Source organism: Suncus etruscus, chromosome 3, assembly GCF_024139225.1.
Source record: "Suncus etruscus isolate mSunEtr1 chromosome 3, mSunEtr1.pri.cur, whole genome shotgun sequence".
Lineage (NCBI taxonomy): Eukaryota > Metazoa > Chordata > Mammalia > Eulipotyphla > Soricidae > Suncus > Suncus etruscus.
Window position 1 is genome coordinate 8,987,175 of NC_064850.1, and position 55,380 is coordinate 9,042,554.

At 43.7% G+C, this 55,380-nt stretch overlaps 2 protein-coding genes across 3 annotated transcripts in view; one reads left to right on the top strand and one right to left on the bottom strand.

Annotated features, from left to right (window-relative positions):
* Positions 1-6,288: 6,288 nt before the first annotated feature.
* ZBTB25 (zinc finger and BTB domain containing 25) lies at positions 6,289-24,858 on the bottom strand. The gene is made up of 3 exons (XM_049770436.1): positions 24,818-24,858; positions 13,918-14,097; positions 6,289-7,478 (listed from the first exon to the last, which is right to left on the bottom strand). The coding sequence occupies exons 2-3, from the start codon at positions 14,088-14,090 to the stop codon at positions 6,344-6,346; spliced, it is 1,308 nt and encodes a 435-aa protein (XP_049626393.1). The 5' UTR covers positions 14,091-14,097; positions 24,818-24,858; the 3' UTR covers positions 6,289-6,343.
* A 23,251-nt stretch (positions 24,859-48,109) lies between these two features.
* The window catches only part of ZBTB1 (zinc finger and BTB domain containing 1), an 11,322-nt gene continuing 4,051 nt past the window's right edge, over positions 48,110-55,380 (top strand). Inside the window, exon 1 of one of the 2 annotated variants that reach the window (XM_049770364.1) lies at positions 48,110-50,111. In XM_049770364.1, coding sequence (XP_049626321.1) covers positions 48,123-50,111 — 1,989 coding nt within the window. In that variant the 5' untranslated portion in view covers positions 48,110-48,122. The remainder of the gene's footprint in view (positions 50,112-55,380) is intronic. The other variant, XM_049770366.1, reaches the window with a different exon arrangement.

The window sequence follows — 55,380 nt, forward strand, 5'->3', positions numbered from 1 at the left end:
CACACACCCTGTTCTTTTTCTCTGAAAAACATTTTAGTTGTGTTTAGTTGTGAAAAAGCAAAGAAAGACATTTCTGGGGAATACACACACACATCTGTTCTTTTTCTCTGAAAAACACAACATTTGAGTTATGTTTAGTTGTGAAGAAGCAAAGAAAGACATTTCTGGGGAATAATAGCTCCTTGCTTTCCAAAGATGGCAGCTAGTTGATAATCATGCTGGGGGGTGATAAGCACTTGATTAGGACATTAATGTTCTATTTATAATGCTGACTTGTGAACATTGACTTCACTATGCCTTCTCCACTGCCCCAGCTTTTGGGCCATACCCCGCTGTGTTCAGAGTTTGTTCCTGGCTCTGTTCTCAGGGATGACTCCTAGTGGAAGTCCATATGAGACCATATGAGACCATATAGGCTATAGGGATTGAACACAGGGCAGCTGGTTGTAATTGCCCTACCTTCTGCACTCTCTCTTTAACCCTTCCCAAAGGGTTAAACAAGTTACTTGGCACTGAGACTACGTAACTCAATTTAGAAAGAGCATTCGGCAGCTATTGCTGCCAAATAAGAATGTCATCTATAAATTTTGTTGTAGTTTGTAAGATCAAATCACATTCATTTATTTGTCAGGATAAAATACATGAAATCCATGGTTTTTATTCCAAGTAGAGAATACAAAGCTTTCCAAAAGAATAAATCTGAAGCAAACACGTAGTATACTCGGTAGACAAGTTCAACCATATAATAATGTATTATAATCTTCTGTATTTTGCTATAGTAATTCACTACACACAAAACAGAAGTTATTGATAGCTAATGGTAATTGTTTTGGAGCAGTATCTTCTAAGATATCTAGTGTTGCACAGATACATAGTGTAAAAGCACAATGGATTCTTCTAGGTTGTGAAGACAAGTATCATTGTTTGTGATTTCCTTTATTAAGACACCAGGGTCGGGACTGTATGAGTATGTCACTCTTCATAAAGTCCAAACACATAAACACAGAAGCACAAGAGACGAATCATTTACAAAGTTCACACTCAGGGATTGAAAAAGCATTTATAATAAAAATACCACAGAACTACATTTAATCTGAAACAAACACACCTACAAGGTACTCTATAAAATTATTTATTTATACTTCAATTATTTATACTATTTATTTATACTTCAATTACTACAAAAATTTGATACCAAGGATCCAAATTACAAATCAAGAATTTGTGCAAATGAATGCTAATGGAGCATTTTCCAGATATCTTTTTCCATGATTAATAACACACTTTCTTCAGTTTTAAGTAAAACCTTTTTTCCATTATTGTTTTGACAGAACATAATTAATTATATTTTATACCCAGTCCATGTATTACTCCATCTACTTTGATATGATCTACATCAAGTAAATGAAAATAATATTTTTTGTATTTGTGCCTTTTCTTATGTGTAAATAATATATTCTGGGGAACTTTTAATAATGCTGACATTGGAAAGGTTTCATTTCCAATAGTGCCAAAGAACTAACATCCTTCTTGCTGAAGACAAGAAAAACATTATGATTAAAATATAGTCAAGGAGTAATTCTAGCAATACTACTATTTCCACATAATTTCTTTTAAAAAAAGATTTGTTGATTGATTACTAAGTATTAAATAATATGTTTTAAGCCATATTAACATTTAAGAATTGGATATACATAGGTTTAACTAAGAAATAAATGCAGTTTTATATAGCTGTTTTTTTTTTTAACAGTAATACTGAGAGAACTTAACACAACTTTAATACAAATCCTCACAACATCCCTGTGAGGTAGGGACTACTACTATCTACTTTACATATTTAAAAAATCAGAAATTCAGAACAAGAAATAATAATTTAAAATAAATCAAGACATTTTGGTTTTCTTCTAAGGCAGACTGCATTTCAGATGCTGAGTTCTGACAACATAAGGACAAATATTGAAACAATCTTTATTTTTCTCCAGAAAACAAGCAGCTAAGATAGTCAAAACTAAAGCACTGAAACAAAAGATTTTTTTTCTTTTCTATACAAAGTAGATATTCTTAGAATCATGTTTTTTTTAAAAAAAAAAAAAAAACAAGACATAATTTTAGTCATTTAACAGCTATTTTTAAAATATGCCCATCACATGAATCAAAAAAGGAAAACTAGGGCCAGTCTCTGCATCACTTTTAACTTGCTTTTAAGTCATAGATTTAGAAATTGAAAAAAAAAAAAAAAAGAACAACTTTTTTTTTTTTACTTTCTAAAACAGAATATTCTATATTAAGGAAAAAGAATATTTGCTTTAGGGGCCAGCGAGGTGGTGCTAGACGTAAGGTGTCTGCCTTGCAAGCGCTAGCCAAGGAAGGACTGTGGTTCGATCCCATGGCGTTCCACATGGTTCCCCCCAAGCCAGGGGCAATTTCTGAGCGCTTAGCCAGGAGTAACCCCTGAGCATCAAACGGGTGTGGCCCGACAAAAAAAAAAGAATATTTGCTTTAAGGTTCTCACATTAAAACTATGAAAGAACAAACATAACAATTAACCACTATTTTCTGAACAACCAACAGGCATAGACATATTTCTACTTTACATTTAGCATTGTTGGGGCCAGAGAGATAGCACAGTGGGTAGGGTGTTTGCCTTGAATGTGGCTGACCAGGTTCAAAACTTGGCACCTCACAATGGTTTCCCCTGAGCCCAGCAAGAGTGATCCCTGAACTCAAAGCCCTGAGCACAGCCAGGTTTAGATCAAAAAGTCCAAAAATATCATATAATGTAATGTACATATACAGCAGAGTCAGTCAATCACAGCAAACATTTTTCCATATTCTGCCCTAATCCGATGCTCTATCCTTCAATTTATTTATTTATTTATTTACTTTTGGTTTTTGGGTCACACCTGGCAGCACTCAGGGTTACTCCTGGCAGGCTCAGGGGACCATATGGGATGCTGGGATTCGAACCACAGACCCTCTACATCGAGGCAAACGCTTTACCTCTATGCTATCTCTCTGTCCCCTATCCCTTCAATTTATATGCACCCCTTTTTCCCTACCCTTCAGCTATATTTCCTGTATCAAGAACTAAATGCTGCATAAGTAACCAGAAAATAATACAGAAGAGATAATATAATTCCTCCCCGTGCAGTACTAGGGAATCGGCCTCACACATGCAAGGCATGTACTCTCTCTGAACCATGTCCCTGTCCCCCAAAAAAGCACCCATCTTTTTTTTTTTTTTTTTTGGTTTTTGGGCCACACCCGGCGATGCTCAGGGGTTTCTCCTGGCTGTCTGCTCAGAAATAGCTCCTGGCAGGCATGGGGGACCCTATGGGACACCGGGATTTGAACCAACCACCTTTGGTCCTGGATCGGCTGCTTGCAAGGCAAACGCCGCTGTGCTATCTCTCTGAAAAGTACCCATCTTAATGAGAATAAAGTTCTGCTTAAAGGTTAGAGAATATATTTCAAATATCCCTATACATAAAATTATGCTTATTGTTTGTATTTATCCTGTTGAAAGGAATCTTGAAGAAGAATGTGGAGTTGAAAATTTTGATTTTGGTAGGTTAATTGAATTTTTTTGGTTTTTGGACCACACCCAATAGTGCTCAGGGTTTATTCCTGGCTCTGCACTCAGGGATCATTCCTGGCAGAACTATATAGAGTGCTTGAAACTGGGCTGGCCGCATTCAAGGCAAGTACTTTTTCTGACATACTACAGCTCTGGCCCCCTCAAGTTGAATAACTTCTTAAACGATTCTTAAAATAAACCATACAACTTGGGGTCATACTACTTGGCAATGCTCAGGTGCTCTTCTTGCAGCGCTAGGGCAAGGGCATGTGATATTGGGGTCATCCAGATCTAGCTCTTGAGGCCATCTTCTGGACACACATGATTTACAAATTATGTCTTCAAAGAGCAGCACATTTATTTTAATCCCTCCCAATACAACAGTGATTTTTTTTGGGGGGGGGCACACCCAGTGGCGCTCAGAGGTTACTCCTGGCTCTGTGCTCAGAAATCTCGCCTGGCAGGCTTAGGGGACCATATGGAATGCAGGGAATCTGGGTCAGCTGTGTGCAAGGCAAACGCCTTACTGCTGTGCTACCGCTTTGGCCCAACAGTGATATTTTTTTTCTCTCAGCACAGATAAAGTTTGATTGGCCTCAGCAGGCCAAGAAACACAATTATCTTAGACAATGCTCATTGGTTTTCTTCATTCAGTTCTCAAAAAAATGAAAGCAAAACAACTATCACTGTAATTCACCTAAACTCTATATCCAGAGAAAATTGTTGTGTCCCTAAATGACAGGATCACTTTGAGTTCTTCCTACTTAAACTCCAATATTTAGGAGGAACATCATGATTTCACGAAATGTCCTCAGAAGAGAACTCAGGTATTTTTGTATACAGATGGATTCTAAGCTTCAAATATCAAATTTTATTTGTGATGCTATCACTTCAAAGGGTGGAATCAAAATAAAAGATGAAGCTATCTGGAGTTTCTCCCTTCCTTCACAAGTTGACAGCCAAGTATTTGAAATTTAAACAGCCAGAAGTAATTTGTATCTATCTTTTGTGCTGAAGTTTGATTAGCTATCTCCCTGTTACATAGAGTAGAAGAATCAATCTATCATTTAGTGCGTGGGTTTTGTTTTCTTCTGAGGTTTTAGTTTCGTAAATTATGCCATTATAAGTGAGCTAAGTTTATTCACAAAGGAAAAGTTACCAAGGATTTCAAAGGTAGTTCTACAACAATAGTTGGATAGTTTTATGAGCTGGGCAAAAGTAAAAATTGGTTCTAGAAAATTACTTTTTCAAATGCACATGACTGACCCAGGTTTGACTGGCAGCATCCTCTGACACCACTTGGTGTGGACCTCCATAAATAATAGAAAATGAACACCAACTGAAGTAGTCTAGAAAATTCTGACGTCATAGGTAGAAAGGAATCGGTATTTAACATTTCTTCCTTTAAACTCATAGAAGACTATGAAATCTCAAACTGCTTGTAAGGTTTTTAAGAACTGTCCTGATATGCTTATTTAGTTTTGCGTATGCATTGTACTCGTTCTCCAAGATTTTTCTGGGACCGGGGGAGATGACTCAAAGGCTGGAATGCATGCCTGGCCTGGAGGGGGCCCAGGTCTGATCCTGGGTACAGCATGATTTCCTGAGAAGTGCCACGTGTGGCGATGGATGCTCCCAGCACCACTGAGAAGACCCAGAAATAAAACAAAATTAGTCATTTTTTTAAATCCACCTCTCTTGTCTCTTTTACTTACTGATTTTTTTTTTTTTCATCCCAAGGCAGAAGCTCCCAAACAGTCCAGGGGCACCTCTGGTGATTCTTTTTTTTTTTCTTTTCTTTTTTTTTGTTTTTTTGGGCCACACCCAGCGGTGCTCAGGGGTTCCTCCTGGCTGTCTGCTCAGAAATAGCTCCTGGCAGGCACGGGGGACCATGTGGGACACCGGGATTCGAACCAACCACCTTTGGTCCTGGATCGGCTGCTTGCAAGGCAAACGCCGCTGTGCTGTCTCTCCAGGCCCACCTCTGGTGATTCTTGGCCAACCAGACAGGTAGTTCAGTACCAGGGTTGAATGATGTGGTCTCAGAGTGCTGAGGTTTACCTGGGTCACCCTAGTATGACAACGCCCAACAGTGCTTGGGAATCTCAAGGGCTGTACAAATGACTGCGAATGTGGTCTGGGGATTAAATCTGGGTCAACACCCACAAGGCATGCTCCTTTACTCCTGAACTGTCTCTTCAGCTCATCCTGTTCTCTTATAACCAAAATATATTTTACTAAAAATGAGGCATATCCAATACTTTAAAAAAAAAAAAAAAGGCCAAGAAAGATACTATAGAATTAGTAAGTAAAATTTCAGAACAACTCATGACTTGGTGTGACTGACTGGGTTTAAAAACAAAATGTTTGTTTTGTTTTGGGCCACACCTAGCTGTGCTTAGGGGTTACTCCTGGCTCTGCACTCAGAAATTACTCCTGGCAGGCTTAGGGGCCATACGGGATGCAGGGATCGAACCTGGGTCTGCCCCTTACAAGGCAAACACCCTACTTGTTCTGGCCTCCTGAAAATAAAATTTTTATGATTATACACTAATTAAGATGGCAGAAGGGTATTTTGTTTTGTGTTTTTTTTGGCTTTGGTTTGGCCTAGACACCATCAGGTGGGCCCAAAAAAATGAGAAGAAAAACTCTACAGAGAGAAACCGTGAAGGAATTATCAAAGAAATTGAGGAGAAAAAACAATACAGAAATTTAGAAAAGGCATGTGTTTTTTCAGAGTTGATATAAAAACTGCTACATAAACTGTTACTCAACTAAGATTGTGTCCACGTTTTCTTGCGTGGGCTCTGTCTCTAAGGCACAAGAGGAGTCTAGCTGTTCTTGCGATAAGTGAGAACTTTTCAAGGAGACATCGGACCAACTGTCACAGTAGGGCTGACACCGGGGGGCTAATGCATTACCGAACCTTTGGTATCGATTGTATCTGTAGGATTTACCTTTGTGTGTATACATGTGTTCCAACAATTGGCTCTTTCGGAGAAATTTATGACCACAGATGGTACAGCTGATTTTTCGTTTTCTTGAGAAAGAAAAATTGCAGTTTAGTTCCACGGGCTCAGTGTCTTTGGAGATCAAAGACACCTGACTGATCTGCAAAGGCTCTGGGTTACCCCGGTGCGAGTGGTCAGGCTGCTGTTCGTTCTCCTTGACCATGAAGGAGCTGAGCCTGCGGCACTCAAGGGCCTCACTAATTTCACTGAGCGGGTGCACTTCGCCCAGGTCATTGCTTTCCAGAATGGAAGCGGGGACTCCAAACGGGAGGGATCCGGACACGTGGGTATGGAGGTGCTGTCTTAGGTCACCACGGGAATCAAACCGTTCTCCACAGTAATGGCAGAGGTGTACTTTGATGCTGCTGTCAGTGAAGGTGGGGCCTGTCACCTCTGACGAGGGAGAAACATGGCTTTGGGAGATCCCCGAGTCTGGGTCACATCTCTCCTGTTTGATGGACACTGGGGACTTCTGATGCTCCTCCAAGGCCTGGGTGGCTGCGTGGGCCCGCTGCTGCCCCGAAGCGCCGTCATCCAACCCGATCGCCAGAGACAGCTGCAGCTGGGGGTGATCGCCCTGGACAGCGGCTCTGTTTCCGCTGTTAGCGGGAGGAGGATCTTTGACTTCCAGCCCTTGTTTGATGGGTGTCTTTTGGGTTGTGGAGATCTGAATGCCGTACAAATTAGAGGACTGCACGGTCTCCGGGGAGAACACTTGATTCATTTCAGTTGCAATATGAGAAAGGTAGTCTGCGTGAAGAAATCGAATCCCTTCTTCCAAACGACTATGATCCACGATCTGTTTTGGTCCTTTCCCCGTGTACATAATGTGCAACAAGTAGCTGAATATGTCAGGTTGGATGTCAGTTGGTTGTATTTTTATGCATTCACTGTTAAAAAAGAAAGGTTCCACACAAGATGAAAGAACCTAATTGATATTTTAGTTAACGCATATCTTAAGCTAAAATATTTTTTCCTATGAAATTTAAATGTAAGCAATTTGAATTGATGAAACTGAAGAGTAAAAGCTCTAAATTTCATTGTATGGCAGTTTTATAGTCCATCAAGACGTCTTCATGTATTCAATATACTACCTAAAAAACTATGGGCAAGGGTGATGGCCCAAGACTAGTGCCTTTATATGCTGAAGGCCCAAGTTTTAATCCTCAGCACTGCAGTTCCATTGCCTGGGGCAAGGGAAAAACCAATTTAGTGGTGGTCCTGTACACTATCTGTGACCCAAAATACAAAGAAAAAAAGTTTGGGGGCTAGAGAGCTAGCATGGAGGTAAGGGCGTTTGCCTTGCATGCAGAAGGTCGGTGGTTCAAATCCTGGCATCCATATGGTCTCCTGAGCCTGCCAGGAGTGATTTCTGAGCTTAGAGCCAGAAATAACCCCTGAACACTGCCAGATGTGACCCCCCAAAAAAATTTTACAATATAGAAACTATGTTTAGTTCAATATGTATTATTTTTGTTTTGGGGTCATACTTGACAGTGTTCAGAGGTTACTCCTGGCTCTGTATTCAAGGATCATACCTAGAGATGCTTTGGGGAACCATATGGAGTGCTGGGGAGCAAACCTTGGTTGGCCACGTGCAAAGCAAGCACCCTACTTGCTTTGCTATCCCTCTGGATCCTTCTTATTAAATGACTCCTAGGTAATGTGTACTAATGTGAGGGGGTATAAAAATAATGAAAGTATCCTGCTTTTCTGGCAGGGAGGGGGATGTACTCTGTTACTCTTGTCTTGCTTAGAGGTCACTCCCGACCATGCTCAAGCCAGGGCTGATGGCAGATAAGACAAGTACCTTAACTCTGTACTCATTCTCCAGCATTTGTGTTTGCTATTACAGAACTTCATCGTCTGCTACTAAGTATAAAATCAAAAGAACTGAAAACAGGTAAATAGATCTATATTACAGTGCTCATTGCAGCATTATTTACATTAGTTAGTAAGAACAGTATACATCAACAGATGCACTGATTTTGTAAAGTGGCAGATGTGTGTGTGTGTGTGTGTGTGTGTGTGTGTGTAATGGAATATTATTCAACCACCATAACATGAAGTTAGTTTGAAAACATTATGCTGGATCTTCTGTCTTTTTTTTTTTTTTTTTTTGGTTTTTTTGGGCCACACCCGTTTGACGCTCAGGGGTTACTCCTGGCTATGTGCTCAGAAATCGCCCTTGGCTTGGGAGGACCATATGGGACGCCGGGGGATCGAACCGCTGTCCTTCCTTGGCTAGCGCTTGCAAGGCAGACACCTTACCTCCAGCGCCACAAGGCAGACACCTTACCTCCAGCGCCACCTACCCGGCCCCTGTCTTTTTTTTTTTAAATTAATATCTTATTTAAGCACCATGATTGGAATTCTGTCTTGGTCTTGCTCTCCCCTCTACTCAAAAGCCTAAAGATAAGAACAATGTTTCTCATTTTGCTTTTACTTGGTTTAGGTTTGTAGATGAGAGGCACCTCAGAAAATCAGCCCTTGAGGAGGCCATTTTCACTGTTTGGGAACCTAACTGATCTGCAACTCACCCTTTCTTCCTCTTTTTTCCTATAAAAAGCCTTCTTTGGGCTAGAGGGATAGTACAGAGACTAAGGCACATGCGCTGCATTTGACAAACTTAGGTTAAATCCCTGACATCCCATATAGTCCTCTAAGCCCTGCCAGGAGTGATCCCTGAGTGCAGATCCAGGAGTAAGTCCTGACTACTGCCGGTTGTGCCCCCCCCCCCAAAAAAAAAAACAACAAAAACTCTACCCTACCAAAAGAAATACCTAAAATTCACAGACCTTGCAGTGGGATGGAAATAAGAGTTAACTAGTATAGTAAATAAAGATAGTGTTTCAGTTTGCAGTGATGAAAAGTTTTATAAACATTATGGTGGGGCCGGAGCAATAGCACCAGTAGCAGGGCATTTGCTTTGTTCACAGCCGAACCAGGAGAGACCCAGGTTCAATTCCCGGCATCCCATAAGGTCACCCTGGCCTGCCAGAAGTGATTTCTGAGTGAAGAGCCAGGAAGAACCCGAGGGCTGCCGGGTGTGGGCCAAAAGCTGAAAACAAACAAAAAACCAAAACACCCAACAACCTAGAAACGTAATGGTGATGGTAGCCTAACACTCTAAATATAATTAACATGGCTAATAATTAAAATTTATAATAAAAATTGGTCAAAATGGCTAGTCTTGCTATACTGTTGTAGTGTACCTGAGACCCTGAATTTGGTGTAGATACCTAAGACCCACCCATTTCTGGGAGGGGTCTTGGGAACCGGATATTAGGTGTGACCTTACCTGCAAGACCCGGCCCATTCCTGGGAGGGGTCTTGGAAAAGTTAGATAAGCCTTGGACCGAGGGGATTCGGCCCTTTTCGGCCCTTTTCGGCCCTGCTGAGCTCGCTGGCTTCGGGGTCTCTGTTTCTGGTCTTGGACCAGGATGGAGGCCAAAGGGAAGATAGCTGAAAGGGTTTAGACGCAGGGTAGCCTAGAATGGCTGAATGCTTAAAAGGTTATGAGATAGGCCACACACATGTGGTGAATAGGGCATGAATAAAGTTAATGCTTCCTGAGGCCTGCCTGTGAGTGAATAAAGTTAATGCTTCCTAAGGCCTGCCTGTGAGTTGTGATTTCGCCTTTTACCTGGGCCTGGGACCCGCCGGCTGGATGGGGGATGAAGCCATGTGGCTGGGGCCTAAGCACAAAGGCCTCCATCCATCGCCATCCAGCCCCATCGCTAATTATTTGATACAACATACTGTAACAATAAATTATTTTAAAATGTATGAATTGGAGAGATAGTACAGTGGGTAGGACACTTCCTTGCAAGTATGTGGCTGACTTGTGTTCAATCCTGGCACTAAACGTGGTCTCTTGAGCTCCATCAGGAATAGGATCCCGAAGCACAGAGTGAGAAGTTAAGTTCTGAGCACAAACAAAACAAAAACTAAAAACCTTCAAGGGTATATTGAAGTGGGTAATACTTAAAATTTAAATTATACTGAGCTGGGCCAGAAAGAGAGGACAAAGGCTGGAGCATAGGCTTCATATTCAGGAGACCTTAGTTTGAATCATAGCACCAAGTGATTCTTAGCACCATGCCTGGGGCAGTCTCTAAGAGATTGTCAGATTGTCATACCAAAACAAAATACAGAAATATTAACCTTATTACATCTCCTCTTAAATCACAAATGAAGGGCCAGGAAGATAGCTCAATGAGCTGGATGGAGTATACTCTACACACAGGAGGCCTGGGTTTAACCCCTGGCACCACATGGTCACCTAAGCATCAATGGAAGTGACACCTGAGCACAGAGCCAGTAGCACCCCCCAAGTACTGCTAAGTATAGACCCTAAACCAAAACATGTGTACACACACACATACACACACACACACACACACACACACACACACACACACACACACACACCTACCTCAAAAAACCCTGCACAAATGAATGTAGGAATAATTTTATTTTATTTTTGTTTGGGGGTCATACTGGTGGCGCACACGGTCTACTCCTAGTTAGTACTCAGGAGACTGTGGGGCGCAAGATATTGTTTCCTTGGCTCCTGCAAGCAAAGCATGAGCTCTAGCTCTCTGAGTTAGCGTCCCAGCCCTTAGACATCAGTTTAAAATGCTTTCTGATAACCTAAATCTAATTTTCACGTAAATCTAGAATCCAGGCAACAGCAATAGTTATGTGTAAAAATTAAGATTAGGATTAAGATAACTGGAGGGAAGTATCTGGGTATCAAGGACTGTGGAAAGGGTAAATGACTTCACTAGCCTTTCTTGAAGCAGTTTGTGTCACTACCGCAGACCGCACAAGGTGTCAGTGTGCTGATGATCTCTTCCTTTAGTCTGGTTATCTGGGAAATCCCCCTTGGTTTCACTTTCAGCTCTGACCCTCCCACTTCCACTTCTATCACGTTTTTTTTTTTTTTTTTAATTATCAGTACAGGACTGTTAACTGAGAAATTTCAGTTGTACAAGTCTGTATGTCCTGTATTGCGTTTAGAATGGTGCCTTTGAAGATAGAATCAATTCACAGCTCTAAAATGAGACTGATATGAAGAAACATTCAATCTACTTCCTACTACGACACTTACCTCAGACGGGAAATTGGCATGCAGAGAAGATTACCCACAACCTCCTTTCTCCTTCTGACATACTTATAATCAGTTTGATCTGCTCCAAAATGCTTTCTAAATATGCCAGCCTAGTTCACACATGCATGCTTTCATGAATCCCACCCCCTTGTCTGCAATATACCTTTCTGCATTTCTCTACAACTGGAAAACTCTGCCTGATCCATAAAGATTCAGAATCTCTGTAAAATTTGTAGGGGGGTATAACTTACCTGTTACTACAGTGTACCAAAGTACCTGACATGTAAGTACTAGATATTTGTTTTTGTTTGTTTGTTTGTTTTTGGGTCACACCCAGCAGGGCTCAGGGGTTACTCCTGGCTCTATGCTCAGAAATCGCTCCTGGCAGGCTCGGGGGACCATATGGGATTCCAGGATTCAAATTGCCAGGATTCGAACCACCGTCCTTCTATATGCAAGGCAAATGCCCTACCTCCATGCTATCTCTCTGGTTCCTTAAGTACTTACTATTTGAATGAAGGGTTAAATTAATTGGAGCTAGACTGATGACACATAGCATTTAGGATGCTTGCTTTGCATGTGGCTGCCCAGGTACGAACTCCAGCACACTATACAGTCTCCTGAGTCCTGCCAGGAGTGATTCCTGAGTACAGAGACAGGAGTAAGCCCTGAGCACCAACAGGTGCAGTCCCCCTCCACAAAAAAATAAGTTAGTTAGGGCCAGAGAGATAGCATGGAGGTAGTACATTTGCCTTGCATGCAGAAGGACAGTGGTTCGAATCCCGGCATCCTATCAGGTTACTCCCATCAGGGAGTAACCCAAGTGCTGCCGAGTGTGACCCAAAAACAAAAAAAAAAGTTAGCTAAAAATGCATAAATAAAGCTGGGTTTCAAAGTATTTTCATGTAATGTCCTTTGAAAATACCAAAATGCTTTATCACTTTCAGGCCCGCGGGCCACATAGTGTATTTGTATCTGTTTTGTTTCTTCATTGCAAAATAAGATCTATGCAGTGTGCATAAGAATTCGTTCATAAGTTTTGTTTTTACTATAGTCAGACCCTCCAATGGTCTGAGGGACAGTGAACTGGCCCCCTGTTTAAAAAGTTTGAGGACCCTGGATTAAAGCCAGTGAGTGAGTGTGAGAGTATGTGTGTGTGTTGCTTATTCCTGGCTCTGAGCTCACATATCATATCATTCTTGGGGGTTCAGGAGATCATGGTGCCAGCAATTGAACTTGGTCAGTCACATGCAAGGCAAGTAACCTATCTTCTGTACTATCTATCGCTCCTAAAGCCATTCTTTTTTTTTGTTTGTTTGTTTTTGTTTTCGGGCCACCTCTGGTGATGCTCAGTGGCCACTTCAGGCTCTGCACTCAGAAATCGCTCGTGGCTTGGGGGACCATATGGAATGCCGGGGGATTGAACTAAGGTCTGTCCTAGGTCAGACATGGGCAAGGCAAATGCCCTACCACTGTGCCACTGACACCACTCCAGCCCCAGGCCATTCTTCTGACTGCTTGGTTTTGTCTTGGGTTCTACCCAATTCAGAGGCCATACACTACATTGTGCATAGAGTTTACTTTCAGTGGTGCTGAGGGAATCATGTGATGCCAGGAAGACTGAAGATCTCCCACATAAAAACATGAAATTAAGCCCCTGTGAGTGATCTTCTCAGCTCCTAAAATTATTTATTACCAAGAGCTCAGAATCTGAATATTAATTTTCTACACTCTACTTACACATAATGTTGTGATAACCTAAATTTTAGAGTTTCTTTGCTTTGGGTTACTTCGGGTTACTGCACTCAGTAATTTCTTCAGGTGGTGATGGGGGGAACCATCAATACTGGGTATTGAACTTGGGTCAGCCATGTGCAAGACAAATGTTCTACCCATTGTACTATTGCTCTGGCCATTTATGTGGTGGGTTTATTTTTTTGGGGGGGGTTTGGTTTTTGGACCACACCCAGTGATGCTCAAGAGTTACTCTGGGCCCTGCATTCAGAAATTACTTCTGTGGTAATCAGGGGCCTATATGGGATGCTATGGACCCAATTCGGTCATCCACATGCAAGGGAAGTTCCCTACCTGTTGTACTATGTCTTGGGCCACAAGAGTAACCTAAATTTTAAAAAACAATTCAGGGTTGGAGAGATGGTTCAGAGAGCTGAAACCTGATTTGCATGCAGGAATAAAAGAAAACACCTCCTTACCTTGTTTGATGGATAAATATCATCTTGAAATAGTTAGAAAAAGCAGCAAGCACGGCTCGATGGGCTTTAAAGTAAACATCTCCAATAGCAACTGTGCAATCACACAGAAAACCAAATTCTCGTTGCATGTTCAATTGCTGCAGAAGGACCAAGCTGTGGCTGGCTGTGTCCATTATGGCTCTGAGGAAGGAAAAGAGAGTTCTTTTTAATTTCTTACCATTATTAGAGACTGCAAAGTTTTTTAAAGCTAAGCCAAATTGTTCAATGTTTTCTTTTTATTCTTTTTCTTTTTTTTTGTTTTTGGGTCACACCCGCCAGCGCTCAGGGGTTATGACTTTTATGCTCAGAAATTGCTCCTGGCAGGCTCGGGGGACCTTATGGGATGCTGGGATTTGAACCGCTGTCCTTCTGTGCCTAAGGCAAACGCCTTACTGCTATGTTATCTCTCCAGCCCTATTCAATGTTTCCAATCCTGCTTTGCTTCATTTCAAATCTTACTAACAGTAGCTCCCATCTTCATTATAACAACTGCCGTCAATTTTACTCAAACCCTGAAATGTTTCTTTTCATTTCATATGAAGTTAACTTGGTAGAGCAACTCCCGCTAAAGGAACACTCTGTCTTTGTTTATTTATTTTTTTTGTAATCTATGCAACAACAATGTTTCTGGTCCTGAATTCTTCACCAGAAAAAGGAATGAGACTTATTCCTTGCTTCAGATTTCGCTGAGACATATGAAAGCATTTAGTTATGGAAACAGCTATTTGCTCCATTGTTAGCTATTAACTCGTTAGTACACTATGTAACCCAACTGCTCTTTAAGGATCATCTGTGTGCTTAGAGGACAATTCTATCACAAAAACTTAACAGGGGTCTTGAAAATAGCTTGAAAATAGGCCTTTTCCCTTGATATATATAGGGGCTAGAGAACCCTAAAAAAGGAATCTAAATCCTGATCATAACATGATCAGCCACATATAGAGGTTTCTGAAGGAAGGAGAATGTAGGATGGGACCACAGGTAAAATCATACACAAGGAAGAACATGCCTATGAATTTTGTTTTTGGACCAGAGATAGCATGGAGGTAGGGCATTTGCCTTGCATGTGGAAGGATGGTGGTTCAAATCCCGGCATCCCATAGGGTCCCCTGAGCCTGCCAGGAGCGATTTCTGAGCATAGAGCCAGGAGTAACCCCTGAGCGCTACCAGGTGTGACCCAAACCCCCCCGCCCACACAAAAAAAAGAATTTTGTTTTTGTGTCCCACCCACCCGGCAAGTGCTCAGGGGACCATATGGGATGCCAGGGATCGAATCAGGGTCTGTCCTGGGTTGGCCGCGTGCAAGGCAAATAAATGTCCTACCGGCTGTGCTAGCTAGCTCACTGGCCCCAGAATTTTGGTTGAGCAGACAAAAGGAAAATGACAAGGACAGGTAAGAGTTCTATGGACCCAAGCAGGTAGGAAGCAAAACTTCCCATCTCTATCCCAACATCCCAACAGAGTCCTGGGGGCCTTATAGGACAGGGTAATTGTGTTCTAATGATAATCTATTAAAGGGTTTGAGGTGGGGAAGCTGGAAGAATTTAAGCTGAAAGAGTAGATCTTGAAAAGAGGTTCAAGTTTCTTCACTGGCCAAAGAAACCAAAGGTCTAAGGAAGTAAAAGATGAGACTATGGGGTGAGCCACCAAGAAGCTGGAAGTAGCCAGGGCAGTAGACAGGGGAGTGAGATTAAAATAGTAAACATGGTGCTTCCACTCATTTTATTCTCAAAACAACTTTATAGGGGGCCAGAGAGATAGCATGGAGGTACAGTATCTGCCTTACATGCAGAAGGACAGTGGTTCAAATACCAGCATCCCATATGGTCCCCCGAGCTTGCCAGGAGTGATTTCTGAGTGTAGAGCCAGGAGGAACCCTGAGCACTGCCGGTGTGACCCAAAAACAAACAAACAAAAACAAAAACAAAGCCCATGTGACCCAAGAACAAACAAACAAAAACAAAGCCCATGTGACCCAAAAACAAATTTACAAACAAACAAAAACAAAGCCCAAGTGGAACATGGCCCACAGACTGGAGGAGCCAAGTGGAAAGCTGCATTACATCTCAAGATTTCAGGAACATTTGGAAAGAGGAACAGGGGAAAACCAGAGTTTCTGCTGGTTAAGAACAAGTGATGGAGTTAAATAAATATTTATACTTATTAGTGGATAAAGTCTAGAATACGACTTGGTAAAGATAAAGATAACTAGAATCAATAAAACATAATTAAAACTACATATAAACAGCTGGAAAGAGCCCAGCAGACTTTGTACGAAGGAGGCCAGGGCTTGATCCTAGGAACCACGTGCACCTCTGGCACTACTGGAAGTGAACACAGAATACAGAGAGTAACCCCAACAAGGGGGAAAACCCTCACAACAAACTATGCATTTTTATGTACTTAAATGGAATGCTCAATGATATATAAGTTAAACAGTATAAAATAATTATTTTAATTCTAAAGGTGGGATGGAACTTAATATAAGTATCGTTTTATGCATCACTGGACCACTTCAAAAATTTAAAGAAACAAGTAAAAATTTTTCCTCTGAGGTCTCAAGATAGTTCAAGGAACTGAAGCACATGCCTTGCAATGTAGAAACCTGGGCTTCATTCCAGCACTTCACTGCACCTGAGTATCAACAGAGAATGGCACCTGAGCACTGTGCATCGAGTAGACCTTAGGCACTGGCAAGTGCGACCCAAAGACCCTCCTCAAAAATACTCCTTTGACCATCTCATTTAAAAAACTCATTTTGGGGGCCGGGTAGGTGGCGCTGGAGGTAAGGTGTCTGCCTTGCAAGCGCTAGCCAAGGAAGGACCGCGGTTCGATCCCCCGGCGTCCCATATGGTCCCCCCAAGCCAGGGGCAATTTCTGAGCACATAGCCAGGAGTAACACCTGAGCGTCAAACGGGTGTGGCCCAAAAAAAAAAAAAAAAAAAGAAAAAAGAAAAAACTCATTTTGGCTCGGAGAGATAGCACAGCGGCGTTTGCCTTGCAAGCAGCCCATCCAGGACCAAAGGTGGTTGGTTCGAATCCCGGTGTCCCATATGGTCCCCCATGCCTGCCAGGAGCTATTTCTGAGCAGACAGCCAGGAGTAACCCCTGAGCACCGCCGGGTGTGACCCAAAAAAACAAAAACAAAAACAAAAATAAAAAATAAAAAAAAAATAAAAAACTCATTTTAAGCCGAGCAAGATAATAAAAAGTTATTGAGAAAATATCTGGAGGGGTTGGGTCACACTCAGTAGTGCTCAGGAACTACTTTTGGATCTGTACATATAATGCCAGGAATAAAACCAGGATCTGTGTAGGGGGAAAAGCATATTAATTTCTATATCATCTCTCAGCCTTCAAGTAAATTTTTTAAAAAATATTTTTAGGGGCCGGGCGGTGGCGCTGGAGGTAAGGTGCCTGCCTTGCCTGCGCTAGCCTAGGACGGACCGCGGTTCGATCCCCCGGCATCCCATATGGTCCCCCAAGAAGCCAGGAGCAACTTCTGAGTGCATAGCCAGGAGTAACCCCTGAGCGTCACAGGGTGTGGCCCAAAAACCAAAAAAAAAAAAAAAATTTTATTTTTGGAGGAAGCTGGGCCACACTGAACTGTGCTTAGGGCTTACTCTTAGCTCTGTTCTTGTGATGCTAGGGATCAAATCCAGGTCAGCTGTGTGCAAGGTAAGTGCCTTATCTGCTAACCTCTCTAGTCTATGTATATATACATACATATACATATATATATATATATGTATATATATTTGGGTCACACCTGGCAGTACTCAGGGGTTCCTCCTGGCTCTACGCTCAGAAATCGCTCCTCGCAGGTTCAGGGGACCATATAGGACGCAGGGATTCAAACCACTGTCCTTCTGCATGCAAGGCAAATGTCCTACCTCCATGCAATCTCTCCAGCCCCAAGTCTAAATATTTTTTGAAGAGAAACTCAATTTAAAAAATTCGACAGAATGCACTGTCAGAAAAATCACATAGGCAGTGCAATCAAAATTACGGGCCAATTTAAGAGATGAAACAAAAATAGTAATTACAATAGGAAATAAAAAGTATGAGTGATTAAGAGCAGTTTAGATCACAAACTATGAGGCAGAGTGAAGTAACAGTAAACTAGGTCATGCAGCTGACTTGGGTTTGATCCCTGGCATCCCATGTGGTTTCCCCAGTCCACCAGAAGCAATCCAGGGGTAACCCCTACAACCCCTACACATCACTGAGTGTGGTCCAAAACAACCCCCCCCCCCCAAAATGAAGCCTCTCACCAGCCAGCTTCTCTATCTTTTTTTGTCGGGGTAGGTGGGGGGATTTTGGCAGTGCTTAGAGCTACTCTTGGTTTTGGTGTTCAACGGACCATGAATTACCAGGGACTGAATTTGAACGTGGGCCTGTATAATGCAAAGCAAGTGCTCCTGCCTTTTTTTTTTTTTTTTTTGGTTTTTGGGCCACACCCGGCAGTGCTCAGGGGTCACTCCTGGCTGTCTGCTCAGAAATAGCTCCTGGCAGGCACGGGGGACCATATGGGACACCGGGATTCGAACCAACCACCTTTGGTCCTGGATCGGCTGCTTGCAAGGCAAGCTCTGTGCTATCTGTGCTATCTGTGCTATCTCTCCAGGCCCTGTGCTCCTGCCTTTTAAAGCTATCTCACAACCTCAAAACGGTTTCTGGACCTTTTCTGTGGTTTTCTAGAATCCTCTCTTATTGTCAGTACTCAGTAAGTGATAGTCACTCTGCAAATGTGACCTGCAGTGATGAATTCTTTCAGTAACCCAAACTGGAATTCTCAGGCTCACCTTTGACCTAAAATCTGATCGACCACGTTCGATTGCCAGTTCATGTCAGTTCTGTATGACATTTGATCTGTCTTATTTCATTCCACTGCCATAACTTGGAAAATGCTGCTGACTCCTTTCTGGACCGTCTTTCTCCTGCCTTTCCCTTGCTAATCTTGTGGTGATGTTACTAGAATAGTCTTCGCTCAGAGTCTAATGACAATGATGATGATAGCTAGTTTTTGTTGTTGAACTCTGTGGGTCCTGCAATTTCTAACTGCCTATGACTATTGTACTACATCTAACAGCCTGTGATGTAAATACTGTATTTGTGCATGTTTTATAGTAAAACAGACTTAGTTTCTTGTCAAGATCACAGCTTAAATGGCTGTGTTGGAATTATAATCCACTTGTCTGGCTCTGGAGTCCAAGCTTTGTAGCAATTATACTGTGTTCCCTCCCACAGAAAATATTTTAATATTAAGTTCTCCATTTCAAGTCCCACTGCAGTAAATTTTATTTTACATTCAGTACCCCGTTAACCAATCCCATCACTTTTTTTTGTTTGTTTTTGGGTCACACCCGGGGGTGCTCAGGGGTTAGTCCTGGCTGTCTGCTCAGAAATAGCTCCTGGCAGGCACGGGGGACCGTATGGGACACTGGGATTCGAACCAACCACCTTTGGTCCTGGATCGGCTGCTTGCAAGGCAAACGCCACTGTGCTATCTCTCCGGGCCCATTATTCAGGAAGTTTTGCATTTAGTTTTTCTATGACAAAGCAAATTCTTTTCTTCTCTATATATTCCTGTTGATCTCTGTTATTTATTTAATTTGGTGGGCCACTTTTGGCCGTGCTCAGTTTTTTCTCCTGGCTCTGCACTCAGATATCACTCCTGGCCAGCTGGGGGGAGAGGGGGGACGTGCATATGGGATGCCAGGGATCAAACCTGAATCAGCTGTGTACTATCAACTTACTATCAACTTCAGCCCCATTCTCTTGTTCCTTCTCGAATGCTCTCTTCACCTTCTGTTTTCTAAATCAGTTAAATGGTATGTTTTGCATTGGATCACCTGTTACTGGCCTAGAGAAGCTTCATTTTTAACACAGTAAGTTCAAAGGCACTAATTGCTAGCAGAAATATTTCCCTTATTGGGGGTCAGAACAATAGTACACTGGACTGGGCACTTGCCTAGGTCTGTTGACATGACAGGCTGAAGTCACCATGTACAGGTAGGACTAAAGAGTGAAATCAGAGGGGATAAAAAAAAAAAGCTAAGAACAAAAAAGAGGAGCTAGAGAGATAGCATGGAGGTAGGGCATTTGCCTTGAGTGCAGAGGGATGGTGGTTTGAATCCATATGGCCCCGGGAGCCTGCTAAGAGCGATTTCTTTCTTTCTTTTCTGGGCCACACCCGTTTGAGGCTCAGGGGCTACTCCTGGCTAAGCGCTCAGAAATTGCTCCTGGCTTGGGGGGACCATATGGGACACGGGGGGGATCGAACCGCGGTCCTTCCTTGGCTAGCGCTTGCAAGGCAGACACCTTACCTCTAGCGCCACCTCGCCAGCCCATCCAAAAGCGATTTCTGAGCATAGAGCCAGGAGTAACCCCTGAGTGCTGCTGGGTGTGACCCAAAAACCAAAAAAAAAAAAAGGAAAGAAAAGAAAAGAAACAGAAAAAAGGGGTTGAAGAGAAGACAGAGCAGCTGGTAGGGCATTTGTCTTGCACACTCAGGATTAATTCCTGGCAGCACTTGAGGATCCATATGGGTGGTAAGGATCAAATCGGTCAGCCACGTGCAAGGCTAGTGTCTTACTCCAAGGTGGGGTAGAGGGGTGCACCACTGTGGATAAGGGCCGAAGTCCATGCTCTGTGCTGGAGAGGTAGGTTGCTCCTGGAGGTTCCTGGGAGTCTTAAGATTTCTGGGATCGAACCTGAGGCTGCTGCATGCATGGCTGAGTTCTCTCTCCAACCCGAACGTACTCTTTCAGATGGTACAAACTAAGTGGTCAGTCCACAGCAAAGGGGGTTTAGGCCTTGAAAAACCAAAACAACCCTAGAGTCCCCCAAGTACTTCCTGGAGAAGCTAAAAAGAAGCCTAGAAACGTAATCCCTGACACAGCATTGAAACTTAATGGCTAGCTCTTATACATACTCATTTGTTTCAAAAGATGTTAATTTCTATTAATCTATATTAAGTTCACTTTTTTTCCTTTGGGGTTTTGGGCCATACTCAGCTGTGCTCAGGAATCACACCGAGTGAATTAAGGGGATCATATAGGATGCCAGGGATAGAACCTGGGTCGATTGCACGCAAGGCAAGAATCCTATCCATTGTACTATGGCTCTGGCCCTAACTTTCAATTTGTTAAATACATCTAATGAATTACGTTTATTTTCATTTCTTTTTTTTTTTTGTTTTGGGATCACCTCAGCTGTGCTCAGGGGACCGGCTTGACCACATGTAAGCTAAGTCCCCTACCTGCAATACTATCACCTGGCCTGCCATTTATTTATGTATGTATGTATTTTTTCCAGTATGTATTTCTCTGCTGCCATTTACTTTTGGTTCACACATTCCAATCTTGTTTTGTCCACATCTTTAAGCAATTATAACTGTTGTTTTAAATCTTCCCTGTTAAATCTTATTACTGGGTCATCTTGAGGGAAAGATCACTGATTAGGTGAATGGCTTCCTGATTCTCCTATGTCCTGTCATTGTTTTGCTTTTTTGTTTGTTTGTTTGTTTTAAGGGAGCACATCTGATGATGCTCAGTCACTCCTAGTAGTGCTTGGATACCATATGCAGTTCTAGGGATCAAACCTGAACTTTCTACATGCAAAGCAGGAGCTCCAGACCAGTTGGTAGAACTTCTAAGATGTGATGGAAACTGTATAAAAATAACTCATTATACGATATGGAACAATAAGTATTTAAAGCAAAATGTACCAGTGTTACTGCTTATGAGCTGTGGGTACAGTTTGGACCATACCCCGGCTCTGTTTAGGGCTTACTGTTGGCTCTATACTAAAGGAACCATACACAGTGACCGGGATCAAACCCAGATAGGCCACATGCAAGTCTCTTACCTGCTATATATACTATTTCTCCAATTCCCCAGTGTTACTTATGTCTTATCTGTTATCACAGTGGTATTTAAAACAATAGGCTCAGCGCTGATATTCATGACCACAAAATCTTTACTTGGTAGATTGCTGTAATTTTGGATTACTTAAAACTAAAAGTTGAGAATAGGGGACTGGAGATAGAACAGTGGGTAGGGCATTTGCTTTGGATGCGGCTGGCCAGGGTTTGATCCCCAAGCAGTAATTCCTGAGATCAGAGCCAGGAGTAACTCCTGAGCAAAATAAACAAAGAAAATAACCCAGATTTAGAAACAAAAATGCTTACAAATTAGTTGGATGGGCATTGAGAAAGGGGAAGAACCCAATCATTTTCAGATTTATTTTTAAAAAGTAAGTAGGGTAAAGATTTATTCTCAATACTCTTACTATAACAGTTTCAGACTATTTGAAAATGGTGAGGGTTTGACCTCCTGTACCACAGGGTGTGTGTGATCACAAAAATATCTAAAAATGATATGAAAATCTAAATTCGAAATATATAGCTCGAGATAAGATCTGTAGTAATTTTAGGCGTCTACTAATAAAAATCACTGAGAGTGTTAGAGACAAGAGTAAGAAATAAATATGGTAGGACCGAAGCAAAAGCACAGCGGGTAGGACATTTGCCTTGCCTGTGGTCAACCGGGGTTCGATCCCTAACAAACCATATGGTCCAAGAGTGATTTCTGAGTACAGTCAGGAGTAACCCCTGGGCGCTTGCTGGATGTGGCCCAAAAACAAAAGAAGAGAAAAAAAGAGAAAAGAAAGAAGAAAAGAGAAAAGAAAGGAAAAGAAAAGAAAAGGGGTAGATTATACAGGCAGGGCAGTTATGCTCTAGAGATTTTACCAGAACAGGGAAACATTTGGTTACAGCCTTCTTTCTGTTCAATGGCAGACAAAGCCAGACCATTGCATTTCTCACCCCCGTAATGAGTGGGAAGCCCGATAAAGCCACAGCACCAGGCAAACAAGAACACCACCAACAGCGGAGTGAAAATTGCTAGTGTACAGTAAAAGGAAAAAAAAAAAAAACCTATGAAGGGCAGGAAGACATTCTTTTTCAATCTTTCCCCCACCCCAACACAAGAAAAACTGTTTCTGAAAGAAAAAGTGAGGTATTTGAAAGGTCAAGAGAAAGCTGGGAAATGACAATGCTGGTACAGAGCTAGAATATTGAAATAATCTACAAACAAGATAGGTGCCAGGAACTGTCCAGAAACATGTCAATGAAACTCTTTGTTTGAAGTGCCTAGAAAATTTCAAAATCCACCCTGCCCCCCAGTCCTCAGATTGATTTGTAACCAGGGAAGTGAATTTTTAAAAAAGTTAAAAAAATAAGTGACAGGACAAAACTTTTCTCTAGAAAAAAAAAGGTTAAAAATAAAAGCCTGCTAGGCAAGAAAAAAGCAGAAGTGTCAATGGATTGAAAAATTCCGCTTCAAACTCTTCCTCCACTCTCTCTGGACAAAGTCAAGTAACAAACACTATCTTTCTTATTCCAGCAAATACTGTTTCTAGTTATTACCAAGAGGAGTTACTATGAGTAGGTCAACCTTAAGGGAAGGTCTTGTGTTGAGTGTTTGATGTGCTTTTTCTCTTAATTCTGCGACCCTGCCTATTTGTTCAGTTTTACAGATCAGGAAAACCTAAGCCCAGGACTTTCTTTTTTTTTTTTTTTTTTTTTGTTTTTTTTTTGGTTTTTGGGCCACACCCGGTAACGCTCAGGGGTTACTCCTGGCTATGCGCTCAGAAGTCGCTCCTGGCTTGGGGGACCATATGGGACGCCGGGGGATCGAACCGCGGTCCGTCTCCTAGGCTAGCGCAGGTAAGGCAGGCACCTTACCTCCAGCGCCACCGCCCGGCCCCAAGCCCAGGACTTTCAATGAGCAAATAAATACGAAGAGAAATGAAAACTGAGGTCTGACTCTATAATGTGCCGGCCACTATCAACAAGAGCAATTTTTCTTAGTATCCACTCAGCAAACTGAAGTGCATGTTATGTTATTTGGAATAAAGCAGAAAGAAGGCGCAGGAAGTGGTAGGGTAGTGCTTCACGACTTTGCGAGATAAGAACACTTGCGTGTTTAAATAAAAAAAGAAATAAAATCTGCAATAATAAAGTCCCTCCCCCCAACTCTTTTCCAGCTGTTATGACTAACAAGAACAGGTTTTTCTTTAACGAGATGGTCTGAGCAGCACCTACGCAGGGCAGTACATAAATCACTTTGGCTCAGGGGCAGGCAGGCAGGGAGGCTGGGCATTATGCAATGCTTCTCAGCACAGCTCTCCCCAGGATATTTTACAGCCAAGAAGGCGCTTGGGCCCCTCCTCCCCAGCTAGACTGCCTGGCTCCTGCGAATTCCCCTCAGGAGATAGGGTGGAAGCACGCAGCTCTACTCTCCAGGCAGAGAGGGCAGCTGAAAAGTCCTGCTCGGCCTCTCTGGGCAACCACAGGCGCCAATAAATCAGCCACAAGGCGATTCTCTCATTCCTTTTCCTGGCTTCAAGTGTGGCAAGCTAGAATGCAAAATGAAAAAAGCGCAGGTTGGACTTGGGGAAGAGAAGTGAGCTGGCCTTGAGCTGCTGCAGCAAATGACGGCATCAACCCAGTCAGGTAAATCTTTAAACCTGCCTCCTCCTTTGTAAAAAAAAGAAAAGAAAAGGGGCCAAACCACCCTCCTTTTTGGTAAGGAGTTGAAGTTCATCTTTGGAAGTAGACAGTTGCAGCAGCGATTCAAGCAGAGATCAAAACACCCATCTCCTTTCTATCCAGATAAGCAAAAAGGTACAGAAAAGTCATGCATGGTCTTTTCCCTTTCTCCTGCACTCCACCCCATGATGGATCTTGGGTTTCCAGGACCAGACACATCTAGTACAGGTCCTAGACCTAGGCCTTAAGTGCTGTCCCTTGTTTAAGAGCTGGTATCTGGCAAGAGACTAATATTTTTTTTACCTTTAATTAAAGTACTCAAAATTGTGGGCTGAGGCTATGACGGAATGGCCAGGAGTGCTTGACTTGCATGTGTGAGGCCTTGGGCGTTAAGACCAGCAACCCACACCCAGCTCATGCCCATTTTGCTGTTTTTAATAGCGCTTAAAGACTTTCAGCAACCAATTTTTGCAAATATTGGTTATTCTAGCGGTGAACAGGCAGTTTTTTGAGCACCAAAGATCCCAGGTCAGTCGACAGCAACCTACAAATAGCAAATTCATCCCTGGCTTAAACTATCAGAGGCGTCAGTCTCACCCGGGGCCAGGCCTGCTTTCTCAACAGCCTGGGGTGGAGCCAAACAATGGGCACCTCTGCCAGCCAGCGTCCCCTGTGAGTGGGTCAAAACTGGCGCTGAGGTCTCGAGGGGGTTGGGGGGGAGAGAGAACTCAATGGACCAAAAGGCCTTGGTGCCCAGGCTTCCATCAGGAGCTGTCAGGCTTCCAAGGAGCTGCACTCTTGAGGGGGTCAGGGAGGAGGGCCTGAAGTCCTTGTCGGTCAGGAGAGGGACGACCCGGGTGTCCCTTTAGGGCAGGCGCTTTGCTCGAAAATGCTCATGCCGGAGAGGTAGCACAGAGAAAAGGCGTTTGCCTAGCATGCATAAGGACCCAAAGGGTCCCCCCCAAGCCTGCCAGGAGCCATTTCTGAGCCCAGAGCCAGGAGTGACCCCTGAGCACTGCCGGGTGTGACCCCCAAACAAAAACAAACCAACCAAAAGAAACAAGAAAATGCTGGTGCCAAAGTGTAAGAACCTGCCAACGTGACCAAGATGAGCATCGCCAAAGTACTAGGGTCCCCGAAAGGCCCCCTTTGGGCTGCAGAGCAAGGGGCCTGGGTGCAGGGAATGCCTGAGCCTTGCAAACGGGGTCGGGTCCCGCCAGCCCCTTGCAGTCATGAGAGGTCGGTGGCACATGCATTTTGTTTTTGGGGGGGTTTCGGTTACGCCCGACAGCGATCGGGGGGTCCCTCCGGGCTCTGCGCCCAGAAATCGGTCCTGGCAGGCTCAAGGGGGGCCCTATGGGGTTGGAAGCCCCGTCCTTCTGCACGCCAGGCAGAGGGCCCCATGCATTTGTAGAATTGCACGGCGGCCGGGGGAGGGAGGAAGTCCCGGGCAGTGCAGGGCAGGCGGATCTGCAAGCTCTGCGAGCGGGCCCGGGCAGACGGCCAGCCCGGGAGTGCAGCCCGCTCGGCCCGGGCCCGGGCCCCGGGGCTCGGCAGGGCCGCGCTGCTTACCCAGACGCCGCCGCGGCGTCGCGAGCGGGCGGGCGGGCGGGCGGCGGGTGCTCCGTGCGGGAGGGGCGGGGCGAGCGGCTCCCGCGCCCCGTGCGTGACGTCACCGGCGGCGACGCTTGACGCTCCCCTCCCTCCCTCCCTCCTTCTCCCGCGCGCCGCGGGGTCACGTGACCTGGCGCTCAGGGGGCGGGGCTCGGCGTTGCGCTTGCGCGGTGGCGGGCGGTCTGGCGCCGTTCGGAAGCGTGGCCGCGTGGCGTAGCGTGGCGTGGCGTGGCGGGACTGACTTTCCCCCCCTCCGAGTGTGCAGAACGTCCAAACCAAGTCCAGGGCCCGGAGGGACAGATAGCGCGGCGGCGTTTGCCTCGCAAGCAGCCGATCCGGAACCAAAGGTGGTTGGTTCGAGTTCCGGCGTCCCACAGGGTCCCCCGTGCCTGCCTGCCAGGAGCTATTTCTGAGCAGACAGCCAGGAGTAACCCCTGAGCACCGCCGGGTGTGGCCCAAAAACCAAAAAACAAAACAAAACAAAACCAAGTCCAAAAGTGTGGGGTCCTCCGGGTAGCGAGTTGGGGGATCGGGAGAGACTGGAGAGAGAGATTCAGGGCGCATGGAGGGAGCTGTGGGGAGAGACGCAGAGACAGAGACTGGTGCGGGCTGAGGGAGACAGAGATGAAGAGTGCGGGGCGACCCTGCGCGCCCCAATGGCACCGCAGAACCCTGGGGCCGGCCTGAGGAGAAGCAGGAGGAGGAGAAGGAAGAGGGCGGCCCAGCCTGACGCGCGGCCGGGCCGAGGGCCCGAGGGAGGCCGAACGCCCGCGCCCACGCCCGCAGCCCGGCGCGCGAAGTTGGTGCCACGCACGGCGGCCCGGGGTGGGCGGGCCGGGGAAGGGGCAGGGCGGCCGGGCCGGGCAGGGCCTGCTGGGGAAGGGCAGGGAAGGGAAGGGAAGGCAAGGCAAGGCAGGGCTGGGCTGGGCTGGGCTGGGCAGGGTGGGCAGAGCCCAGGGGCCGCGTAAGCGGGCCGCCCGCCTCCTCCTCGGTGCGGGGCTCCGTCTGCTGTGCGTCCCCTCTCTCTCCCTCGCGGCGGGCGGGCGCGGCCGTGCGGCGGCGGAGCGGAGCCGAGCGCAGCGCAGCGCAGCGCGGCGGAAGTCCTTTGTTGCCGCGCGGCCCAGCCGAGCCCGAGCCCCAGCCCCAGCCCGCTCCCCGGCCACGCTCGGACGCTGCAGCCGGTGAGTGAGTGCGCCTCCGGGCCTCCCTCCCTCCGAAGCGCGCGGTGCCCGACGGACGGACGGACGGACGGGGCTCGGCCACTCGCGCCCACCCGGGCTCCAGGGCGACGCCGAGGAGGCTTCGCGCGCCCACTTTGCAAAGTCTCCGCTCGGCTCTCCGGGGGACTTTGGAGAGCGGGAGGGACGGAGGGAGGCCGCGTCGCGCCCCGAAACTTGCGGCGGCGGCGGGTGGGACGGGACGGGACGGAGTTGCCCGGGCCCCAGGCCGCGGACTTGGAGCGCCTCTCTCCTGCTCTCCCTCCCTCCCTCCCTCCCTCTCTCTCTCTCTCTCTCTCTCTCTCTCTCTCTCTCTCTCTCTCTCTCCCACCCTTTCTCTCCTCTCTCTCTCTGCTCTGTCTCTCTGTCTTTCTCTGTCTCTCTTCTCTCTGTCTCTCTGTCTCTGTCTCCTATCTCTCTCCTCTCTCTGTCCCTCTCTTTCTCTCTCTGTCTCTCTCCTCTCTATCCCTGTCCGTCTGTCTCTGTCTCTCTCTGTCTCTCTCTTCTCTCTCCTCACTCTGTCTCCTCTCTGTTCCTCTGTCTCTGTCTCTCTGTCTCTGCTCTGTCTGTCTCTCTCCTCTCTCTGTCTCTCCTCTCTCTGTCTCTCTGTGTCTGTATCTCTCTGTCTCTGTCTCTGTCTCTGTCTCTCTCTCTCTCTCTCTCTCTCTGTCTCTCTCTCTGTCTCGCCCCCGCCGCACCCCCGCCCGCCGTTGCACAACGCCCTCTCGGTGCACTGCAAACACTAGTCGAGCCAAAGCTCCGTCTCCAGCCCGGGGCGCCCCCTTCCTCGCAGAGCTGTTTCTCGGGGTGCAAGAAAGCGCCCTTCGTGTCTCTCTCTCTCTCTCTCTGTCTCTCTCTGTCTCTCTCTCTCTCTCACTCGGGGGACACTCCTTGCAAGTTCTCGCACTTAGGGTTGGCCGGCCGGCGGCGGAACGCGTTGGGGGAAGCGGCGGAAAGCGCCTGCACCCGCCGGTCGCCTGCGGAGTTCCCCCTTCTCCTCGGCGCTAGGCGAGGTTGACGGACGTGACAGTTGACGGGCCGGAGCGTCCTTGGCGCCGCCGAGCAGAGGCGGGTGGAAGCCCAGTCGCCCACGCGTCGGGGATAGTTCTTTCCGACCTCTGATAGTTCTTTCCGACCGCGCGCTGGAAGATGGAAGACGCTCGTGTGCCGGGTTAGGATTCCGAATTCCAGCTTCCGTGCAGCCTCGCCTCACCTCGCCTCGCCCTGCTTGTGTCTCAGACGGGCCACTGGTTTGGGGTGCTCAGGGCTCACTCCTGATTGCTGCTGAGCTGACTGCATTCCGGCACCCTGGCGGGGCTCTGGGTTTATTAGGTGTGCCAGGGACGGAACCAGGATTGGTTGCCTGCAAGGCAAGTGGCCTCCACGCTGGACGGAGTCTCTTGAGCCCTCATCCCAATATATATTGGATTTGGGGGCACACCCGGCCCTGCACTCAGGAATGGCAGGCTCAGGGGACCCTATGGAAAGCCGGGGGTCCAACCCTAGTCTGCCACTTGCAAGGCAAAGCCGTAGCTGCTGTGCTCTCGCTCAAGTTCCCTCACCCAGTTTTTCTTTCTTTTTTTCTTTTTAAGCGACTTAGAATCAGTTCATTTCTTTTTCTTTTTTGGGTGGGGTTTCGGGGATGCTTTGATCCAACTCATGTCTCAGAGAGTAGAGTGCAAAGCATTCACCCCATCACTGTCTCGAGTCCTAAGTCAGTTTCTTGAGTTGAAGGAGTTCAACTCTGGAGCTGATTTGGTTGAAAACTTGAGGGCAGGCAAGGCCTTTTTCTTTTTAGTGTAAACGTTTGATGATGAAATTCTGTCAGCCTCAACGGGTGAGCTTTGGAGAAATGAGGATTGGGTTACATACCGAAGGATGACGCTATAACCTCAAAACTTTCCTTCTGAATCTCTTGTCTCATATCAAGTCAGCATAACTGAAAGGTTAGGGGTAGTAAGATGGGCTTCCTCGACTTGAAAAGAAAGTTCTGGGTCTACTGAAAATGGAATCATTTTATAAAGATGATAGGTCCAGCATAGTAATAGGACCATGGGTAAATCACTTGATTTGCATGAAGCCCGCCCGGGCACACCAGGAGCTATCCCTGAGCACAGAGTCAGGAGTAACCTGGCCTCACCAGTAGCCCCCCCCCCAATGAAAACCAAACCATGAATAAGCCTCAGAACAGTCAGTAAACACTTTATACTCATTACAATCACATTGTCATATACGGAATGATTTAGTTGATCAGTCTTTCCAGAAACCTTTCTGTTCTTTTGACCTCTAATGTAGTGGCCTACTAGGTAGGGATAGGCCTGGTTCATCATGGTCAGAGAAAAGACAGACTGTTTCAGTGGGACCTTTGTAGGGAACGTGTGGTCCGAGCCACTTGGTCTTGTTTGTTTGTGGGACACACCCACTGTGCTCTGGACACTGTTTGTAGTCTTAGGGATCAAACACAACTCAGTACATGCAAGACAAGCACCCTACCAGCTATACTATCTCTGGCCCTGAGCCACTTGGTCCTGACCTGTATTTTGAATTCACTTTAACACTGATAAATTCTGTTATTTCCTCATTCTCTTTTGCCAGACTCTGGGGAAGGTACAGTTTATGGACTTTTTTTTAAAGTATGTCTCTCTCTTTTTTTTTTTTTTTTTTGGGCCACACCCGTTTGATGCTTAGGGGTTACTCCTGGCTAAGCGCTCAGAAATTGCCGCTGGCTTGGGGGGGACCATATGGGACCGGGGGGGGGGGGGGGGGAATCGAACCGCGGTCCGATCTTTCCTTGGCTAGCTCTTGCAATGCAGACACCTTACCTCTAGCCCCACCTCACCGGCCCCTAAAGGGTGTCTCTTGTTGCAGTATTTCTCATTCCAATAAGAGGAGGAAGTGCTTGCCTTCAGGCCTCCCCTCCAGTTAGGAAGATTAATTAATTAAACCTTGCTATTAACCTTCTGGTCCCAAGTAGGGAGGAATAAAAATGTAGACAAGTTTGCACATACTTTTAAGTTAGTCTTTTGTGTTTCCCTGTACCCTGAAATTGAGATATAATTATAAAACATCTGTTTGAGTGACCACTCTCCAGGATGTTTTCTGATTATCTCGGTATACACATTAAATTTACTTTAATGTGTATCAAGCCTTCCCAAATTAATTTGGGGAGGGTCACACCTGGTGGCGCTTAGGGGTTACTTCTGGCTCTGGGCTCAGAAGTCACTCCTGGCAGACTTGGGGACCATATTGGATACCCAGATTCAAACCGGGGTCCATCCTGTGTTAGCCATGTGCAAGGCAAAAAATGCCTTACTGCTGTGCTATCATTCCAGTCCCTCAAAATGAATCTTATTAGAAAATTCATGCTTTGTGAAAATGCAGCCATGAATTTATGCTGAAAGTACATAAAAAACCTTCTGACTTCCACTCCCCAGTCGTTGTTTAAAAGGAAAGAAGGCAACATTTGATCACAACTGTGCTGCAGTGGGTCCCTCTCCCAGTTCAGATCTAAACTGTGATGATTGATGGAAAGTTTCCTCTCCTTGCTGTCCACCATTCAAGTCCATGAGAAAAAATTACCCAAGTGGAGGAAAAGGCAATGCTTCACACTGGGCTGGTTTAAATTTCTAGGATGAATTAACAGATATGAGTTTAAATATAAGAAGGCTACTATTTTAGTTTGCCCTTATGAAGTACTTATCGGACCTTGGTAGGCAAGTTGTGATATTTCTGTAATGTTAATACTCATCCTATATTGTCTTGATGTGTGCGGGCCAAGTTGATTAGCTTATTGCCGAGAAGGAATGCGTGGGTGTGCTGGCCATGAAGACTACTGCTAAGATGTCCCTAAACTGATTGTTTCTCTTGCTCAGTGGCCACAGGTAACATGCCAGATCTCAAGGATAAGGTAATAGAAGAGGGGAAAAGGTTACCGACTGCAGTTCTGAGTATGTTTTGTGGCATGTTAGTGATTTGCATAATACCATAAGAGAACTTAGTCCAAGTTCAGAATTACTTGTTCCATAGTCTCGTATAAGCAAAATACGCTTATGAGTTATGAGGTAGTTAAGTGTTCTGAAAACAGCCTTTATAACAGCCCTTATATGTTTATATCATATCTAGCCCAGATATGATTAGAAATAATCAAAACATAGGTTATTTGAGGGGGTTTGGGACATGAATGTTTTTTTTTAAACACTACTGCCTGCCTAGGAGTTTAAAATCGGGGGTTTTTTGGTTGAATTTGGGGACCACAGCCAGTGATGTTCAGGGTTTCTCCCAGTGGTATTCAGGGACTGTACTGTACTAGGGATCAAACTCAGGCCTCAGCATGCAAACTAGCCTCTAGAGTAATCTTCCCAGCCATTAGTTGAAAATGATCTTAAAATTAAAACTGGAAAATGGAACACTGGATGCTCCCCCACCCCAGTTTTCTTTGGGGGTGTGTGTATGTGTGCCAGGAATGAAACCTAGAGCCTCAACACATTCAAAGCAAGTGTTCTTCCCAGTTTGGCCACATCCTCAGCTCCTTTCATTTATTTCCTGTGTGAGGTACATATAGTTCTTCTTTAGAAAAAACTGAAAAACTCCATTCCCGTTTTACATCATGTTTGTTCAGATGGGTAGTGGGAAAGGGGGTGGGGCAAAGTATTCTGCTTTTATGAGGCAGTATGAGAATGGGTGACTTGGGATGCTCAAAAGTGACACTTCAGTTCATCGTCATTGCAAGAAAGTATTGCCTAGTTTATAAAATTGAAACTTAGGGTTCGAAACAAGAGTCTGAGTTTGCATTTCAAATTGTACTTAAAAGAAGAGCAATTTGGGGCATAGGGCCACTGCTCCTGTTTCCTCATTCACAAAGTGAAAATAAAAATACTCTCAAGGTTGGGAGAATTCAATTGAACAATGGTAGGAGAAATTGCATTGTAAAGTTTATGTTGATCACTGAAAATTTTCCGTGACTGAAGTAGTGAAAGCAAAGCAAATGAATAGAATTCACCATTTACTCAAAAAACTGATCAAATAGTAACTAAAGAACCGCAGAACTGTTAGAAGCTTAGGGCCGACAGTGATGACTCATACTATGCCCACCCACACCCCATCCCCCCAGAAAGACTGTCCCAATCAAAGCAGGAAAACCACAGAGTTATAATTTCTGCTGTGGATATGGAGATAGACATAGCATCCCAGTTTGTCACCTTGTAGTTGTATCTGTTTTTGGGGTGGTGTCTCACTGAGGAATCCAAAATAAATTCCTCTTAGTGTGTGAGCTAGAGATGGTTCTGAAGAGTTTGAGAAAACCTGGAAGCTTTTGTCTAATAGGTACTTGGGGATAAAGCGGGGGATCTTAAATTAGGTGTAAGACTTGAAAATAAAGAGTTCAGGTTCATAGAATTTTTTTTGCTTTTTTATCTGTTATTCTTCAGCTTTTTTTTGGGGGGGGGGGTCACACCTGGCACTGCTCAAGGGTTACTCCTGGCTGTACGCTCAGAATTGCTCCTGGCAGGCTCAGGGGACCATATGGGATGCTGGGATTCGAACCACTGTCCTTCTGCATGTAAGGCAAATGCCCTACTTTCATGCTCTCTCTCTGGCCCCTCTTCAGCTTTTTTATATCCGTGGCACTGTCCTGCAAACTGATCATGGACGAGCAGTTTCAACCAAGGCTGTAGGCTGGAGACTACGTAAGTTTTCAAGATTTTGGTTCGAATCAATCAAAAAATCCTAGAGCCACAAAAATTGAAACAGAAGATTTAAAATATGTGTAGCTCTGTTGGAAAAAGGGAACTAGGTAATCCGAGCATCATCAAAAAGCTGTCTCATTTGTTCAACAGCATACAAATGCTTACTTTGAACAAATCAGAAAGTCCTGGCCTTCAGTTTTAGTTCATTGTTTAGTAGAAGAGAGCAGCACATACAAGTCATACTAGGAAGGACTAGAAGAATGGAGGCACATATTAGTTAATCTGCTTCAGGTTAAATACCTAATAAATGGCCAGGCCAGAATTTGTTTTTTTTTTTTTTTTTGGGTCACACCCAGTGGTGCTCAGGGGTTACTCCTGGCTGTCTGCTCAGAAATAGCTCCTGGCAGGCACGGGGGACCATATGGGACACCGGGATTTGAACCAACCACCTTTGGTCCTGGATTGGCTGCTTGCAAGGCAAACACCACTGTGCTATCTCTCCGGGCCCCAGGCCAGAATTTGAACCTAAACAGACTGGTTACTTGACTTTACCATCTCCTTGATCATGCTGTTCTGATGATTAGGAAATAAACAACTCAAAACAGGGCGATGACTTAGAAAACTGGAGTACAGGCCCTGGGTTCAGTATGCAGCATCACATGACCCCTCTCTTTCACCACCCTCCAGTATAGCTGGACCAAAGTAGCTTTGCATTGCCAGGCCTATCTCAGGGAATGGCCTTGGTTTTCCCTGCAAAATGAGATAATATGCAAAGTAACGGCCTGCGGGCACAACATTTTGTGGCCCTGCCCTAGAGGAATCTTTTTTTGTTTTGTTTTAGTTGTTTGGGTCACACCCCCAATGTTCAAGGCTTATGGACTTTGCACTCAAGGATCACCCCGACTTTGCCTCCTGAGGACCCCACGTAAATTGAGTTTGAGACCCCTGATAGGAGAAGCAATCAGCATCAATAAAAAAGGAGGCGAGAAATACTTGAAGTAGGGGGTTGATGGCACTAAGTTTTAGCAGTTGCTTAGACACTAAGTTTGAAGCAGGAAATAGCTGAACCGAAGCCTTGGTTGGTGTGCTTAGGGAGCTGCTTTGTTGGCCTTACTAACTCTTTTCTATTTTGGTTTTGGGGCTATACTTAGTGGTGCTTGGGGGCTACTCCTGGCCTAGAGTTTGTGAGTGTGGGGTGTTCTTTAGCTTGAGGCTGTGTGAAGGGAACTATTGAAATGGTTTAAGCTGGAAACTGATGTGATCTGATTTTTGTTCTTTGTAAATCATCTGATGATTGAAGAATAAATTTGAGGTGACAGCTAAAGTGTCTGTTGTATAATCTCAGGCTTAATGGTAGAAGCCTTATAAGGGTAGGGAAGGTAGAGGTGGAATAGAGAAGCAGTTTTGAGAGTTTTATTTTTTTTTTTTTTAAGAAAACTGATAAAACTTAGTAGTTGATAATTATTTACAAAACCCAATTGCCATGTATGTCTCATGTGTTATTGGTGTCTGACAATGTCAGCTGAGACATAATATACAAGAGGCATGGTATATCTTAGGTGATTAAAAAATATTGAATCGGGGCCGGAACGATGTCACAGTGGTAGGGTGTTTGCCTTGCACGCAGCCGATCCAGGACAAACTTCGGTTTGATCTCTGGTCCTAAATGGTCCCCTGAGCCAGGAGTAACCCCGGAGTGTCACAGGGTGTGGCCCGAAAATATAAAAAAGTAAAGAAAGAAAAGAAGAGAAAAGAAAAGAATCTACAGAATACTGGGTAATAGCTCCACAAAATGAATTCTAAGAATTGAATGCCACATGCAAAGGTCAAACTTTCTGAGAGAAGCCTACTGTGTTCATGGCACCCTCTGGTGGTCAGAAGATGTGATGCTCTCATACTGACTTCTCGGGGGACCAGATGAAAATATAGTCATGGAATTTTGTTGATAATGCCAAGGGCTGGAGTTGAGTACAGGATTTGCGAACGGGAGACCTGGATTGATCTCTGAACTGTGTGGTCCCCTGACAACTACTGTGGAGTGGCCTTGAGCAGCATAGGGTAGGACTAGCCAAAAAAAACAAGTAGAGGTCTGGATAAACCTTTCTGTTATTGAAGGGGAAAGAACTTTTTTTTAGGAGATGCTATTTCCTTTCACTTCCGCATGAATAAATTTCTTACCTCTGTAATGCAGTTGAGCAGAAATTTCTCAAGTCATTTTGGTTGGCAACAGCTAATCTAAAAGCTAATCTTTGGCCTGAAGCAAAAGAATAAACTAGTTCATTACTTTCATTATCTATCAGTTAAAATAGGTGAAACAAAGCACAGGAATTAAAAGCTTTATTTTTGTTATTTTGGGAGGCGGGGCCACATTGGCGGCGCTCAGGGATTATTCCTGGCTCTGTGCTCAGAAATTGCTTCTGGCAGGCTCGGAGGACCATATGGGATGCTGGGATTGAACCTGGGTTGGCTTCATGCAAGGCAAACTCCCTACCCGCTGTGCTATCCCTTCCCACCCCTAAAAGCTTTATTTTACTGACAGAACCTGTCCTTAGATCCTCACAGAAAATTTAATTATGTAGATTAGAATCAAGGAAATTTTGTCCAATATAACTGATCATATTGAGTAGTCGTTGAAAGATCAGCACATCTTGAATATTTAAAGAAAATTTTTAATGCTTAGGGGACCAGACATGGTAATTCTTGGGGTGGGAAGCAATACATTATCAAGGACCAAACTAGGGTTTGATCAAACTAGGTGTAAACTAGCCCTGTGCCCCAGACTGCTCTTCTGATATCTCTCAGCATACTGTCTAGAAAGGACATTCGTTAGTTTAACAAGCAAAGATACAGAAGAACACTAACCAACCTATAAAGCACCATTTCCAAACACAGTAGTATCAGATTTGTTTGTAGATGCAAACAATCTTTGCAGATGTGGACATCTATGTTTTGCAAGATGTAGAGGAGAAAACAGCCAGTCATGCTGTGCCGGGGCTAGTTAGAGTGGAAGGAGGAATCCTAGACTGGATTGAGGAGTCCAGCTCTAACCTCTCAGCCACTGAAACCGGAAATGCCTTGGAGGCCCCTGAGAGCTTGGGACTTCACTCCGTTTGTCTTACCTATAAGGCATAGAGTTAAACTTGGCCAACACCTTGTACAGTTTTATCAATTGTATTCACCATAATTCATTATTTAAGAAAAATCTGCTGTGTGTGCATGCCTGTGTGGGTTTTTGTGCCACACACCTGGTGGCACTCTGGGTATTCCTGGCTCTGGGCTCAGAAATCGCTCCTGGCAGGCTTGGGGGAACCATATGGGATGCTGGGGATTGAACCCAGGTCTGTCCCAGGTTGGCCACATGTAAGGAAAATGCCCTACCATTATGATATCGCTCCAGCCCCGTGCTCATATTTAAAGGGCAAAACTTTCTCTTATTTGAGTCCTGTTAGGACACTCCTTATTTTATAAATGAGAAAAGCTAGTGTTGGGAGGTAGAAAAGTGTTCTTCTAAATAATAAAATATAAATAATAGAGCTGGTGTTCAAGTATGTCATTCATTGTCTACTTCCTAAGTTCTTATTTAATTCGCTCATTTAACAAGCATGCAGTAAGTGCCAGCTGTGTGGGAAGGGTGTGCTAGGCACAGAGAACACAACGGCCATTAAGCTTGTCCCTGTCCTGGAGTCTGAGCTCTCTGAGGCAGTGTCATAGGCTGTGCTTTACTATACTGCTGCCTGTGTCTGCTAGAACTAAAGATAAGTAATATTACATTGCTCTTAGAACTAACATATAGCCACATGAGGCTTTAGAATGTAAGCATAGACAGACGCACCCTTTATAGCATTGTTTCTATGGGAATATGTGTTTCAAGTTCTAAACCACTAACTTAAAAATACAGTTTTGGAACATAACCCAGTTATAATCAGAATTCCTGTATTAAGAACTGAATTTACAGTCTAATAAGCAGCCAGAATGCCAGACCTAAAAGTAAATACGATTTTCTAAACTTGATCGAGCCTGTCATTTAAGTGCCTTCAAGTAAACCTCTGGTCTGCCAACTGGTTCTTCCTTGAATTTCAGAGAGAAAGCTAAGGAGTTAAGTTAAATTTGTGTTTAGAGGTTTGACCCTGTCCTGGAAAATGGTATTCTAAGGATGAATTTTCCTGAGGCAGTTTTATTTATAGGAGACAAAAATCCTCAAGTGCTTGATCTTGACTGTCAAGTCTTACTGTGTTCTGATTCTACCAAATCCTTTGTGACCTTTGGAATATCATGTGCCTTTGTTTTCTTATTCAGAGTATGGGTCCCTTTTTTGATGGGGGGCACACCCGGTGACTGACCTCAGGAGCCACTCCAGGTTATGTGCTCAGAAATCACTCCTGGCTTGGGCGACCATATGGGACGCCAGGGGATCGAACTGTGGTCTGTCCTTGGTTAGTGTGTGCAAGGCAAACACCCTACTGCTTGAGCCACAGGTTGGCCCTGGAATATGGGTCTTAATAGTACCTGCTTTGTACAGTTTGGTATGAAGATTATATGATAGACTGAGAAACGTGTATGGATATATACTGCTTATATATGCAGTACATGTGTTCTTCATTTCTGAAGTAAATTGCCATTTACATATGAAAAATGTGTGCAGCTATATAAACCTAAAGTAAATAGGATTTTCCAGAATATATCAGCTGGGATAGGGATCTAGGACAACAAGGAGAGACTAGAGGGCTTATTTGAGCAAAGTATGGCTTCATCTGACAAAAGCTTACTTTTACATAATTGCCCTGCTTCTCACTGGGGCCACGGAAATGACTCGTTATATTGCATGCTTTGCATATGGGAGCTGAGGGCTCAATCTCCAGCAAATGTGTCCCCAGGGCCAGAGAGATAGCACAGCAGAAGGCCTACGCAGCCAGCCGATCCAGGACAGATGGTGGCTCGAATCCTAGCATCCCATATGGTCCCCTGTGCCTGCCAGGAGCGATTTCTGAGTGTAGAGCCAGGAGTAACAACCCCTGAGCACCACCGGATGTGAACCCAAACTCAAAAAAATGTATCCCCTAAAATCCATGGGGAGTAGTTAACTATGGAGCACAGGGAATAGCCCCAAAACAAAAATAAACTTGTAAGAAAAGGGCATTTTTAGGCATGTTTCTCAATCTAAGTAATCTACATCCTTTAAGACTGCGGAAATAGGGTCCGGAGAGATAGCATGGAGGTAAAGCATTTGCCTTGCATGCAGAAGGTCAGTGGTTCGAATCCCAGCTGCCCATATGGTCCCCCGTGCCTGCCAGGAGCAATTTCTGAGCTTAGAGCCAGGAGAAACCCCTGAACACTGCTGGGTGTGACCCAAAAACCAAAAATCAGAAAGAAAAAAAAATAAGACTGTGGAAATAGTTTATCCTGAGATGCACAGGACCTCACTTGACCTTAGTTCACAGACAAAAGTGACCTGTATTTTTTTTTTTTTGTCTTTGTATTTGGGGGGGGGGCACACTGAGTGGTGTGCAGTGATTACTCCTGGCTCTGCACTAGGAGATGTACTCCTAGTGGGATTAGGGAATATTGGATGCTGTGGACCAAACCTGGGTCACCTGTCTGGAGGCATGCACCCTACCCACTGTACTATTGATCTGGTCGTATGACTTTGTTTGTTTTGTTTTTGGGCCACACCTGGTGACACTCAGGGTTTACTCCTGGCTATACACTCAGAAATCGCTCCTAGCTTGGGGACTATATGGGACGCTGGGGGATCCAACTGCATTCTGTCTAGGATGCATGCAAGGCAGACCGCCTTACCGCTTTCGCTACCGCTACAGCCCCCCCTTTTGGGGGGGTTTTTGGGCCACACTCAGTGACGCTTAGGGGTTACTCCTGGCTATGTGCTCAGAAATTGCTCTTGGCTAGGCCGGAGAGATAGCATGGAGGTAAGATAGCATGGAGGTAAGGTGTTTGCCTTGCACGCAGAAGGTTGGAAGTTTAAATCCTGGCATCCCATATGGTCCCCTGAGCCTGCCAGAAGTGATTTCTGAGCATAGAGCCAGGAGGAACCCCTGATCACTGCCACATGTGACGCCCCCCCCCCCCAAAAAAAAAGAAGAAAATGCTCCTGGCTTGGGAGACCATGCGATTGAACTATGGTCTGTCCTGGGTCAGCTGCGTGCAAGGCAAATGCCCTACTGCTGTGCTACTACTCTGGACATTGAAGGAAGTTGATCCTATAATAGTTATGGCTTAACAAATGTTAACTATTCATATTGTATTGTTGTTATTTACCCTACCTTCTTAATTTTCATCTATTAGTCTAATAAAGAAAATCCACTTTATTTATTTTTTTTTGGTTTTTGGGCCACACCCGGTGACGCTCAGGGGTTACTCCTGGCTATGCGCTCAGAAGTCCCTCCTGGCTTGGGGGACCATATGGGACACCAGGGGATCGAACCGCGGTCCGTCCAAGACTAGCGCCACCGCCCAGCCCTCCACTTTATTCTTTTTATATTTCCAAGTTTTTTGGGTTGTTTTGGTTTGGTTGTTGGGCCACACTGGTAGCATTGATTCCTGGCTCTGTGCTCAGGGATCACTCTGGTGGAACTCAGGGGACTATGTGGGGTGCTGGGGATTGAACCTAGGTTGATCATGTACAAAGCAAATTACTTTCCTGCTTTACTACTAATATCCATCCCCCAAGCTTTTATTTATGATATCGTATTACCCTTTCCAAGTTATTTAACTATTCACCAGTACAGGTGTCTCAGTGTCTTTTTCCTTGATTACCATTTAATTTTTATTTGTTTTAGGGACATATCTGGCAATGCTTATATTTTGTTTTCTGTTTTTAGATTTTTGGGTTACACCAGCAGTTCTCAGGGGTTACTCATGGTCTGTGCTCAGCAGTCGCTCCTGGCAGGCTCGGGGGACCATATGGGATGGGGTGCCGGGATTCAAACCGGGGTCTGTCCTGTGTTGGCTGCATGCAAGGCAAACGCCTTACTGCTGTGCTATCGCTTCGGCCCCTCTGGCAATGCTTAGGCCTTACTCCTAGTTCTGTACTCAAGGATCACTCCTGGTGGGGTTTGAGGGATCATATGGGATGCCAGGGATTGATCCTGGGTTGGCTGCTTGCAAGGCAAGCGCTCTACCCTCTATGGCCCTCCCCTATTTTTAATCTGTCCTAATCAGTCAAGGCTTTGCTCAAGTTTTCCACTCTTCCTATAGTTTGCTTTTCTTTTTTTTTCTTTTTTTTCTTTTTGGTTTTTTTTGGGCCACACCCGTTTGACGCTCAGGGGTTACTCCTGGCTATGTGCTCAGAAATCGCCCCTGGCTTGGGTGGACCATATGGGACGCCGGGGGATCGAACCGCGATCCTTCCTTGGCTAGCGCTTGCAAGGCAGACACCTTACCTCCAGCGCCACCTACCCGGCCCCTAGTTTGCTTTTCTAATATAATTTATGCTTTTGTTTTTTCAAACTGAGGTGAGCCTTTCATTAATATAGTGTAATTATATTGAATATAACTTTTGCGTTGTTTCTGGATTTCAAATGTAATGACTTCAGTAGTGGTTATAGCTCAAAGGGCTTGAACATGTCTGGCATGTGGAGGCCCCATGTTTAATTCCTGGTGCTAAATTGTCCACAGAGCACTCTAGCGACCTGAGACCAAGTAGCACTTGGGCTAAATATCACCAGGAGTGACCCTCCGCTCCCAAGGACAACCTTGGAGATTCAAACAAACAAAACTAATGTGCCATATAATTAGCTTTATTGTATGTAATCCTTCTCCAGTGTTAAATGCAATTTTAGGAATATTAGAGATATGCCATATATTTTTAAACTCTGATTTGTAGACATTTGTAGCATGATGAAATTCCTTCATTATGTCAGACTTTTTCAAAAATAGTCTACAACCCTGTTAAATCCATATATAGATACTCAGTCATTTTAGACAGAAATAAGTAGGAGGAAATGAATGTTAAATATACTTTGAAGGGGCCAGGAAGGTGGCGCTAGAGGTAAGGTGTCTGCCTTGCAAGCGCTAGCGTAGGACGGACCCGACCGCGGTTCGATCCCCCGGCGTCCCATATGGTTCCCCCAAGCCAGGGGCGATTTCTGAGCTCATAGCCAGGAGTAACCCCTGAGCATCAAACGGGTGTGGCCCAAAAACCAAAAAAAAAAAAAATATATACTTTGAAATCCAGAGGTGCTCAGAGATTGGGGCACCAAATCGAGAGTCTGATGCCAGGCCCTGCTACAGACTCTCACTGAGGCTACCTGACTTTCTTTGGGGGTCTTGGTAGTGTAAGCCAATGACAAGAATCACAGGATTATTAGCTTTACAGGAGTCACTCCAAGCTTCCTTTCAAGTTACTCTTTATTCACGTTATGTGCTTATTTATAGACCCTTTACCATTTGACCAGGGTACAGTTAATGGAACTTCCAAAGAAACTTTTTTCCAATTTAATAAATTTAGCAACAGAAACAAAGTATTTATGAAATGTGCATATTTTTTTTCTTTTTTTTTTCTTTTTTTTTTGGTTTTTTGGGCCACACCCGTTTGACGCTCAGGGGTTACTCCTGGCTATGCGCTCAGAAATCGCCCCTGGCTTGGGGTGACCATATGGGACGCCGGGGGATCGAACCGCGGTCCGTCCTATGCTAGCGCTTGCAAGGCAGATACCTTACCTCTAGCGCCACCTTCCCGGCCCCGAAATGTGCATATTTTATGAAAGTAGCTTATACAGTGTAATTTGGAACATGTCCACTGGATCAGGCTCTACAGGTGAGTCCACCTTCCTGATTAAATTCACAGGGTAGTCTCTTTCTTATACAAGAGCACCTGGACCTTAAACTGTCATGGATTCATGCCCAGTTCCTGTTGAGGGCATTTGTTTTTGGTTTTTACTTTTTAGTTGTTTTTTGTGTCACACCCGGTAGCGCTCAGGGGCTACTCCTGGCTCTGCGCTCAGAAATTGCTCCTGGCAGGCTCTGGGGACCATATGGGATGCCGGGATTCGAACCACCGTCCTTCTGTATGCAAGGCAAACACCCCACCTCCATGCTATCTCTTTGGCCCCGGTTTTTACCTTTCTTTAGAAAAGCAAACAAACTGCAGTGGCCATATCCAGCTGGTGGTACTAAGTGGACCAGACAGTAACTAGGGGATGGAACCCAGAGCCTTACAAGTTCAAGGCACGCACACTTTACCCACATCCCCCAGTGTTTTGTGGAGTGTTTGCACAAGGGTGCAGTGCCTAGTGGTTAGTGGTACATAGTGCCCAGCTGCACTCTTATTGTATGATCTGTTTTTTTGTTTGTTTGTTTGTTTTGTTTTTTTTTGGCCACACCCAGCAGTGCTCAGGGGTTTTTCCTGGCTCCAGGCTCAGAAATTGCTCCTGGCAGGCTCAGGGGTCCCACCATATGGAATGTTGGGGATTGAACTTAGGTCAGCTACATGCAAAGCAAATGCTGTGCTTTTGCTCTGGCCCCAGGAACATCTTTTTAATTTAAAACATTTTTTTTAAAAGAAACTTTGGAATACTATCAGTTCACTACAATTTTTGATAACAAATATTTACAGAGAACAAAACATTTGGAATTTAAGTGCATTCCTGTTGAATAAATGTGAATGAGTGTAACAGGGTAAAGTATCATAGGAAGTTAGATTTAGATCCTCAGTTCCTACCCCTCAACACCCCGCACCCTATTTTTGTTACTAAAGCTTTCTTAAGGCTTTTCTGAGTGTAACAAGAACAAAATTGCTGTTATAATATAATATCCCAATGACTGCTATTAAAAGTTACTCTATGGGACTGAAGATAGTACAGAGAAAGCACAATGGGTACAGAGCCCACCAGAAGTGATCTTTGAGCACGGAACCAGGAGTAAGCCCTGGCTTAGCTGGTGTGGTTAAAAAAAAGTTATTATAACAGCAAAAAAAGTTACTGTCAGATCAGTTGTACTTAGAGCACAGGCATTTGCATAATGACACTGATGAAATCATTTTGAGACCACTTAGGACTCTTTTAGACTCTTTTGTTTTGTGTTGTTATTGTTGTTTTGTCTTTTGGTTTTTGGGCCACACCTGGTGACGCTCAGGGGTTACTCTTGGCTAAGCGCTCAGAAATCGCTCCTCGCTTGGGGAACCATATGGGACACTGGGGGATCGAACTGCTGTCTGTCCTAGGCTCACATGGGTAAGGCAGATAGATGTCTTGTGCCACTGCTCTGGCCCCTCATTTTAGACTCTTGTGCTAGCTCTCTGATGAGGTAGATAAGAAGAAATACAGAAACACAAACGAAGGCCATGAAATTCATAGCCAGTCTGATTCTGAGTCCTTGTTTGCTCCACTGCAGCATAATACCTTTTCCCAGATTGGGTACTTAGTTTTTGCAAAATAAAGTCACTAATTTAGGAAAAGCCATCATTCTCCATGATGCATCCTAGACAACAGAATAATATATATGGTTTATATCTTTTTTGTATAATATATGTTATAAATTCTCATAATTGATGCTTAGTATACCAAAGTACTCATTATTTGCTGAATTGACAAATATATATTAAAATACTATAGTTGGCTTTTTCATTTTTTCACTTCTTTGGGGGTGGTCACACCCGGCGGCACACAGGGATTACTCCTGGCTCTGCGTTCAGAAATTGCTCCTGGCAGGCACGGGGGACCATATGAGATGCTGGGGTTCGAACTACCATCTGTCCTGGGTTGGCCGTGTGCAAGACAAACACCCTATCGTTGTGCTATTTCTCTGGCCCATTTTTTCACTAATTTAAAAAAATCTTTTTTTTTTTGGTTTTTCGGGCCACATCCGTTTGCTCAGGGGTTACTCCTGGCTAAGCGCTCAGAAATTGCCCCTGGCTTGGGGGGACCATATGGGACGCCCGGATCCCCGAACCGCGGTCGCGATCTTTCCTTGGCTAGCGCTTGCAAGTCTGACACCTTACCTCTAGCACCACCTCGCCGGCCCCTAAAAAAATCTTTTTTAAAATATAAAAACCATGGTTACAAGGTTGTTCATACTAGTTTTTTTTTCCACAGATAAAGTTGTTCATGATTAAGTTGCAGTCATACAATGTGCAGCAACCCTGACCATTGTGCATTTCCCACCACCATGTCCCCAGTTTCCTTTTCACCCTTCCTGATGCTCTCTTCCCTCCCATGCACCATCCCCTACCTGCTTCTGGGTCTGGCATATCTCTCTCTCTCCTCTCTTTCTCTCTCTCCCTCTCTCCCTCTCTCCCTCTCTTTCTCTCCCTCTCTCTCTCCCTCACCCTCTCTCTCCCCCTCTCTCCCTCTTTCCCTCTCTCTCCCTCTCTCTCTCCCTCTCTCTCTTTCCCTCTCTCTCTCCCTCTCCCTCTCTCTCTCCCCCTCTCTCCCCCTTTTTCCCTCTCTCTCCCTCTCCCTCTCTCTCCCCCTCTCTCCCTCTCTCTCCCTCTCTCTCTCCTTCTCTTTCCCCTCTCCCTTCTCCCCCCTCTATCCCCCCACCTCTTCCTCCCCACTGCGGTTTGCACTACTGTGAATGAAAGGCTGCTATGCATGCCCCTTACATACAGGAACTTTCTCTGCTCTAACTGACTACTCTTTTGGCAAGCTTCCTACCATGGACTAGTCCTGCTAATCCTCTTCCTTTGTCTCTGCATATCATCCACACACTGTCTTTTATTTTCCTTATACTCCACAAAGGAGTGAGATCATTCTATGTTTATCCCTCTTCTTCTGACTCATTTCACTTAGCATAATAATCTTCATATATAAAAAAATTTCGTGATTTCATCTTTCCTAACTAGGTTGCATAGTATTCCATTGTGTAGTGTAACAGTTTCTTCTTTTTTTTTTTTTTTTTGGTTTTTGGGCCACACCCTGTGACGCTCAGGGGTTACTCCTGGCTATGCGCTCAGAAGTTGCTCCTGGCTTTTTGGGGGACCATATGGGACACCGGGGGATCGAACCGCGGTCCGTCCTAGGCTAGCGCAGGCAAGGCAGGCACCTTACCTCCAGCGCCACCGCCCGGCCCCCTGTGTAACAGTTTCTTTTGCCACTCATCTGTTGTCGGGCACTGGGGTTACTTCCGGATTCTGGCTACTGTAAATAGTGCTGAGATGAACAAGAGTGCAGAGGCTCATTTTTAGCATTTTATGTTAACACAGTGCATGTATTTTACCTGTTTAAGTGAATTGCGAACAAGCTAAAGGTGCACCTATTATATTGGGCTTCTTTATGGTTGTGTTGATTTTAGTTGCTAACTATAAACCCATTTTCCATTTAAGCTATTTATGTCATTTTATAAGTAAGGAATATTTAAAACATGTATGTGTTCATTGCTAGACTCCTACTTGGAAGGAAACATAAGGCTGTCTAATCCAATGGAACTCTCAATGCTTTAGGCTCCTCAAGCCATGCTTGAAGAGCCCAGAAGGATCAAAGCCAGAACCTGGTGATGCTGTGCTGGGGAGGAGTGGAGAGCTGTGTAGTGCAGAGCATGAGCCCTTCATGCTTTCTAAAATAAGCTAGTGCCACTGTTACTTTCATTAATTATCACATACTAAACACTACATCTTACACTCTTTTTTTTTTTTTTTTTGGTTTTTGGGCCACACCCGGCGGTGCTCAGGGGTTACTCCTGGCTGTCTGCTCAGAAATAGCTCCTGGCAGGCACAGGGGACCCTATGGGACACTGAGATTTGAACCAACCACCTTTGGTCCTGGATCGGCTGCTTGCAAAGCAAACGCCGCTGTGCTATCTCTTCGGGCCCCACATCTCACACTCTTAGATTCTTCTAGGAATACCCATTTTTGATATATTTTCTAAGGTGTTGTTATTCCTGCTCTGGCAGTTCAGGAAACAGGGTCAGTGAAGAGGATAAACACGTAACCAGTGGTGGCAACTAGTCTGTGATCCTGTGCCCTTAACAACTCTTCATCACTGCTTTTACATGAGGCTTTTTACATCACTGCTTTTATATCCTTCCCTTTTTACACTACTGCTGGAATCAAACCCAGGCTCTCAGATAGGCGTGAACTTAACCGCTTAGCTCCATACCTCACCCCATATAACTTTTGGATAACATGGCAGTGAATTTTAGGAGATAGATATCACTTAGACTCCCTTATTCCAAGGCATTTCAGATTACAAAGAAAACCTTGATGGATGAATATATATATTCACATATATATATATGCATACATTACTTTTTATATTTTGGAATATCCTGAACATAATTCTTAGTTTTGATATAGATGTCTGAGTATCAGTTTAAGACATCTGAGTAACAGATTAAAATATCATATCTACTTGAAGCTCTAGATCTGTTTTACAGAAAAGACTAAAGTGATTATATCAGATTTTAAGAGGCAGAAAGTCGGCCAGAAGAGATAGTACTGTGGGTGATGTGCTGGCCTTACTCGTACCCTACCAGGGTTTGATCCTGGACCCCATAATGGTCCCCTGAGGGAATGATCCCTTGAGGGGTCATCCAGGAGGGCAGAGCTAGGATTAAGTCCTGAGCAGTCAGGTGTGGCCTCCAAACAAAACAAGGACAGAATGAGCCTTCATGCCACTGAACCTACTTCCTTAGGCTGTGCAGTTTTTATCTTTAGACTGGAAAGACAGCAAGGACAGGAAGCAGGATAGATAGGATTTGATGTAACAGAAGGAAGGGAATATGTGATCTACATGTGATCAATTCCAGATAAAAAAATGGGAGCCAGGACACTCTGGGGGAGGCCACACTCAGCAGTGCACAGGGATTACTCATTATTCTGCACTCAGAAATCATTCCTAGCAGGCTCGGGGACCGTATGGGATGCCAGGAATTGAACCTCAGTGGGTCGCATGCAAAGCAAATGCCCTACCTGCTGTGTTATCACTCCGGCCCCTGTATGCTAACTAGTAATTACAGCTGCAGAGATTTAAAGGTTTGGGGACTGAAGAGATAACATCTGATTTTTTTTTTCTTTTAATATTTAAACTGTGTAGAAACTTGTCTTTAAGAAATTATTTTGTTTGCCTGGAGTGATAGCACAGCAGGTTGGGTGTTTGCCTTGCACGAAAGCCGACCCAGGTTCAGTCCTGGCATTTGGTCCTCCAAGCCTGACAGGAGTGGGTGGGTTCAGAGCACAGAACCAAGAGGCCACAAGTGGCCCCAAAACAAAAATTTAAAAAATTTTGTGGAGGGTTGGGAGGGGGGGAATGCGGGCACATTGATGGAGCTACATTGTCACTGAAGGGATTGGTGTTGAAAATATGATATGCCTGAAACTGCTATGGATAATTTTGTAAATCATAGTGCCTTAATTTAAGACATAATGAATACTTTTGGTGGGAGGATTGGGTCACACCCGGTGGTGCTCAGGGATTACTCCTGGCTTTGCGCTCAGAAATCGCTCCTGGCAGTCTCAGGGGACCATGTGGGATGCAGGTTTCAAACTGGGGTTCGTCCGGGGTTGGACATGGGCAAGGCAGATGTCCTATTGCTGTTCTAGTGCTCTGGCCCCTACATTTTTTTTTTTAATGATTCTTTGGGCCAGAGAGAGAGCTCAACAGGCACCTGCTTTTTTGCATGCATGCATGCAGGAAACCCTGGTTTGATTCCAAGCATCTACAGAGTAATTTGAGCACAGAGCCCAAAGAGTTTTATTGAAACCAAAATGTTTTATTTTGACTTTTGCTTATATTTTTCAAGTTCGTATGAGAAATAAGCTAAAATAAATAGCCTATCTTCAAGTTAAAAATGATTCAGGTTGGGCCCGGAGAGATAGCACAGCGGCATTTGCCTTGCAAGCAGCCGATCCAGGACCAAAGGTGGTTGGTTCGAATCCCGGTGTCCCATATGGTCCCCCGTGCCTGCCAGGAGCTATTTCTGAGCAGACAGCCAGGAGTAACCCCTGAGCACCGCCGGGTGTGACCCAAAAACCAAAAAAAAAAAAAAAAAAAAGATTCAGGTATATATTTGCTGCAATAGAGTGGAAAGCTATTCATACCTTGATTGAGTCACAGGTCATGATCAAATGAATATTTTTCAAGTACTTTTCTGATACCTGACTTGAATATTTCTATTTTTCATAGGTCTCTAATTAGTAGAAGATGGCAAAGCCCAGCCACAGCAGCTACGTCCTTCAGCAGCTAAACAACCAAAGGGAGTGGGGCTTTCTCTGTGACTGTTGCATCGCAATTGATGACATTTACTTCCAAGCACATAAAGCAGTACTAGCCGCTTGTAGTTCCTATTTTAGGATGTTTTTCATGAACCACCAACACAGCACTGCTCAGTTGAATCTCAGCAACATGAAAATCAGTGCCGAGTGTTTTGATCTCATTTTGCAATTTATGTATTTAGGGAAAATTATGACAGCTCCGTCCAGTTTTGAGCAGTTTAAAGTGGCAATGAACTACCTGCAGCTGTACAATGTTCCTGATTGCTTAGAAGATATCCAGGATGCCGATTGTTCTAGTTCAAAATGTTCATCTTCTGCTTCTAGCAAACAGAACAGCAAAATGATATTTGGGGTAAGAATGTATGAAGATACTGGTGCTAGAAATGGCAGCGAAGCCAACAGGTGGAGTGCAGAGCCAAGTTCCACGGTAAACACACCACATACGAGAGAGCCTGACGAAGAATGTTTACAATTAAGTAATTTTCCTGAACCGCTCTTTGATGCCTGTAAAAAAAGTTCGGTGTCCAAGTTATCTGCTCCAAAAGAACGTGTGTCACGACGCTTCGGACGGAGTTTTACCTGTGACAGTTGTGGTTTTGGCTTTAGCTGTGAAAAATTATTAGATGAGCATGTTCTAACATGTACTAATAGACATTCGTACCAAAATTCAAGATCCTATCACAGACTCGTCGATATCAGAGATGGAAAAGAAAGTAGTATCAAAGCTGAATTCGGCGAAAAGGAGTCTTCTAAAACATTTTCTGCACAGACAGACAAATACAGAGGAGATTTGAGCCAGGCTCCTGATGATTCCGCCTCCACCACGGGGACCAGAAAAAACACAGTAGAATCTGACACAGCCAGTGAAGACAAAAGTAGAGCCGCTGAGAGAAAAAGAATCATTATCAAGATGGAGCCGGAAGATATTCCTACCACTGAACTGAAAGACTTTAACATTATTAAAGTCACTGATAAAGATTGTAACGAATCCACTGATAATGACGAATTGGAAGATGAACCTGAAGAGCCCTTTTACAGATACTATGTTGAAGAAGACGTCGGCATTAAGAAAAGTGGCAGGAAAACTCTAAAACCTCGGATGTCAGCAAGTGCTGATGATAGAAGTGCTTTAGAAACTATGAGGCCCCCTACCAGCAGTCCAGTACACGAGGATACTGAAAATGCATCTTGTGAGTTGTGTGGGCTCACCATTACTGAGGAGGACCTCTCGTCTCATTATTTAGCGAAACACATCGAGAACATCTGTGCGTGTGGCAAGTGTGGACAAATACTCGTGAAGGGCCGACAGCTTCAAGAACATGCTCAAAGATGTGGAGAGCCTCAAGACCTCACAGTGAACGGGTTAGGAAACGCCGAGGAGAAAATGGATCTGGAAGAGAATCCTGACGAGCAGTCTGAAATAAGAGATATGTTTGTAGAAATGTTGGACGATTTCAGGGACAATCATTTCCAGATGAACAGTATGCAAAAGAAGCAGTTGTTCAAACATTCCGCCTGTCCTTTTCGATGTCCTAATTGTGGCCAGCGATTTGAAACGGAAAACCTCGTGGTGGAACATGTGTCCAGCTGCCTAGAGCAAGATATGTTTAAAAGTGCCATCCTGGAAGACAACGAGAGAGATCACAGGCGAAAGCATTTCTGTAATCTGTGTGGAAAAGGCTTTTATCAGCGGTGTCACTTAAGAGAACATTACACTGTTCATACTAAGGAGAAACAGTTTGTGTGTCAGACATGTGGGAAGCAGTTTTTAAGAGAACGCCAGTTGCGACTGCACAATGATATGCACAAAGGCATGGCCAGGTATGTCTGTTCCATTTGTGATCAAGGCAACTTCAGAAAACATGACCATGTACGGCATATGATTTCTCACTTATCTGCGGGTGAAACAATATGCCAGGTCTGCTTTCAGATATTCCCAAATAATGAACAGTTGGAACAGCACATGGATGTTCATCTGTACACATGTGGAATATGTGGAGCAAAATTTAATTTGAGGAAAGATATGAGATCACATTATAATGCCAAGCATTTGAAAAGAACCTAAGTGATTTTTCTACTGTATTAATGTTTAGTTGATAGCAGATAAAACACCAAAGCAAAGGAGATGAGCTATTTAGAAATTGATTTTATAAGATTGCGTTGTTGGAAAAAATTTCAAAGCTCTTTTACCATTAATATTTTTTTGTTTAGGATCTTAAGTATCTACATCTTAGGTTATTAAAAATGTTTATTATCATTTTTTGTTATTTCTTAATAGAATTCTTTGTTTTAGTTTGTTTTAGTTGAGATAAAATTTACTTTTAAATGTAGACTTCAAGTGGTTGTTACCCCTTCAATGACTATTAAACTTTAGTTGTTTTTTTTTTTTATCAATAAGGCAATGATTTTACTTTTTCTATGCATTATATTTTTAAGGTTATCCTGTGACATTTTTAAACTCAATATTATTGGCTATTCCTGTTAAATTTTTTTAACACTCAAGTGCTTAAAACTGTCCCACTCATTTTTAGCTTTTATATTTTTTTTCTATGTTGGACAGTAATTTATTCACTTTTTTCCCCTTATCAGTGAATTTCATATCTTAAATTGAAAAGCTTATTAGGCAGGTTAGGTGCACTGAAGATTGACATGGGCTTAAACTTGGCCTAAAGAGATGGATGGACCTAAGGAAATTCCTATAAATGAATATTTCCTATAATTGATAAAATATTATCATTTAATAATACATTTAAAACTTATATTAAGTGTAAAACCCAATGACTTTATCCCACTCGAGATATTAGTGGGGATAAGTCATTTTGCTTTGTGATGTTAAATCTAACTATGATAGTTAATTAAAGAGACCTATCTTGTATTCATTTAAAATAATTTAAAATATTCTGATTTCTAAAGTGTGTTAGTTTATCAGTCATTTTGTTTATAAATAGACTAATAGCTTTCAAGGAATATGGTATCTAAAGAAATGATTTTTCACCTTTAAAATCACATACTTTTGGAACTTATTTTGAGATTTGAGAAAGCTGCCATGTATATTGATAAATCTAATAAAATAAAGAAATCAATTACAAATCTGGTTGTTCTATAAAAGTGGAGTGTGCAAAAAAATTGGTCTTGTGTTTTATACTATATAGATTTGGAGAAAACATGTGTTGTGGCAAATTGCAATTTATCATCAAGCTTTAATTTTCTCTAAAGGATTATAAAATTTGAGAACTATAAAATCAGCATATAAATGAAATAGTTTATTATTTTTTATAGTAGTAATACCATTAGTTGTAGCTGACAAAAGTCTACATGAAATACATGGGAATTTAAAACACTGGCAAATTGACCCACCAGTAAACATCTGTTGACTAGAAAGCCTTTAATGTGAATTACTGACAAAGTAATACTTACCTTATAAGGATACTAAACTACTTCATATTTAAAACATAATTTTGTGATTATGAGTAGTAATTTAATCACATTTTAGTTACTGAGATTTTTTAAGATAGGCAAGTCATATTTTGTATATCATTTGCATTTTTGACATAGTGCCAAGAATTGAGAGACTTTAAGACTAGCACAGATTTAGTTGAACAAGAAGTATTAGGACACAGTACGGGCTCAGAAATGTATGGGGCTACATTGAGGTGTTAAGAATTGAAATAATACAAGAGCTGGTCCAGTAGTTAAATAATGAGAATGGATAAATACACAAAAATATAAACAAAATAGAATTTTTTTTTTTTTTTGGGTCACACGTGGCAGCGCTCAGGAGTTACTCCTGGCTCTATGCTCAGAAATAGCTCCTGGCAGGCACGGGGGACCATATGGGACACCGGGATTCGAACCGATGACCTTCTGCATGAAAGGCAAACGCCTTAACTTCCATGTTATCTCTCCGGGCCCACAAAATAGAATTTTTTAAAGCAACATAGAAAAAATGATTTATCTTAGTCTTGAATAGAGTGATTTATCAAGAAGTAAATATATTGTTATTAACCCTGAAATGTAACTTGAAATGTGGCTCATAATTAAGAACATGATAGCAACCTGATAAAAAGTTTCTTAACGGGCTAGAGCCATAGGACAGCGGGTAGAGCATTTACTTTGCACGCGGTCATCCCTGGTTCAATCCCCCGCGTCCCATATGGTCCCCCAAGCCTGCCCGGAGTAACGCCTGGTGTGGCCCAAAAAGGTTCTGTAACAAACTCAGGGACTCAGCAAAGAGTAGTAGTATAAAGAAGAAAGGTAATCTCAGACCATATCTCAAAGGTAATCTCAAAGCCATATGGTGTCCTAGTGGACAGTTTTTAGTTTTCTTTTTCCCCATGATCTTTTTACCTGAATTTGTTGAATTGCTTCCCCAATACTAAAGAGCAGGGTTCTTTGTAAATACTATTACAGTGTAGAGAAGTTTGATTTACTTTATTGACAAATGCTAACAGCATGCACATAAGCAGTTTTACATAATTGAGATGTATAGAGATTCACAAAGCTACACCTCAATGTTTTCTCTTAAGTTTCATGTTACACAGAATACACACCGTATTGTTTTGGAACTAGCTACACAGGCTTCTTTAAGTAGAATGTACACTTTTTTTCTTAATTCACTTAAAAACATGACTTGCCTTTTAAATGAAAGGGGAAATTAAAAACATCCAGTTAACTCTATTCTAGTTCCTCTCATTCGTCCTCTCTCCAGGGATGGAACTATAACTCCCTTATTCTATCCAGTGCTGTGAAGACAAGGAATCAAGTTTATGGAAACTGTTTGTTCCTCCTGCCATTAGAATTTGTGTCTCAGATCCAAATCTAAAGATAAAAGAAGAACCTAAATATACATGGACTGTTACCCCTCTTTCTATTTCCACATTCTCACTTATAAGACCATCTTTCCTTACAGCAGGAAATCTTGTGTGAATGGATTCATTACCTACCAGACTTGCTACCAATTATGGTGCAACCCAGTTGATAGTAAAGAGGACTAAGAAGCTTAGTTTAATTAAAGCACAACCAAGGTGGCAATAGATTAGAATTCAAGAATTCCTTTTTATCTGTGTTTTATTTTTAAAGCAAAAATATTCAGGCGAAATACTTAACAGTAAGATGGCATATGACTAATGATTAATATGTAAAGCAATATTTTGAGAATAAAAAAATTCAGAAGGGATAGTATAAAGAATAATTGACAGTTTTCTAGGCCATTGAGTACTAGTTAAAAGAAAAAAATGATAGGCATGAATTATGCACTACTATTTAGAGCAACATTACAACAAATCATTTTAAAATAAGCATTTGAGATGTTCTAGATGGAAAGAGAAATGGAAATTTCATAGGATAAAACCAGCTTTTGTATTTTAGTTTTGTTGACTGCTCCATGGGTCAAAATGAGAGTGTCACATATGCAAGGTATATCTCTACCATCAAGTTACATCCTTGGCCCTACTAACCTTGTATCCTAAAACAGCGAAGATCATAGAATGTAACTAACTCAGCAGTTGGACTTTTATTTTTTTTTAAATTCCATGTGTGAAGCCCTGGGTTTGAGCCTGGCACCACAAAAATGAAAACTTACTGTTGATGATAGCAACTTTCTCTTTTTAAATTTGATGCTTTTTCATTACTAATTAGGAAAAACATCGCCCCAAAGAATTAGTATAACAAATTTAAGACTGGAAAAAAAAGAAACAAACCAAATTTAAGACTGGGGAGATAGCTCAAAAACTCAAGTGCATGTTTTGTATATGTGTGAGTTCAAGTTAGATCCCTGGCATTGTGGGGTCCCCAGAGCACTTCAGTGAGTAGTCCAAAACAGCAATAACAAAAAGGTAATTATACTATTTGAGGTAAACAATATTATGAGCAAAAAGAAAACATGCCCATTTTATTTTTTTGTTTTTGGCTCCCACCTGGCTGTGCTTAGGGCTTACTCCAGGCTCAGCACTCAGGGATCATACTTGGCGGGGCTTGGGAAGATATGGGGTGCCAGAGATTGAACCTGGGTCAGCTGTGTGCAAAGTAAAGTGCAAGCATCTTTACCTCCTGTACCAGCTATTCAATTCCAGCTGTTTATTAATTTTAACTGGGTTCAGTCATGAATTCAAATTTCTGCTAAGGGTACATATAGCTTAGTGGTAAGTATATACGTATTTTGCTTGATGTGATCCTGAGGTCATTCCATGTTACCAAATTATTTTTAAAATTCCAAGTTCTTTTTTGCCTTTTTTTTTTTTTGCCAGTAATCTGTTTAGATCAGTTCCCTACCCTTTCTCCCACCATCTCCTTCCATCTCCTTTTTTTTAAACAAATACTTCTCAGAGGTAAATGCCAGTGCTACAGGTATTTTGTGTAACAGCTGTTAGGATTCCAGTATACAGAACTGTTCTGTGAGAATATAGTCTGGAATAGCTTGATAGCTGAGGTCCAGAAGCCAGGGATTACAGAAAGAATGCTGGGTAGAGTCATATTGGCGGTTAAGAACTTGAAGTTGCAGCCCAGGTTTTAAGACGCATGGGTTGACTTAGTGATCCTAGGGCTCTCAGTAATCTCTGCATCCATTTAGTTAGCACTCAGTATGATTTGCACATACAGTTGTAACATTCTCATAGTCATATGAGGTACCCAAATGGACAGATTCAGAGAAACTTTCCTTCAGATGTATTCAGTTAAATATTAGAGCTGGAAATTGAACCTGCTCTATATGATTTCTGTATTTCTAAATTTGACCACAAAGTTATATATTCTACCTAATGAGGTAGAGTACAAAGAAGGACTTTTTTCTTTTTGGTTTTTGGGTAACACCCAGCAGCGTTCAGGGGTTACTTCTGGCTCTACACTCAGAAATCTCTCCTGACAGGAGCCATATGGGATGCTGGAATTCAAACCATTGTCCTTCTGTAGGCAAGGCAAACGTCTTACCTCCATGCTATCTCTCCGGCCCCAAACAAGGACTTTTTCAACCTAGGAAATAGGCAATGATTCTTTCAGGAAACCGCTTCTTGTTTGCTGTGCCTAGTAAGGTATCCAATGAACAGGTTTGAATAATGTGAAAATATATGAGTTGATAAAAAAAAAAAATCTTAGGAATAAATCTTAAAATCCCAATTTTTCACTTTTTCTGTATTGTCATTTAGAATATTTGTCAGCCACTTGGAGTCTACAATTGATCAGTTAAAAATTAA

Bases quoted from the DNA above. Each gene is read 5' to 3' on its own strand.
- ZBTB25 (XM_049770436.1), bottom strand. From the start codon at position 14,090: ATGGACACAGCCAGCCACAGCTTGGTCCTTCTGCAGCAATTGAACATG. The intron at 7,479-13,917 runs GTAAGGAGGTGT...CTTTTTTAACAG, and splicing joins ATATTTATCCATCAAACAAG to TGAATGCATAAAAATACAAC.